The 72,089-nt window shown below is 37.5% G+C and overlaps 4 protein-coding genes across 7 annotated transcripts; 1 reads left to right on the forward strand and 3 right to left on the reverse strand.

Annotated features, from left to right (window-relative positions):
• Window positions 1-1,489: 1,489 nt before the first annotated feature.
• mfap3l (microfibril associated protein 3 like) lies at window positions 1,490-10,505 on the reverse strand. Its single transcript, XM_084109143.1, has 3 exons — window positions 10,146-10,505; window positions 8,830-9,227; window positions 1,490-3,983 (listed from the first exon to the last, which is right to left on the reverse strand). The coding sequence occupies exons 2-3, from the start codon at window positions 9,107-9,109 to the stop codon at window positions 3,088-3,090; spliced, it is 1,176 nt and encodes a 391-aa protein (XP_083965269.1). The 5' UTR covers window positions 9,110-9,227; window positions 10,146-10,505; the 3' UTR covers window positions 1,490-3,087.
• Window positions 10,506-11,779: 1,274 nt separating this feature from the next.
• aadat (aminoadipate aminotransferase) lies at window positions 11,780-26,176 on the reverse strand. 3 transcript variants are annotated; one of them, XM_084109140.1, is made up of 14 exons: window positions 26,121-26,176; window positions 25,282-25,377; window positions 24,819-24,987; window positions 23,798-23,930; window positions 22,784-22,858; window positions 22,477-22,686; window positions 20,649-20,714; window positions 20,382-20,464; window positions 18,284-18,380; window positions 17,057-17,118; window positions 15,321-15,385; window positions 14,687-14,793; window positions 13,434-13,535; window positions 11,780-12,778 (listed from the first exon to the last, which is right to left on the reverse strand). In XM_084109140.1, the coding sequence occupies exons 2-14, from the start codon at window positions 25,346-25,348 to the stop codon at window positions 12,737-12,739; spliced, it is 1,278 nt and encodes a 425-aa protein (XP_083965266.1). In that variant the 5' UTR covers window positions 25,349-25,377; window positions 26,121-26,176; the 3' UTR covers window positions 11,780-12,736. The 3 variants fall into 3 exon arrangements, with proteins under 3 accessions (XP_083965266.1, XP_083965265.1, XP_083965267.1); XM_084109139.1 differs by having other exon boundaries at window positions 26,106-26,147; XM_084109141.1 differs by lacking the exon at window positions 26,121-26,176 and adding an exon at window positions 25,925-26,102.
• Window positions 26,177-26,838: 662 nt separating this feature from the next.
• ino80b (INO80 complex subunit B) lies at window positions 26,839-32,508 on the forward strand. Its single transcript, XM_084109530.1, has 5 exons — window positions 26,839-27,226; window positions 27,546-27,744; window positions 29,180-29,340; window positions 30,488-30,660; window positions 31,397-32,508. Exons 1-5 carry the CDS (start codon window positions 27,184-27,186, stop codon window positions 31,859-31,861), a joined length of 1,041 nt encoding a protein of 346 aa, XP_083965656.1. The 5' UTR covers window positions 26,839-27,183; the 3' UTR covers window positions 31,862-32,508.
• intu (inturned planar cell polarity protein) lies at window positions 32,505-59,243 on the reverse strand. Of its 2 annotated transcripts, XM_084109528.1 has the most exons (16): window positions 58,976-59,243; window positions 56,569-57,137; window positions 55,175-55,260; window positions 49,309-49,506; window positions 45,647-45,765; window positions 44,689-44,778; window positions 43,391-43,468; window positions 42,936-43,119; window positions 41,580-41,633; window positions 41,320-41,382; window positions 39,278-39,484; window positions 37,140-37,646; window positions 35,537-35,631; window positions 34,684-34,873; window positions 33,557-33,696; window positions 32,505-33,063 (listed from the first exon to the last, which is right to left on the reverse strand). In XM_084109528.1, the coding sequence occupies exons 1-16, from the start codon at window positions 59,110-59,112 to the stop codon at window positions 32,952-32,954; spliced, it is 2,829 nt and encodes a 942-aa protein (XP_083965654.1). In that variant the 5' UTR covers window positions 59,113-59,243; the 3' UTR covers window positions 32,505-32,951. The 2 variants fall into 2 exon arrangements, with proteins under 2 accessions (XP_083965654.1, XP_083965655.1); XM_084109529.1 differs by lacking the exons at window positions 32,505-33,063; window positions 33,557-33,696; window positions 34,684-34,873; window positions 35,537-35,631 and adding an exon at window positions 36,038-36,204 and having other exon boundaries at window positions 58,976-59,232.
• Window positions 59,244-72,089: the final 12,846 nt, after the last annotated feature.

Below are 72,089 nucleotides of genomic sequence, written 5' to 3' on the forward strand. Positions count from 1 at the left end.
GTTCAGAAACGTCCTGTTGCTTTCTAAGAGGAAGTAACTTCTTCCTCTCTCCTCTCTAAAGTCTCTCCATCCGTGTCGAACATATATGACACAATTCCTGGCATTTTGGCAGCGTGAGATTCTCGAGTTTTGTTGTTGCCGGAGTATCCGAAGCACGGGCTGTAAAGGCTCCGCCCTCTTCTGGAAATGGGTCGAAGAGCAGCAGCTTTGAGCTGAAACCACACACATTCTGGGGACGCCAGAGACTTGTATTACATCTTGTAAAACGGGGCATAATGGGTCTCCTTTAAAGTTAGCTCCTGATCTTGTGAATGGTTAATACATGCACATAATTGCAAAGAATTGCTTCTTAATCTAGAACCAAAATGTATTAACTTACTTCATCCTCTAAAACGACTTATTTTCCGCTGACGTTATCATGATGACATGAACAAGAAAATAAACACTCACCACAAATATCATTTGAAGAAGAGGACAGCTGGAGAAACAAGTCAATTCCGGATGAACTTATGATCACGTTTTGCCCTAAATTTATTGACTTGTTTTCTATATCATTCGGTAATTCACTCGAGACATTACATAATCGCCGTTGTGAATTCAAAATAAGTCACTTACATTACAAAGTAGTTCCCCAATCGATCTTCCAACTATATATATATATTTGAAATATAATCTTATCACTAATATTGCTTTATGAGCAAACGCTTAACAGCATTTCAACAGAAGTTTTACATTTACATACAATTACAATACATATAACATTAAATTGCATATTTTGAGTGATTTATATCACTGCTCTATACTAGTGAGTAAACAGTTGCACGATTATTATTATACTCTTACATATTTTGTTCAGTGAATCTATGCAATATGACTGCAGCCCTGCACTGGTACATTATTACTGCAATCAACGTCAAATCAAAAATGACCTAAATTAATAAAATACATTAAAAGAAAATCTACTAATGTTCCAAGGTTAAAAAAAAATAATGATGATACAGATTTGGTCCAACATGAGGTCAAGTGAATAATTAGTAATTTTTCATTTTGCACCTTAAAATCAGACATCTTCATAATGCAAATCAACGGGCACAAGATCGAGGGCATCAGTCACATTCAGCAAATGTCTATATAGCATTTTATTCATGCATTTTAACAGTAGCATATATATATATATATATAAAACACAATTTACCGCAGCATTTTTTAACCATTTAACTGAAAACCTTTTATTTGAACACTAAAACACAATCTACTAAGTAAATATAATCCAAAACGTTTGAGTGGAATAACAAAAAAACACTAGACAACAAAAAATGTATTTGTGAGGCAAGGATCTTTAAAGCTCTTCGGAGAAAACAACATGATCTGCAAGGCACTGAGATCCGCAAGCGTCTATGAAGCGTTATGAGGAAAGAAATGTGCGTGATACAAAAGCTTATCAAAAGAGTTTCCCTCTTCACCTGAATGAAGGCAAACACACAGAACATCATTGGTACACAGCAGCTTTATTTCACTACTTAAACAGCGTTTCGAAGAGTATCATGGCCATCGTTTCCTCTGAACAATCCTGACCAGGAACATTCTTCATGACTAGTGCTTAACCTGATAGATAGATGTTAGCATCAGTGCATCGGACACAACTGCAGGTCACTCTGGCTTTAGAGGTCGAACAAAGCAAGATCAGCAACATTGAGGAACTCTAACACGTTTGCACTGAAACGAAGAGGTGAGCCTTTTTAAGAAGCAAAACTACGGGTCTGGGAGATTAAACATCGTCAAGACTCGGTTATGAAGAGTTTCAAAGAAAACAAACACGCAACAGTTTACTCTTAAGAAAGACAGAAAGAAAGAAAGAAAAAGACACCAAGCTGTGCATTTGAGACTAAAACACTCACTGTAGTACTACTAATAAAGTAATAATACTATGTTTAATTAATTTAATTACAGTAACAGTACAAGGACTCCAGTGGAAACTCAACTGAACAGAATGCCTCAAAATCTCAAAACTGAAATTTCTCAGTGTTATTAAAGGTGTCAATGCCATTTACCTGGCCAACATGACACCAGTGATAAATAACACACAGCTGACACGTTTACACAAACAAAGGTTTAGTCTCTCCAAGTCCAGCATTGAGAAAAGATTGACATGCATTCTTCATGCATTATAAGAGGGAGCAAAATCTTCAAAAAAAAAAAATGTTTGATTTCTATTAAATGGAAAATGCACTTCAGCCTCATGGTATGTGTTTTTCTTTCAGCCAAATGTATTAATCAGTCGTCCGTTCTCATTCATTCATGAAATGGATAATCTGCAGCTACATCCAACAGTAAAACTACTTCCTGTCTGCCGATGAAGACATGAACTTTGTGTAGTTTCTGTTAACTACGCGAGACAGGACAAAACAGGATTTTTCTAAATAAACAGAGAACTTTGCCTCAAAATACATTCAGCATGAGAATTCATTGTCATTGGGAAGAATAATTTAACAAGTCAAACTCAAAATAAGTGTCAAGGTTATATTTCACCCCAAAATCAAAAGAAATAGGGTTTTTTTTTCCAAAACGGAAAATTACATTTTTAGGAACATTAATAATTTTTGGGGGATTGTGACAATCATTTTAAACTAATTTAATCCCCAAATTATCTTTACTGTAATGCAAAAAAAAAGAATATAATCTCATTACAGTATTACACTTTGATTTAAAAACTCGTAATTATTGCAATACAGCACTGACTATAATTCTGTTTTTCAACTGAAATCTGCCTCATTAAACTCAGTTGTTACAAACACAGGCATGATGTCTATATTTTAAATGTACAGTAATGAGAACAACATTTGTTGCATTACAATAGCGGGTTTAAATTGCTAAACTGAAATGAGTCACAATGTAAAAGCTTTATTTTCTGTCTTTTCTTTTTTTCCGATTGATTTTACGGTGAAATACGACCCGGGAATTTCTTTTTTTTTTAAGTTTTGAGAGATTCACGCTAACACAAATGCAACTTCTAAGAAAATCAAATCTTGACCTTTTTTCTTTCCCCAAGAGAATGCATAGCGAGCTCATTACCCTTAGTTTAAGATATTACACATGGCTTTCGTAAATGACTTGGGTATTCTGCGTCGTCACACCCTCCTCTTCCACAGACTCCTCCTTGATTTCCTTTTCCTCAGACTCCGCCTCCAAAGGCAGCTGATCGACAGGCGCTGGAGACACCACTTCAGGAAGAGGCGGAGCTTCCATGTTACAGCATCCAGCATCGGCTAGCGGCGGATGAATGGAAACCTGAATGGCCATGTGTCGAGGCTGCTCGTGAAGCGACGCGTCGTCCGAGTCCGCGGCCGGAGACTCGCTGCGATCCCTCTCCCTCGCTCGCTCTCTCTCGTGCAAGATGGAGTAAACGTCGCCGGAAGTGCTGGCGACCACACTGCCGGGGCCTTCGTGAAGCTCAGGCGCTTGTCGGACGAAAGTGTGTCTCATTTCCTCCACGCCGACGACCTCCAGGATCTCCTCCATGAAGGTGCGGCAGTTCATGATCAGCGGTGGGAGCGGGATGCTACGCGCTAACTCCTCTATGTAGCGCGCGAACTCCATGGTCTTGAACTGCGTGACCTTCGCCAGCTCCAGCGTTTTGGCCGAGGTAATGATGGGAATACGCTTGGCGATCTCAAAGGCCTTTTGAAGCTTTTCTGCACCTTCTGTTCGGAAAAACTCGTTGATGGCCTTCTCGGTTTTCTTCAGGTGGCTGCTCATCATGCAAAGGCGAGTGATGTTGAGAATCATTATGATGGTGAACGTCACCAGACACACCACCATATAGTACACGCCCATATCTCCGTTGGTGAAGACCACGCGCAGCGTCACGGTGCAGTTGGCCTTGCCGTAAGCGTTGGAGGCCACGCAAGTGTATTTGCCACGGTCTGCAAACGTGATGCTGGTGATGTTGAGGATGCCATTGTCCAGAAGCCACCATTTACCATCTGAGAGAGAAGAAGAGAGAGAAAAATCACACACTGGAGATCATGGAAGGGCATATCTTCATCATCTAAAAGCATATCTTCAACTTCAGTGAAATCCTAAACTCCAACCGTGTTTATATGTACAACAAAATAAAGTTAAAAAAACTGTGCAGAGCTAAAAGTAATGACCCTACAAATTTGATTATACCATCAAAATATGAGCTGCAGGTTTTATTTGACTTCACTATGCAAAAAAAACGAACTAAAATGCATAGAAAAACAAAAAGCTCACAGGAAAAAGCATACATAGAGTTTTTAATATTTCATTTCTTCTCTCGTTTTTTTGCATGTGTTCATAATTTCTTTGTATGACAGCCTGGATAAAAATGATGTCCGCACAATTCGTCATGTTTCATTGCATTATTATTAATAAAACTCCTGACTCCAAACACAACTACGCAAGTATTTAATGATTTTGTGTGTGTCACCTGAATGGTTATAAAGGTGTGTGTGTCACCTGAATGGTTATAAAGGCTGATGCATACCGAGAGCTGACTCTTTTGTTATGTCACGCTGTGTTGTTGGCGTGTCTTGTTTTTGATTCTTCATTTGCCTTTTCAGAGTATGATTTTTGTTTTGAGCTAATAGGTTGAAACTTTGAATCTTTATTTTTTCCTTTTTTAGTTATTTTCTCGTATTGTCTTACAACCGACCAGGGAGTGGTGAACAGGGAAGCATGTCATGTGACGTTCATCTCGCAACACGTTGTTAATGCACTAGTTAAGTGTGCGTGTTTGAGTTTTCTTAATTAGTATAGATTAGGAAGGGTGTGTTGAAAGCTGAAGACTTTATTTAGCTTGTTGTATTTTTATTTTATAATTGTGTTAGTAGTTTATTGGGGAAGGGGTTGTGGTTAAAATGTTTTTTACTTTAATTGTTTTTTTAGGCCCGCTCAGGTTCCTACTCCCTGTGAACAGTGTTTGTGTGTGTGTTTCTCTTTTGTCTCTCTCTCTTTTGAGCACTTTATTGTGAAAAAAATATCTTCCTTTTCTCAATTTAAACTCCCTTTGTTTTTGTGTTCTTTGTGCACCAGCACCTTGATCACGTCTACCAGGGTTAAAAGATCAGGGAAATCATTTATTTATTTTATGTTGTGTTCCCTCGTGCCCTTCGCCACTTTAGGGACGCAACAATATACATAACCAGTCTCTCGTAAACGTGTAAAAAACATCATGACTCCCAGGAGTTTCATAAACGGCAACAGTTTGCCAGATCACAATCAAGTGCTTCCCGTTTTTCCAGGTAACAAGCATCAGAGATGTAATAATTCGATAACGCAAGAAAAACATCTTGACGTTACAACAACAGAAGAAAACGTGATGAGCTGATAAACGAGGTTGCATACAAAAGTGAAACTGGGATAAGAGGCAAAAATCTCAAACAATTTAAGAACGCAGTTGTTAAGCATATATTAAAATCTATCACAGGTGTGCTGGTTGTAAACCCACACTGTTTGTAAACGCAATGCTCGATGAAAGCACAAAACATGGATCCATGGATACTGTGGCCACGATGAATAGACTTTGCATAAACCATATTTACATACGGACACTGATACAGGATCAGTTTCTGCCTTATTTGAGTAAAGGACGGCGCTCACACATAATGCACAAGTGTTTTAAGTGCTGCGGGAATTTATGAACTCCATATCCATAACTCAATTTTTGGCACCAGTCTGCCAATGCTTTTCCTACTGGAAGACACCTGAGATCAACACAATTCAGCAAGTATGTAAGCAAAGCAAAATCATTTGATCTTTACACAGACTATAACTAATAGTCAGCAAGTAAAGTCAAAAATATGAAATCTAAATGGACTGTTTACTTTCATAAAGCAAAATCCAGGTCTTATTGTGAATGAATAACATGCACTGATGACTTTTTGTGGACAGCACCCAGAGAGTTATTGAAAACATTGATAAGGATTTTTATCTACTTTGGGAAAATGTTTTGTTTGGAATTGTTAATTGGAAAAATGAGCAATTACACAAAACCGATATATTCTTAATTAATCTTTTTTTGTTAAAATTTTATATACATAAATGTAAACTTTCAGGTCAGAAACCACTTTTCTATGTTTTGATTACTGAAGTACAACATTACTTTGGGACTATCTCTGACTCGCGTAACAAGAAGGCTTTAAAAACAATTGAAATATGTAAATCTTTTCATCTTTTTCTTTGATACGTAATTTTTTCTGATTAGTTATACCCCTGTCTTTCTTTTTGTTTATTTGTTTTACATAGTGACTGTTTATATAATGTTTTCAATAAAAAAAAGGTTAAAAAAAAAACTAAAAAACTAATAAAAAAACCATGCACTGATGAATCAGTTTCCCTCCAAACAATCCCGACAATTCCTGATGGTTAAAGTGCAGCTCCACTCCACATTTTGTTCTTTTGCTTCACTGAAATACAGTATAAAAAGTAAAATAGATTGCGAATGTCATTTAACGTTGACTTTAAAGCTAACAACTATGCCGAGTCACCCTGATTACGACAGGAATGATTTAATCTAATTTTAAACATGGAAGGTTTCGAGTCTGCAGTGTCACGCTGTACAAGACAAAACATGTCAAACAGTGTTTAGTTCACACTAATTCTTCACACAGTACACACCCAAATGAAAAGCAAGGATGTTTCCATGTCACTTGTGTTAAAACACTGCAAGTATTTTTAGCACGCTACGCCTGCCTCACACACCATCAGTAATCCTCCGGACATCACTTATGCTACAGCCGGGAATTACAGACTCACGTTTCATATCTCCAGATTAAAAGATCAAATCATTGCATAACGGATTAATCTCAAATCTCAAGAGAGGATGTAATAAATTATGGAAAATATCCACTGTGGTCATTCCCAAAACTAAGAGTTTACATTTAAAACATCTCTAAAATCAGCACAAAAACTTTTTGCAGTTGTTGTTGCACTACCGTTCAAAAGATTGGGATCAGTAAAATGTTTTTAAGAAATATATATTTATTTATATGCGATAAGTTGATCAAAAGTGACAGCAGGGCTCGACATTCAGCCTTGTCGTGTGTCAAGTAAATCGCTCATTCACTTCCATGTAAAAAAAGTTGCTTGTCCGGAGAAAACAGGTGATGTAAATAACATTTATTCTGAAGCAATATTCTATCAGCTTTAAAATATTTAAATCTGCATATTTGATATATTTACCCACAGGGCATTTATTTTACCTTTATAAAAGGGCATTTTTCCCCCAATCTTATTAAATGCATGCATCATCTTTCATGTCAAATTCTTACATTTGATCAATAAATTCAATTAGAGCAATAAGACACTATAGGGCTGTTAACAATCAAATTGAATCATTTACACTGAAAAATTACAACTGCGTTAAATAATGTTATGAGACTGTTTTAAATATTTTTTGAAAGTGCAAATAAGAAACGTTGGAAAGAATAATACTTTTAAACATTCAAATGATTAGCCTAGTTCAAATGGCCGATTCGTTCAAGAATAAGGCAGCTGTTTATGAATGGATCATTGAATCTTTGACTCAAACCGATTCGTTAAAAACGCTAAATCATTCAGTACTAAAAACACGGTTGTGAAATGCGCAATGTTTCTGCGGTGATCTTTGTTTGGAACTATTTTCACTGCTGAAACAGAACAAAAACAGTCAATATTGTGCCTAAACATGTAAGTGGACATGTAGTTCAATAAACAAGTTGGTAATATTATTTGTCTGAACTACTCGGTCCATACAATCCCACACAAAATCTGAAGTCTGGTGATAAGAGACTGTCATTGTGAGCTTCTGTCGTGAATGTGTGGTTTGCCCTGGTCTCTTTATCGTATGTTTGGTTCAGCACTTTGGTCAGCCATGTTTGTAGTTTTTAAGTTTTTAAATGTGCTATATACTGTAAATAAAAACAAACTTGAAACTTGAAATCAGTGTCACATTTTCAATCATGATGTTATTAAGGAAAATTGGTCGCGTGATCTTATTTTTAAACAAATTTTTTACCACAGTATTTTAACTAAGTTCTGTGTGTTTTTAACTAACTGAGGCTTCATGAGCCTCAACAGCGCAACCTTGTTCCCATCAGTACATTACACATTATATATTAGGCCTATTATCCACTATCGATCATCAGCACTTACACTTAATGTAGCCTAATAAAGTCAGTCACTCGTGTTTTGGTGATTCTATAGTTATTTTTATGGTTATTAACGTTTTAATCAGGATACTTGTCCAGTCGGGCGAGTAAAATTCTCTCACTTGCCCCTTCAAAAAATCCACTTGTCCGTTAAAGACACTGACAGTACAAGATATTTATAATGTTACAAAAGATTTCCATTTCAAATAAATACTGTTTGAACTTTTTGTTTTTCAAAGAATCCTGTATCACAGTTTCCACAAAAATATGAAACTGTGAAAATTCAACATTTACAACAGATTCACATAGAATATTACAATTATTTTAAACTGTAATATTACCGTTTTAACTGCATTAAAATAAACGCCGTCTTGGTGAGCATTTGAAAAAATGTGTAAACCCTTAAAAATGGTTATCATTTTTGTTGCACATACTCATAGACTTAGCAGGAGGTCTTCACACTCGAGTAGAGCAATAACAAAACCTCAACACTGCCATTTGGGTGAATCATAATGGAAGTAAATTCTATTACATGTGCATCTAGAGCAGGAATAGTAGATCAGATTTAGATCCATTCTACAGGGATACATTTAAGTCATCAAAACAAAGTGATCAGGTGTAGGCCTAGTGATATTAGACAATGCATTGGTGTCTGAAGGTGTTTTTACAGTAAACGTACCACTTATCTGTGTGTCAAGCAGGTGTCCGTGTGAGTTGAACCACTGGACATTTGGGAAAGGGTCACCGGTGATATTACAGTCAATTAAAGCACAGTTTCCCTCCCGGGCGATTATCTGGTTTATTTTGGTGAGCACCACGGGAACCGACCCGTCACCATTTGCCTCCGTCCCGTTCTCTCTTCCATCTTCATTCACCGCCGAGATGTTCAAAGGCCCTGCCACACTAAAACTAATCATGGACACTAAATAAATGATCACGGATCCGTTCACCTTCTTCATTTTCTCTGGCTTTCAGTAACAGCAGTAGAGATAAGATGTCATTCTCCACCGGTCCTCATGTTACAGTCATGGAGAGCACAAACCACCGGTGTACATGATATTTCCTGCAGATGCATCACTGGAAAGACACAATAAAAAGAGGAAAAATAAGTTTAAAAATGCATTTGATTTGTCAGAATGAATGACATGAGGGCTTTTAACTCAAGTTTTGCACTCAAAACCTATGACTCCTCCTCCTCCTCCTCGTCGATCTGATCTCTTATCAAACAAGAATAACAAGACGTGCCAAAACAAGAACTGACTCATATTTTCGGAGGCATAAATCATCATATTAATGGGTTAAAGGTCACATAAAGCCATTTCATTTTATGCTAATTTAAAACACTTCACATATCCAATCTATATTTGACGTTTGATGTACATTCAAATGTACATCTGCAACCTCAATATGACTAATTTAGAGGAAATGAAGATACATTAACTTGTTTAAAAAAAAAAAATGGGCACAAATAACGGCTTAATATGACTACTAAATCAAATCGTGATCCGCATACTTGTGCTATTAGCCTGATGTCATTTTAAAAGCTTCTAACGTACGACCAACACATCTATACGTTTACAAAACATTCAAATGCAAACCAACTAAGACAAGACTTGAGCTTCCAGGTAACGTTAGTGATATTCGCACAGTGTTGATGTCTAAATTATATCTGACACGTTCAAATGTGCTGAAATCAGCTCGAGCTAACTGCGGCTAGTCATATGACACCAGTCACCATCCGCTAAGGAAGACGCATTAAAACACATTTCTCCCCCCACATTCATATGCTTTAACCCTCACCATTCAACATGGAGATAAAAGAAAACACCTACCGTTTACGTTTAAATCACGCGAATGTAAAAACGCAGTCGCAGTTTATATGGCTGAATGAGCCGCTAGCATGATAGCCGAAAACAGCCGCGTTTCCTTTTGTTACATTTCGCACAACGGTCACAAACACAGCGATATTTACTCGATTAACAGCGTAACACTTACACCATGTTGTTCCTCCGCTCTTATTCTCGATGTTCGTCCTGAAATGTGCCGTGCCGAAGCTCATTTGAGGTGTTTTGTGGGTTTGGTTTAAGTTGTGACCCAATAATCCTCTGAGAAATTCACGGACCCCAAAATAATGTACTGTGTGTGAAATATGACAGAGTAAAGCGTAATGTTTGGTCTTTAACCCCTCCTATCTTCTGTGCATATCGGCTTTCTATTCCTCCTCCATCTTTTTTTTCTTTTTGACCGAACTGACCCAGTTTTTTCTGTAATTTGAGCTGACTTTGTCACCCAGTTTGGTTTATTTCCTCACAGTTAACTGGTTTAGTTGCATATCTGGCATGTACTGTGGCAGCTACAGCAATGACACTAGTATATAGAAAACTAATGCTAAGAAACCAATAAACAGTACTGTGATATCCTACTTTTTTTGCTGGTCCAATTTGGTTTATTGTTTTATTGCATAATTATAAAGCTTTTACTTTTTTATTGTTTTTTTTTTTTTTTTTTTTTACTGTGCTGTAACTAGTTTGGTATTACTCTACTCATGTGGATATTGAGTGTAATTTAAGAACATTGGAACTATGTAAACACCATATGAATATGGTGTTACACTTTATTTTACACATTGCTTTCTATAAAAAGTAACTAACTAATGGAATTAGTTACTCTTTCAGAGAGTAATGCAATATTGTAACACATTACTTTTAAAAGTAACTTTCCCCAACACTGATTATCATTCATTACCATAGTGTTTCAAATTACAATTTACAAGGTACCACTGTATTTGCTGTCCCCTTGTTCACATATAAAGACATATTAACCTGTATTTGATGCACCTCATTGTTTTAATATTATAAAAATCAAGCCTAAATAGGGAAGCTGATGTGAAAGTAATATGGTCATGCGTATCACCACCTGTCACGCTGCAGATTGCACATTCAGGCTTAAGAAATCCTGTTTAAGTATTAACTGCCCTTGTTGGTCAATGTCGAACCACTTTAAAGCACTTTGATAATTTATTATAACCAGTGTGTCAAACCATTAAAACCTGAAGAAACACACATACACACTATTAATCTGGCTTTTAAAGCAGTTATGAGTGCATTACTCTGAGCTCATGCACAGTAACAGCAAGATTTATCACAGTCGCCTGAGTGTGTGTGAGTGTGAGTGTGTGTGAGTGAGTGAGTGAGTGAGTGAGTGAGAGAGAGCCCTTCTTAAGCACTTTCCCTAAGTAGTGTACACAAAGAAGCTGTTGTCACAGAAACAACACACACACTGTGAATGCCAGCACAGCAAACTCTTAAAAATAAAAGGTTCCAAAAGGATAGAAGAGCCATTTTTGGTTCCCCAAAGAACCTCTCAGGGAACAGTTTCTGAAAGAACCGTTATTTTCTAAAGAACTTCTTCCACTATAAAGAATATTTTGTTCAATGCAAAGGTTCCGTTGATAATAAAGCTTCTTACTGGAACCACAGATGTTACCGCATTAAATGTAGCAAATTTGTGTTTAAAAATTAAGGAGTTCTCCACGGAAAATCCAATGCAATGGGATTTTATGCAATTAAATAAGGCAAAGCTTTGGTTAAAGTACAACGTTGAATGAAAATCAGCATTACGAACAATAATGGAGTTTGTTTAATGATTTATTGAACCCTTTTTTTGCCCACATGCACAATCACATGCAAGTCCAACGGAGTATAACAACTACATGATTATTTGTAGTTTTATTAAGACATATTAATTCAAATGGAAAAAATCCACTATTGCATTCCCCCGACTTTTAGATATAACAAAAAAATCGAGAGAGATTGAAGCAGATCTTTCTGAAACCCCATCACAGCAGTGTTAACTAGTTTCTAGTCATTTAATGCCAGGGTAATATAACGGAAGGTATGGTGATAAAAATGTACATTCATTTAAAAAAAGAAATGCAGAAAAGTGTCATCAATCTGTGATGAGGGTCCATCAGCTTAATGTCATTTTAAAAGCTTCTACATGCATCGTGTCAATACATTTACTCCTCGTGTGTGTTGAAAACAGCTGGAGTTAACAACGAGCTAATGAAGACAAATCAACGGCTTTAACCTTCACAACTCAACACAGAGAGTTAAATCAACAGACTATCACAACTACATACACTCACTTGACCTTCACCTTCTTATGGTTAAACATTTTACACAATAAACCAGTTTTAAACTCACATGAAACGCCTCCATGCAGACAGCGGCTGCAATTGCACTGTAAACCAACTTCAGCAAATCTTGATATTATTATTATATTAATATATTATATTAATACGCACCACATAACGAATAAAACGTCTTGAAATAGTGTTATTGAACATCATTTAAAATTTGTTCATCTGGTACCGACTGAAAGGTTAAACATGAGTTTGTTGTTGTGCAAAAAAGGCAGAACACTGGGCAGATCGAGTGTGTGTGTGTGTGTGTGTGTGTGTGTGTGTGTGTGTGTGTGTGTGTGTGTGTGTGTGTGTGTGTGGCGTGTGACAGCAGCATTTAATTGATGATACTGGATATTAAAAACATTAATCAGAGCCTTTATTCCTCCTGGAGATCAGCGACTCACACGGCGTCCTTGATCAGATCGGCGAGTCTCCTGAAAGCCTGTGATGAAGAGGAGAGAGGCATGACAAACCCTGACGATGAAGATCGCATGTGCGAGAGTCAACAGACAGCTGACTTCTTAGGCATCATATAAATGGAAACATTGAAACCCTGAAACGGACTGATCCGAAATGCTGTATAAAGGCAGAAACATCGTGAAGCACACACACACACACACGAGAGACTCGACTGACTTAAACTTAAACATGATTTCATGTTACAATGATATTATCATTCACAAGTTGGTGGTTAGTATGTTATTTTTACTTTTATTCATCAAGGACGCATTAAATTGATCAAAAGTGATGATAAATGCAGCCTTGGTGAGCAGAAGAGGCACTTTCAAATACATTTAAAAAAATCTTACCAACCCCAAATATAAATTATATATATATATAGTCATTTACTTTTGCCACTTATTTTGTTTTTCCTTCACATTTAAAATATCTTAAAAACATAAAATAATTGTATAAGGAAATAATTGTGAAGGAAAAACTAAATAAGTGACAAAATTAAATTAAATCTGACAAAATTGTTTGGCAAAATTAAAAGGCAAACTACAGCTACAGGGTTTATTTCACTATGCAAAAAAAAAAAAAGTTTGGCCACAACTATATATATATATGTGTGTGTGTGTGTGTGTGTGTGTGTTTACCTCATCGATCTGTTGAGGTGTGGAGAGAGAGAAAGCCGCTCTGACGTACGGACAGGGATCTGAGCTGTTGATGTTGAACACTCCTCCAGGAACCAGGAGAACCTGCACACACACACACACGCACACACACACAGTAAAGCTGAACACAACTCCAGAGAATCACTCGACTCACACCCGAGACGTCAGACGAAACTAGAGTCATGTCTGCAGTTGTAATTCTGACTGATCCTGTGTTAGTGCAGATGCTCCAGAAGCGCCACATGGCGTTTGTAAATGAAGTGAACACAGATGTTTACTAAGACTCCATGATCGCCTGAAACTACAGCAGAAACTGGACTGACTGAGTCTGGGACGCAAATCATGTGGTGTGTTTTAAGGATCAGGTGCTTCAGTTTATTTACATACACATATACACACACACATACATTCAAACTTTGGCTTCGGCAAAAAGCCTCAGTAAACCTGACAGTGACACACACACCTACGTACACACACAAATGACTTACACTCACAGGAAGTGTTTGCAGTGTATAAAGGAAGGAGCTTCTATCCGGAACAGCAGAACATGACATCATGTTCTATTACATTCAGCACAGCAAACTGTACGTGTGTGTGTGTGTGTGTGTGTGTGTGTGTGTGTGTTTTTGTATGTGAGTTTGTGTATGTAAGTGTACGTGAGAGTGTGTATGCGTGTGTGTGAGTGAGTGAATGAGTGTCTGTGTGTGTGAGTGAGTGAATGAGTGTCTGTGTGTGTGAGTGAGTGAGTGAGTGTCTGTGTGTGTGTGTGTGTGTGTGTGTGAGAGTGAGTGTGTGTCTGTGTGTGTGTTTGAGTGAGTGAGTGTGTGTCTGTCTGTGTGTGAGTGAGAGTGTGTCTGTGTGTGTGTGTGTGTGTGAGAGAGAGAATGAGTGTGTGTCTGTGTGTGTGAGTGTCTGTGTGTGTGTGTGTGTGTGTGTGTGTGTGTGAGTGAGTGAGTGTCTGTGTGTGTGTTTGAGTGAGTGAGTATGTGTGTGTCTGTGTGTGGTGTGAGTGTGTGTACGTGAGAGTGTGTATGCGTGTGTGTGAGTGAGTGAGTGAGTGTGTGTGTGTGAGTGTGAGAGTGAGTGTGTGTCTGTGTGTGTGTTTGAGAGAGTGAGTGTGAGTGTAAGTGTGTGTGTGTATATGTGTATGAGTGTGTGTGTGTGTGTGTGTGTGTGTGTGTGTGTGTGTGTGTGTGTGTGTGTGTGTGTGTGTATGAGTGTATGTGTGTGTGTACCTCTTTCTCTAACGCTCTCTCCATGATCAGTCGCTGTGTGTCTTTAATGCCCTTGATTTTAATCCACAGGAACATGCCAGCCATCGGAGGATGCCACTCGGCCACATCTACAACACACACACACACAAACACACGTGAGAGAGAGAGAGAGAGAGACATTAAATCCTGTAATCTGGACTCTGACACAGATCATTTACTTATTCCAGTAAAATCAACATCAACATGCGTTCAGCCGTGTGTTTTAGACTCAATACAACTCAGAGACCATTAAAATATCAAAAATCATATCATGAGTTGCACTGGGACAAATGATCAAATACACACTCAAGAGTCAAGCATTATAACAAGAGACTAGTGTGATAAAGTCACTTGTCTGAACAAATTTTTATGCAAAACTTAATCATATCATGATTGTGTAAAACTATAAATGGCCATTTTCACTGTATGTATCAGAATACCAGGAATAGATGTGATGTAAACATTCACAAAGCACTGCTTACATGAAGAAACACACACACACACACCCCGCTGAATTACATTAGTGTCATCGACCAAAACAGCTAAATCACTAAAAAGGACAATTTAGCTAAAAAAAAGACACTTTTGTACTGAATAATTAATATAAGCTACAAACCTCTGAGCCATCGGTCGGCTGAGGAGAGCATGGCGTTCCTCTGAGATCTGTAAAACTCGATCACCCTGAGGAACAGGAACAACTAATGTCGAACATAAGCACATCTCAACTCATATAGAAGTCCATGTAGGAAACATAACGAGGAACAATGTAGCTGCAGTAATCAGAGGTGGACAGTAACAAGGACATTTACTCCAGTACTGTACTTAACTACACTTTTTGAGGATCTGTACTTTACTTGAGTATTATTCTTTAACTTCAGTACATTTGAAAGACAAATATTGTACTTTTTACTACATTTCTGTCAAGGTCCTTGAGTGGAAAGTAGTAACGTCAGTCAGGGGAAGATTTTGGATGGAAATGAAAGTCGGTTTGACACCAGAACCCGACGTCCGACTGGCGTTGGATTCTGACATCAACCTGATTTTCATTTTCAGCGTTGGGTTTGTTCTTCTAAGTGCGAATTTTGTCATTGTTTTGGAGCACACTAGCTTATAGATGACAGTAAGGCTAACATATTCATACTAAAAGCCAAAACAACTTTAAATAGGGCATTATTTGAGGGAACGTCCGAAACCATTGTGGACGTTATTGAGTGCACTTATTCAATCTCATATTCAATCCCACTACTGGAGCTGTGTTCTAGTTAAGCCCCTTGAAGCCGTGTTTTACAGTGGACCTAGAACAGCTAAGGGGCGTTGTTAGCTACGACAACGACGCGGAGCGAGCTAAACCCCCTTAGCTGTTCTAAATCCACTGTTAAACACCGCTTCAAGGGGCTTATTGCTTTTATAAAACGTTTACTCCATAAAAATATTAATTTCAATATTTATTTTATTCCTAAAATAAACACCAGCAACAGAAAATATAACGTTATAACACACTTATTCCTCCGCCAAGCAATGTAGTTCCAAAGAGGTTGCTAAGCAACACGCACAGCAACAAAGAATCACAAACGGCAGTTGCGCAGTAACACTAATGTAATGCGGTCACAGGTGTGTGTTTGTCGAGTCATTTACAACGGCTTTGAACGCGGCTCAACCAATCAGAATCAAGGACCGGAACTATCCGTTTTATAAAGTAGGAACGTCAGTCAGGGGATGATTTCGGTTGGAAATGAAAGTCGGTTTGAACCCCACGTCAGTTTAACGTAATAAACATTTTCAGCGTTGGGCTTGTTCTTCTAAATTCGAATTTTGTCATTGTTTTGGAGCACACTAGCTTATAGATGACAGTAAGGCTAACATATTCATACTAAAAGCCCAAAAACTTTAAAGAGGGCAATATTTGACGAAACAGCCATTCGGGTGTCCGAAACCATTGTGGACGTTATTGAGTGACTTATTCAATCTCACATTCAATCCCACCACTGGAACTGTGCTCTAGAAATACATGTGATATTGATATGAGGGTAGGCAGGCATAGATTCAGAGGCATAAGGTACTGTAAGTATTACATACAACAATGCAACAATAACAAAACAATGCATTGACATTTACTTTGATACTTAAGTACTTCTAAAAACGAGTACTTCTGTACTTTTACTTCAGTAAAAATCGCTCCTTACAACTTTTACTTGTAACAGAGTAATATCTGACCAGTAGTATCTGTACTTTCACTCGAGTAAGGACGTTGTGTACTTTGTCCACCTCTGGCACTAACAGAAGCCTGGAGATTATGGGCATTTACACGAGAATACAGAAATACAGGAACTGAACTGACTCTCAGAAACTCACCCATCAATGTGCGTGAGGAAACCAGTCTGACCCCAGTTCTGAAGCAGCTGAGACACGATGAGCTGGACACACACACACACACACACACACACACACACACACACACACACACACACACACACACACACACACACACACACACACACACACACAGACGAGAAGTTTAGAGAAGGAGAGGCTCGCTCGGTTCACTCGGACTACAGTTTGACAGGTGATGTGGCATTTATTTCACAGGACACAAGATATCAGAAGATTCTATCATATGGTTAAAAAACAGATTGAATTTGATACATTTAACAGATAAAATAAATGTTAATAATTATTAAAATCAATGTTCTTTAATATTTATTACACATTTAATGACTTTGCTAATAGCATACGTGTATTTTGCAAATGGCTACACCGCAGAGACGAGAGAAAATTAATTGCATAAAATAAATATTAATTATTATTCAAATAAATAGTAGCTAATATATTTCAATATTTATTAAACATTATTTATTGAATCTGCTGATCTTAATTAAGAGTATTTTGCAAATCATTACACCACAGTGACAAAAAATAAAAAATGTTTATTTTATACAATATTAATTGCCTAAAATAATAATAATTATTATTCAAATACATATTAGCTAATATCTTTTACTATTTATTACACATTATTTATTGACTTTGTTAATATTAATTGCACCACAGCAACAAAAACAGAAAACTATTTTATACATTTAATGTATAAAATAACTATTAATAATATTTATTAAAATAATTATGTTTTTTTTATATAATTTAAACATTATTTAATGACTTTGCTAATCTTAATTACGGAGTATTTTGCAAATCATTACACCACAGCAAAAATAATAAGAAAACAATATTTATTTTATACATTATTTAATGACTTCCCCCACAGTCTCATCAGTGTTAAAGCGCTTGTTTTTTTCCATGCATCTCTTCTCCTGAGATTCACACTGTGAGAATAATTACAGTTCAGATTCATTATCACATTACACAGATCTGCTCTCCGCTGGGATCTGAAACACACGTACATTACAAACACGCCACGTTTCCACACTCTCGGAGACGTGTGTGTTTACTGTACTGTGTACGGATGACAGATAATGAGGAATGAGGAACAAGCCTCTCCTGAAGCTGTTGTTCTGCCGAGGCCTGTCGCTTCAGGAAAGATCCGGCAGAAACAGGAATGACAGGAAAGTGTGGATGTCTGACCTGTGTGAAGGTGCTGGTGTGCATCGTCGAGGCCTGGATGTGCAGAACCACCCGATCCACCAACGGCTTCGGCCCCGTCACGAAACCAATCCGCAACCTGACCGAAATAACACAACATTACCCTTCAAAATACATCGATCACGATCTGAGAAAGGTAGTGAGAGAGAAGGTAATTAATATCTTTTGGAAGTGGTAGTGAGATGTTAAGTAAGTGGGTTTTTTTCATGGTAGAATATACAAATGATTCAATTCAATTAATGTAAATATAAATTACTAGTATAAATATATATTACATTACAAAATATGCATATGTATGAATACTTTGTTATTAAACTATACATGTATTTTAATTATTTATATTAAATAATTGATGGTAGATTTTAAGAACTAATGAATTAAACACTGTGCAATTATATTTATATATTAATAAATAATTCATACATTATGTATTAATATAAATATTTAATATAATTAAACAAAATATACATTTTATAAATATTAACGTTATACATGTACATTAATTATATTAATAAATAATTGACAGTACTATATAAAAACTATTGAAAAAAATGAAATTTATATATATATATATATATATATATATATATATATATATATATATATAAAATCTACAAATAATTATGCAAATGATAAATAACTAAATATATTTGTGTATGTGTGTCAATATTTAGATACTGTGCATTAATATAAATACATATATATAAAATAATAGATTTAAATAAAATATACATATACATATACATATATTCAGTATATGTGTGTGCGAAAATTTCGTTATTGAACAAATAATATAATATACAGTACAGGTCAAAAGTTTGGAAACATTATTATTGTTAATGTTTTTGAAAGAAGTTTCTTCTGCTCATCAAGCCTGCATTTATCTGATCAAAAATACAGAAAAAATATGTAATATTGTGATATATTATTACAATTTAAAATAATTGGTTTTCAATTTATTATACTTTAAATGATCATTTATTTCTGTGATGCAAAGCTGAATTTTCAGCATCATTACTCCAGTCTATCACATGATCCTTTAGAAATCATTCTAATATGATGATTCATTATCAAAGTTGGAAACAGTTCTGCTGCTTAATATTTTTTCATAACCTGTGATAGTTTTTTAGGATACTTTGATGGATAAAAAGTAAAAAAAAAAAAAAAGAAGCAAATGTTTTAAAAATAGAAATCTTTTGTAACAACAATATACACTACTGGTCAGTAATTTGGGGTCAGTAATTTTTTTTCTTTCTTTGTTTGAAATAAATCAATACTTTTATTCAGCAAGGATGTGTTAAATTGATAAAAAGTGATAGTAAAGAAGATTTATATTATTAGAAAATATTTTTTTATTTTGAATAAATGCAGTTCTTTTTAACCTTTTATTCATCAAATATATTAGGCAGCAGAACTGTTTCCAACACTCATAATACATCAGAATATTAGAATGATTTCTAAAGGATCATGTGATAGACTGGATGTCACATGTGACACTGAAGACTGGAGTAATGATGCTGAAAATTCAGCTTTGCATCACAGGAATAAATTATTTTTTAAAGTATATTCAAATAGAAAACTATTATTTTAAGTCGTAATAATATTTCATAATATTACTGTTTTTTTCTGTGTTTTTTATCAAATAAACGCAGCCTTGATAAGCATTAGAGACTTCTTTCAAAAATATAAAAAAGTAATGTTTCCAAACTTTTGACCTGTACTATATAAACAAATAATATTTTTTATTATCTATAAATAATACAAATATGAAAAAATAAAATTATATATATTACCACACTCATTAACTGTACACAATTAAACTCTATTTCAAAAGTCATGTTCCCAAAAAATATGGTATTGCCATGTTAAAAATGTGAAAGATGTAAGTGACAGCATTTCCAGCTCATATCTTGATGTTGCCATACTTTTCCTATCTCTCTCCCTGAGAAAGAGTTTTTTTCCTTTCTCTCTTGAGTCAATATCATGACCCTGACAGCTGTGTCTCGTGACAAAAGCACTACTGTCCAGTGAATCAAGTCACTGACATTTGAAGCACAAACTGGCTTTTGACAGCACCCACCCCGATGACAGGATCTTGGAGAACGAATCCGTTCGGAGGACGCGTCCGTCCACGTCCATGGAGAGAAATGTTGGTGCCCACGGCTGGATGACGAGAGAACAGAGCAGAGTATTGACATTACACCGCTTCATATTGAGCGTTATCTTATCACAGCTGCAATAGAGAGGCTATCAGAGAGGTCAGTATATGATGACTACTACTTCCTTCTGATTATTCACACAATACAAACAGATGCTGTGAAGAGAGCAATAAATCAGAGGAACTTACTTTTTGGAATTGCAGGAAATAATACGGGTCATCCTCAATGATAAGCATATCATATATCCTGGCAAGCTGCAAATGAAAACAAAATGACAATTTAGTGAATTTTTCGATTTTGATGTAAAAAAAAACATTTTAAAATACAGCTGCGAGCAGCAATGATGGGGTTCAAGTGTTTTATGGCCTTTAAGCACATGCGTAAAAAAGGTTTTATGTTTTCTTTAACAAGCCTGTAACCACCAAGATCATTGATGGAAAAGACCATTTACAGTCAATTACAGAGGAAAATATGGTTTTAAAGCTTTTTAACAGTTATAGCGCCACCTATGTTCCGAACTCCATTAAACTTTGCATGCTTGTTTAGAATCACGTGTTGCATGTGCTCACCAAATTTCGTGAAGTTCTGAGTTTTCGTTTAGGATTTATAGGCTTTTGAGTACATTTTGCCACGCACATTTTCTAAATGACCCTGTTATAGCTATCCAAAGGCCAAAGTTAAACAATTTTATGATAATTATTGACCTAGAGAGTCTCAAGAATTGTGCCGCAGTAGTTTTATCGAGGTTGAGCCAAAAACCTAGGACTAGTTTGCAAAAGTTGTTTTTTGAAATAATCTGCAATATTTAATGAACGATTCGATTGACGGCGGCGGTACTAGAGGCAAATGAGGAGTTCTACCATACGGTATGAATGTCGTAGGCGTGTGCCAAAAATCCATGATATACAATCCTTATGCATGTGATATACAATACTTTACGCATGTGAAAAACGAGTTTCGTTCCGATCTGCCTCCGTTAACCTTGCCTGATAGTTGCTCAAACTTCATTGGCCAACGGCGGCCGTGTTTTTCGAGATAAGCCAATGTCATCAAAGACAGTCTTGGCACCTTGGACAAAAACACCACATGCCAATTTTCAAGTCAATCAGACTTAGTGTTTCGTAGTTATAGCCATTTTTATGTTTTTTCCATGTTATAGCGCCACCAAGTGGCCAGTAACCAGAAAGCAGAAAACAGAATGAGCTCTTACATATGTGTGCCGAGTTTATTGAAAATCTCATTCCGTTCACAAGTTACAGCCATTTAAGTAAAAGAGGCTCCTTCCATTTCAAACATTTTGGCGGCCCTTAAATTAAAAAAAATTAAAAAAAATAATTATTGACAATCAGACTCTAGAGAATCTTTTGCCACACTGGTTTGGTTCCGATCGGAACCTAGAACAAGTTTGCAAAAGTAGGTTTTTCAAAAAATCCAAAATACCCGAAAATTTAAGAGTTATGAGTGATTTCACACTTTTCCCCCCTGTATCGCCCCCGCCGGGCCGATTGGCGCGAGTCTTGGTGATGTCGTAGACGGTGTGAGTACTACCAGCCCTCAGAGTTTCAAGTCTCTACGACTTATGGTTTGGTCTGCCCGATCTTTTGAGTCAAAGAACGTCTGACTGTACATGAAACACTATATATCAGAAATCACTGGTCACAGATCAGGCATTAGAATTAACACGATTACTTACATGTTGTGGCATTACTGTCGACTCTATATCTTACAGTAAAAGTCTGTTTGTAAAGCCTGCGCCAAAATGCGACTGATTTACCAAAGAATCCACAAACAAATAATGGTCTACTGAGACATTCCCTTTCCTAGCATTCGGATCCTTTGGAAGGTAATGTTATTTTAAGTCCAGTGATCCTGTATTTCTCTTCTCATGTGTCAGTGGGCGGGGCCAAAGGCATGATGATGTAGAAGTGATTTTTTTATAGCTTTAATTTATTTTTATTTCAAATTTAGTCATTTCAGCCTCAAAACGTGTGCATTGAGGAAATAAACACTGCTTACTTCATAGACTTCCTGTTTCCTCTCATAAGTCATGGACGCTCCTGTGGGATTGCCTCCGTTGGGGATGGTGTACAAGACTCTGGGTACGGTGCAGTCCGGCTTCTGCGCGTCTGACGGGTCCCACTGCGCCAGAACCTTCCTGAGGTCTCCTGGGATCATGCCATGCTGATCGCTGGGCACATTCATGATGTTGCAGCCCAGCGGCTGCAGCTGTTGAGGAGAGAGTTGGCAATAATGACATGTAAGCATGTTCCTTTAACGCATCAAGAGACATCACAGGTAAAACATGCTCCATCTCTGTCCTTACGGCTGCCAGCGTTCCTGAGTATGTGGGAGCATCGAGGAGGACGTTGTCTCCAGGATTGACGAGCATCTCAAATATCTGATGAACAGAACGAAGAGGAAAACTAGAATTTTAGTATATGGTAAAAAGAGGAGAAATCACCAAAGCCTAAAGTCTATGATCCAAATAGGCCCGCCGCTCATTATGAGGATGAAAAAAGACAACAAAAATGTAAATGCGAGATAAAAACCACAGGAACAGCAAACGGTTCAGTCACAACACGACCCTGAACACGACCCTGAACACGGCACTGAACACGGCACTGAACACGGTCATGCTGTGACCGAAACATTTTGACACATTCCCTTTTTTGTAAAAGGGTATTTTTTCCCCCCTTATAATGTGCCAAACTTTTTCGCAACTTTTATCCTAAATCATGGCACATACTCCAATATGCATATCACTAATAATATTAAGCATACTAAAAACTTCAGGAACAGAGTGACTGTATCGCCACAAGAGCATTTATTAAGGACAGTGGTGTTTTAGGATTAAGGATCATAGTTTTTATTGGTAAAATGTTTTCAGTTTTCATCTTAATTTATTTAAAGGTTTAGTTAAATTGTTGGGTGTTTTTGTCATTTTTGTTAGGTTTTTATGCCTATATATATATATATATTTTTTTTTTTTTTTTGGCAGTTTTGGTTATTTATACATACATATACATATATATATATATATATTTTTTTTTTTAATATATATTTAATTTACTATAGGTTAAGTATATTTTATTTCAAGCAATAAACATTTTTTTATGGTTTCAGTTTACGTTCATGCATTCAGCAGTTCTTTCTTTCCCTGGGAATGAAAGGAAGGCTTAGTTAACTATAATAACCCTGACTAGGGATGCATAATATATTGGTGCCCATATTATTATTATTATTATTATAATTAGCAGTGTAAAATGCTCACTATGGGTCTGATTCGATCCAGATATTCTCCTGCAGGATGTTAGTGGTGTGTGTGAGGTGGGCGTACTTTACAGAGCCCCTCCTGACTGCCGGTGGTGACACACATCTCCATCTGTCCTCTCTCTGGACTGTAGCCGGCTGTGGGAGGATTGTGGAGGCTTTTCTGAAGATCCTTCATCCATGAGACCAGCTCTGGAATCCTACCAGCACACACACACACACACAAGACAATGAAGCAATAGCAGTGCTTACAGTGCTTATTGTAATTCATTACTGATTTCAAATTATATGACGTAATCGATTAGATTACACATTTTATGCAATGCATTCTGAACACTTTTAGATTACTTTTAACCTAACTCGTTTATCATATAGATTTAAATCAGGGCTGTCAATAGATACACATTTTTAATCACGATTAATCGCACTCATTCCAGACGCTGGTTTGCTTTTTCCAGCCGAGAAACGTATTCAGCATATCATCTGGCCACACTGGTTTTGACGACCTGCGTCACGTAAATTACGTTAATTAAAAGTTTCACGTGCCCATTTATGTGTTATTTGTGTTCAATTATTTTACCGCGTTAAGGATTTCTAATTAATCACATGCGTTAACTCATTAAAGTTGACAGTCATAGTTAAAATATGTTATTTATTTTGTGCCATATTGTTATAAAAATATAAAAGATGTAAATATATTTCACTCTTTGTTATCAAAAACATAAACTGCATTAAACTTTACATAAGGGTTTCCCAGCAACCTGGGGTTTATGAAGTAACTAGAAGACGTATATAAATGGTATGCTTTTTAGAAAGAAAAATTTAAAAGAGAAAAAAGAAAAATTAGGGAGAATTGATAAATAACTGTTTGAATAATGTTTGTGGTGCAAGAGATTGCAGGTTCAAATCCCAGACGAGCCCCCACTCATGTAATCCATAAAAAAGTAACTGTAATCTGATTATGAGCATTATAAAATGTATTATAATCTACAGTAATATCAAGTACTTTATTTTTGGAATCAGATGCCATAATACAGATGAATACATGTAATCTGCCCAGCAGTGAGCAACAGTGTAGTGTTTGATACCCGTATGAGCCGGAGTACTGCAGCGCTCTCTTCATCAGCGTCTCATCCAACACCACAGCATCTCCCCCCTTCACTTCAACTCTGGCCGACTGGAACGGGAAGGTGTTGGGATTGGGAGCTCCTCCGGCCAGAGAGATCAGAGATGGAGGAGATCGCTGCTGCAGCTCAGCTGGATCACAGTGACACCAGAAGTGAGGCTGCGTCACGGGTTATTAAGTCAAGTCATCTTTATGCAATACAGATTGTTTCACAGCTTTTTCCCCCAATAACGATCAATGATGCAAGCTTCATCAAATATGAGATATACATTTGTAAAGCAGCTCTAAAAAGACAAGTGTCAAGTGTTCAGTTCAAGTTATCTATTAAGTTATCTCTTTATCTCGTCATTGAGTCGCATCTCAGTCAGGCAGTTCATTTCAATCATGGTAATAAACAGTGATATAATAATAAAAATCAGACTCACTCAGTAAGCGAATAGCCGATGGTTTTCTTGCTGCGCTCACAGCTGTCAGAAAGCGAGCGTAATTCATGATTCTGATGGGATGGAGGACATGGAGAACTTTTGAACAGATAAAGCAAAGAAAAGAGATTTTCATTTGTGTGCATCTGTACTATAGTTTGTTACAAAAACAAGTTTCTGTCATAATTTGGAAATAATCCTAATGGGACTTTTAATGGGATTATCCACAAACATTTAACTGGAGATATATGTATGTATGTGTGTATGTATGTATATATATATATATATATATATATATATATATATATATATATATATATATATATATATATATATATATACATAAAATATATATAAAAAAAGTTAATAATGCACATATTCATAAACAAAGAAAGTGATTTATTGTGCAACAGAAAAGCATAAAAGGAACATAAACATAAATCTGCTTGTTTTTGTAATAAATCATACTGATCCCATTTTTGATTATGAAATTTAAGATAACTTGAAACCGGTTTAACTTGTGCAACCGGTTTAACAAGGTGCATTTTAAATTCACTCCTGGGTTAAAATCTCGATATCTTGCAAATGTCAACTTAAATTTCGAAAAGAACCATATATTTATGCAACACATGATTTGCTGACTGACACGCAGGACTGAAAGTTAAACTCCAAACGTCAACAGCGATCAAACCCACGTGGAATCAGCGAGCAAGTAAATCACACGCAAATCAACATAATCAGCATTCGTATAAATAAATACATAATACGAATCACCAGAACTGCAAGCTTTGTAAAACGACACATATTTTACAATCTACAAGCCTAACCTTTAAAGCACTGACCCGTAACTTCCCGTACCGCTGACCGTCTCCCGCAAAGACTTCTGGACCGTGTAGTTTTCTTTGTGAGACATATTAAAGTGATAGTTCTCCCAAAAATGAAAATTCTGTCATCATTTGCTCGCCCCACAAATATTGTTCCAAACCTGTATACATTTATTTGTTCTGCTAAATTCAAAATAAGACATTTTGAAGAATGTATTTTTCCCTGTGGTTGTGCATTCACACCACAACTGTTTGGTTACAAACTTTCTTCATAATATCTTCCTTTGTGCTCAGCAGAACAAAGAAACTCATACAGGTTTGAAACAACTTGGGAATGAACCTTCAACCAATGATGACAGTGAATTTAATTAAATTAAAAAAACTAAACTAAATGAAAAACATTAATTGGGTGAACTATCCTTTTAAAGGGCATCTTGCAGGTTGTTTTTTTTTTTTTTTTTTTTTAAATTAATATATAAACTTGTATGAAAAGCGCCAGTCCAAAATACCCACACTTGCGGTTTTTGCACTCTTGTCTACTTTACTTCTTATATTATGTATTTGTTTCCGGAGTTTGGCCAAAGTGGCCAAGGCCGCAAGATTGGGTATTTTGGACAGGCACAAACATATTGCTCTTCCTTTGGGGAACAGAAACCACAGAAACACCTGGTGATTGACACAACGACTGTGATTGGCCCTGTCTAAGCAGCGCTGAGAAAAGTAACAGGTAACAAATGACATCATCATTGCTCATTAAACCGAAAACACACACCCAAGATTTAAAATATGAGAATTATGCTGCGTTCACACACACACAAAATAATAATAATAATAAAATTCACATCTACTGTCCTGCAACATTAAATGTAGAAACAACCGAAGGAGCGGTGAGCGAGCGAACTACATTACCCACAATGCTTTGGCATTAGGAAGCACATTTGTAAACACAATGCTAGAATGCTAAAGGAGTTTGCACAGGAATTAGTACATTTGCGTTAATCTGATGGAGAAATAGACCCATATATGTATTCAGTATGATTATTGTGGTGATTAATTAAGGTCAAACTCACTTTACGTGTCCATGGGGAAAAGAAAAGACATGATTCACCCCAGATTTCTCGCTGGTAAGTCTCATTTAATGCTTTTGTAGAGGAGAGAGAATTATAAGCGAGTGTTCGTGTCTTCTTGGGTATTAAACGCATATTAATTAAAGGAATAGTTTACTCAAAAATTATCCCATAATTTACTCATACACCTAGGATGGCTTGAGGGGGAGTACATTATGGGATAATTTTCATTTTTGGGTGAGCTATTCCTTTAACATGCGCGATAATGTAGACCTCACAGTTAAAGTAGGACATTGAGTGTATATTCATTAATTCCTGCGTTTCTAATCATCTAAATGTCATGTAACTGTGTGCTTGGTTGATGTTTGTTCTTCAGGAACCGGGGATGATTATAACCTCCACAAGAAGAAACACAAAAAGCACAAGAAACACAAGAAGAAGCACCACCGGGATGATGGACACAGTTTCTCCTCTGAAGCTCTGGAGTCTCTGTCAGACTCCGGGATGCTGGTGCTCAAACCTCCTCAACTCAAACTCAAGATCAAACTTGGAGGTCAAACTCTAGGCACCAAGAGGTCAGTGCTTTCACCCACAATGATTTAGACTGAGACTTCTAAACATGAGCTTTTTGTATTGATCCCTTTGGGAAATGGTCCCAAATTATGACAAGTTCTATTAGAATTTCTTCAGAATTGTTTTTAAAACGTTGCACATATTTTGTCAAAACTGCTTTTGCTGAACAACCTGTTGCACGCAATCTAATACATGCCTTCTGACCTTTTATTATAATAATTGTAAAAACGTTTATCTATTCGGGTCATGATACATAAATAAATCTTTAATATTTTTTTATAAAGTAAACATAAGAATAACTTTTATATTCTTATTAACATTTCAAGGTGAACATTTACTGAAATGAAGCAACTTGGACTTACTTGATTATCAGTACATTATTTATTTATTTTTAGAAAAATCATGTCAAAATGAGAGTATCAAATAAGATACAACATAAACTATATATTAACTCCTTTTGCATTTCTTTAGACAACAAAATTACTATTTAAAATGTTTCACATAATACCTTAAACTGGAAAAGATTAGATTTTTAATAAGAAAGAATACAGATTTTTTTTTATGCAGTAATGGAGACCTTTTATTTTTTATTTGTTTCACTCTCCCTTATTTGTGTTATGCAAACATGTTAGAACATTATTGTACATAATATCTGCGCATGCATTTTTTTATCAGTTCATTTTGTTGCAGAATGTTTAAAAACAATTAATTGTTGATTATAATATCAATATATTTACAGTACAACTCACGGAGTGATAACAGAACAAATCTCTTATAGATGTTAATGTAACAAATTAATACATATGCCTTTTCTTTATATTGGTTTATTCTTGCTTTAAAGTCCCCCTGTAGTCAATAATTTTTATCACTTAATACTCATCTTTGAATGTAACTCTACATTAGTATACGTGGTTCTATGAATATGCAAATGAGCCTCCACTCACTCACTCAGCTCAGAGATCCACTCGCTGACGATCACACGTTGATCTGATTGGTTACAAGGTAGTTTGTGACGTCAGAAACACCGGCGATTTCAAAGCGTGTTTTTGAGACTGTCTTTGGTTCACTGCAGTTTTAAGGAGAAAATACTCAGCAATGGTGTCGACTTATGAATTTACACATGGTTTGTCTTAAGTCGTATTAAAAACACCACATAGACATATAAACAACATTAAAAGCTTGATTTTCACCACAGGGGGACTTTACAACTGAACAGTTCACCCCAAAATATGACACAAATTATAGACAAAAAGCTTCTTTTATGTTTCAGAAAAAAATATTGGTATAGTTTGGAACAAAATATTTGTAAAGCCTGGTTGTAGACTAAAGATCTGGACTGGTAACCGAAAGTTTGCAGCTTCAAACCCTGTAAGAGAGGATTCATAAAGTGTGATGTTGTCTCTCTCTCTGTTATAAGTCAGTTCTGTCTTTCTGCAGTGTGCCCACGTTCACCGTGATCCCGGACTCCCTGCGCTCAGTGTCGTCTCTGAACGTAGAGACTGATGATGATGGCGATGATGATGATGATGAAGAGGACGACTCTGATGATGACGTGCCGTCAGAGGGAGTTCCTATAGAGCAGTACAGAGCCTGGCTGGGTGAGCGGGACACTCGAACACGCAGGACCTGAGCCGAATAGAGGGAAAACTAAGCAGTGTTAAAGGAGTAGTTCACTTGAAATGAAAATTAGCCCATGATTTACTCGCCCTCAAGCCATCCTAGCTGTATATGACTTTCTTCTGTCAGACGAATACAATCTGAGTTATATTAAAAAATGTCCTGGCTCTTCCAAGCTTCATAATGGCAGTGGATTGCAACCATCAGATTGAAGCTCAAAATAGTGCATCCATCCATCACATAAGTCCTCCACACGACTCCTGTGGGATAATAAAGGCCTTCTGAAGCAAAACCATGAGTTTCTGTAAGAAAAATATCCATATTTAAAACTTTATAAACTAAAATAACTAGCTTCCGGCCAAACGAACATGCGGAAGTGTAAAGCGCAACTTATGCAACGCACACAACCTCACAAGTTGTGTAAGTTGCGCTTTAGTAGACTGTGTATGGCCGGAAGCTAGAATTTTACTTTGTAACGTGTTAAATATGAATATGTTTCTTACATATACAGCTAGCATGGCTTGAGGGTGAGTACATCATGGGGTAATTTACATTTAAAGTGAACTACTCCTAGATTGGGTAAACCCACCCAGATCTGTCGGCGATTTGATTTCGCCCATCGGCTCAGGCTGGAAACCTGTACATTCTTCTATCCTGCTTCCGTTACAAAGCTGCGGGAACCAATCACAAACTGGCTTATCCACCTGGCGCGTTATTGGCGGGTTTAATCCAATTCTTTTTAACCTCTCGACGATGCTCAAAGGCTTCTTTAGTTTAGCAAACCAATCGCTCGAGTGCGTGTAAATTCCTCACTTTCATGTTTTTTTTTGCACAACCTGCAAAAATCGCTCTTCTGCAAACCGCTGATCAGTGCTCCAAACCAACACATTTCCTGCCTGGAGTTTTCGCTGCAAAGTACGTCACCTGGATCGCTGGTCTGATTGGTTGAAGGACTATCCAATTGCGTACAGAGTCGTTTGAACTACGCCCGTTGATCACGCCTCTTGTGCAGTGGAAAACACAGAGCAGACTCCCCAGATCTTTTAAGACTGAGCTCGGTCTGGTGATAGCCAGACTAAACTACTCCTTTAATGTGCATGAATGTGTGTGTGTGTGTGTAATACCCAGATGAGGACAGTAACCTGGACCCGTGTCCCCTGCCCGACATGGACACGGACTCGCTGCTGGGACGCCCGATGGACGAGGAGGAGCGATGGCTGGACGCGCTGGAGAAAGGAGAGCTGGATGATAATGGAGAGCTGAAGAAAGAGATCGACGAGTCTCTGCTCACGGCCAGACAGGTGCCGCTGAAACACACACATCTGACCGGTGGGACAGGGAACACACTCTTATACAACCTCAATACAGGGTTCCTACACATTTCCCAGTTCAAGATTCCAGACTTACATTTCCAGACCATATTTAACATCTGATAAATTGCATTAAAAAAAAAAAATCTAATAGACGGTGTGCATTGACATCACTTTCCCTCTGGAACAATTAGTTTCTTTTTTGGGGAGTAACGTGATATCAAAACACATTACTTTTAAAAGTAACTTTACCTGCTAACACTGTTTACAAAAGATTTCTATTTCAAATAAATGCTGTTGTTTCAAACTTTCTACTCATCAAAGAATCCTGGGGGGAAATTTATCACAGTTTCCACAAAAATATGAACCAGCGCGACATTTTCAAGAAAAGAAATGTTTCTTGAGCATCAAATCCTCATATCAGACTGATTTCTGAAGGATCATGTGACACTGAAGACTGGAGTAATGATGCTGAAAATACAGCTTTGATCACAGGAATAAATTACATTTTATATTATATTCACATAGAAAACAGTTATTTTAAATTGTAATAATATTTTTAAATTTTTTCTGTATTTTTGATCAAATAAATGCAGACTTGCTGAGCAGGAGAGACTTTCAAAAACAAAAACAAACCCTTACAAATGAATAGTTGCTGAATAAACTTTACTGGTAACTTGAGTTATCTGAGTGATCTTGACCTTGAGTTTGTTCTCTGTCTGAACAGAAAGCCCTCTTACACAAGCAGCAGATCCAGCCGTTACTGGAGCTTCCCATGGGATACAAAGAGAAGGAGCTGACGGCCGAGATGATGCAGAAGCGCGAGGAACGCGCTCGCAAAAGACGTCTTCAGGCGGCCAAGAAAGCAGAGGAGAACAAGAACCAGACCATCGAGAGACTGACCAAGACCAGCAAGGCCAAGATCAAGAGCATGCGGGAGCGCAAGTCCAAACAGGCCCAGGTGCCCATGGTGAGGTACAGCAGCAACGCTCAGGGCGCCGGCGTGTCTTACCCCGCCGGGATCCCCGTCCCGACTCCTTCAGCGCCGCCAGCGCCTCCTCCTGTCCCGGCGAGCTGCGGGGTGTCGGGATGCTCCAACCTGAGGAAGTACTCGTGTTCACAGACCGGGACGCCCCTGTGCAGCCTGGAGTGCTACAGGAGAAACCTCATTCTGCTGGACGGAGTCGCGTAAACGGAGCCCATACAATAATGTTGAACAGTTGTTTGAAGAAAATCATGCTGAAGTTGTATTTATGTTGTGCATTCAAACCCAAATTGGTGAAACAGTAACACTTTACAGTCAATTTGTTAACGTTAGTTACAATGAACAACTTTTTACTGCAATTATTAATGTTAATTTATAAATGTTCTATTTGGTTCTTTCATAATACATTAACTTAAACTGTTTAAAATGTATTGGTACATGTAGAAATTAGCATTAATACATTAAGTAGTTTTCATTGTTAATTTCGAATGCAAATTTAAAGTGTTTTCAAATTTCTTCTGTTTTTTTTTATTTTTATTTAATTCAATACTCAGAATACTCAACTAATAATTACAAACGATTTTCAGAGAAATTCATAAATCATGAGAATGAATTTCTGTGAAAATCGTTGATAAAGCTACTTTGAATTGAGCTCAACCACATAACGGCAAGAAAACACGTTTTAATGTAAATCCTTAATATTGTGGAGATTGTTGCATTGAATTTGAGTATAATAATGGTTAATAACACGTTCGTTCTGAATGAAACTCGCTATGTAATGTGTGTGAAGCTATTGTGGAAACGATCTGGTTTATTTTTGTAAAAACACTGAAATAAAGAACACCTGACGTAAATCTGCTTTCATTTATTTGATAAATGATGCACATTTGTTGCATGTATTACAAAGTTTTAACTTATGAAGTTCCACACCTTAAATAAAAAATACAAAAACATTTCATATCAAAAGTTCAGGAAAGGCTGTGGTCATAAACACTCATCCCACTTGATCCAGCGAGGAAAAGTCAAGGGGAAAATGGCGTTTCTGGTGATCGTGAGCCTGTAGCTTGTGAAATCCAGCATAGTTTGAGGTATTAAAGTTGTGCTTTTCACCATTTCGGATGCTTTAATTGTTCATTGCTGCAGACGTTGCTTGTATGGAGCACAAAGTCCACAGCAACACATGATTATCATCACAAGGATAGTTCTGTCTTCAGCATGAACCAGCAGTTTTCTTTCCTCGTTCACACACACACCTCACAATGATCTTCTCCTGCTTTATGATGGTGTGACGCCGGCGCTACACGGCCAAGCCGAAAGACAGCCGGAAGGCCATTTCCACGGGAGCTTCTGCCACGGAGTCATGGAAGCACACGTAAAACTCCTGAGGGACGGGTTCCAGAAGCATTCTCCTGCAGCGCAAACCAGAGATCCACAGTCAGAGCTGGAAACACACTCATGCTGAATCACAGTGAGAGGAGGATCATGGGAGGATGTTGGGGTGTGTTCAAGTGCAAACGAAAGCACATTCAAAATATTAATAAATACTATAATTTTATAGTATTTTATAACATTAATGTTGTAAAATATTGTTACAATTTTTATTCAATACTACAACTACAAGATTTTACTTCTGAGTTGAATGCACATGAACTTCACCACAAAGTCGTAATTAAAAATAGGAAATTATTTGATTTGCAGCACTTTAACAAACTGAATAAAAGTAGATTCAGAGTAAGAAGTTAGAGTTTTACGCAGGGACATTGTCAGCATGCTCTGACCAAAGTGAATTGATCTTTTCGACTCCCCAACTTGTAAATACGAATTTCCCAGGAGCACTTGAATCCATTACACCTCTAATCTCAACCCACTGTCATAAGCTGCTGGAGGTCAGAGGTCACGTACCCTATAACCCAGTAGGTCATGGTGGGAGCTGGTTTCTTCTGATCCGTCCAGTTCTCAGGTTTGCACTGGAACAGAACTCCGTGTTCTTTGACTGGACCTAAACCTCGAGTGCTCTGGGGCCGCTCGGGCCCTCTGCGATCCTGAAACACATTCACATCAAACCCCTCCATTTTACTAGTTCAGTTCATTTATTCTTTCATTTCAAACAACAAAAAGACACAAATAAAATAAAATATAAAAATACAACAAGTATGTTGCAACATACCGTAAGAAAAAAAACAATATCTATAAAGTATTATAACATTAATTTCAATATGTTCGAAAAGCAGCGGGATGAAGCAGAAGCGTATTATTTTTCCCACCCCTTATATAACTCTAAATATAGAGCAGAGCAAATGTATACTAATTAAAAACTTAACTGACAATGATAAATGTACAACTACAATTAAATTGAAAAATGAAATAAAAAAAATTGAAGCAAATTCAAAATATTAATGAAACTATAATAGTATATAAATAATACAACGTGCTTGTTTATAAAAAAAGAGAAGGTTCTTTAAAAAATGGTCTTTAAGGATTAACAACTGCATTTTATTTAACAGTACACAAATATACAGACTTTTAAAATTGTAATTAGTTACAAAAAAATATTTAAATTTAAGAATAAAATAAATGAATGCAACTTTTACATTTTAAAAAATATTTTAAAAACGATATATTTTTAAATTATATTACATTACATTGAAAAGTTTGGGCTCGCTAAGATTATTAATGTTTTTGAAAGTGTCTCTGGCTGAATTTCTGTGATTAAAAAAAATACAGTAAAATTGTGAAATATTCTTACAGTTTAAAACAGCGGTTTTCTATTTTATTATATTTTAACATGTAATTTATTCCTGTGATCAAAGCTGGATTTTCAGCATCATTACTCCAGTCTTCAGTGTCACATGATCCTAATATGTCCTAATATGTCTAATATGATGATTTGATGCTCAAGAAACATTTCTGATTATTATCAGCAGTTGGGTTTGCTAAATGTTAGATGTTTGTGTAAATCGTGATGCATTTGTTCATGCTTCTCTGGTGAACAGAGCAGTGTTGCCTGTAACGGGGCAGAAGCGCTGTACCCGTGTGGGGAGGCTCAGCGTGAAGGCCTGGCGTATAGACAGACAGCAGTGGTAGAAGTTGTGGATGAGCTGTGGGTGGATGGAGCCGCTCAGATGATGGACTTCTCTGTGTGTGGGAGCGATGAAGATGCCCTGCACCGTCTCCATCAGCACGTAGTGGAAGAGTGTGTTCTCAGCGCCCGCGGTCAGTCTGCCAACACACACACACACACGGACGTCTGAGCAGCATTCACACGACGGGAGGTCAAACCACTCACTCTGTTCTTGATAAGTACGGAGTCAATTAGACATTTAAAGTGACTTACTCTACACTTGTTACAATCTTGCATGACATTTATTAAATGAAATTAAAAAATTAAAAAGCAAAAACAAAGCAAAAAAACAGTCAGGGCTTCGATTAAGCCAGGATTAGGCCTTAGTTCAGTTAGGACATTTAAAGGGATATTTCACCACTGGAAAGATGAATGTGTATTTAAATTGGGTCATTTATGTACTAGAAATGTGAAATTATTTTAGAAGTTGGATCCTTCTAGACTGAGAAAAGCCAGAAAATGTATTTTTGGCTCATGTGGATGAAAGACAATGCACGGTCACTCGAAAATACTACCGGGTTTCTACTGATACAAAGCTTAATGCTAATCAGTGAAGAATCCCTTTAAGAAGCTTCTAGAAAAAAAATCTTTTTCATCTTGAGACAAAACAACTGACATATTTTAAGATATGTCACTGCAAGTTGCTTTCAGACAAAACGGTTCAAACATGTATTTTAGTCTGGGACTAGCTTAAGCCTTGTCTGTGAAACCGTGGCTTTATAAGTATGAGAGTCCCTGAGACTAGATGCTGTTTAACTCACTTGAGAACATTGTGCATCTCCTCAGTTTCCCTGTCAGTCAGACTCTTCTTCAGCGAGCCCAGGTAGAACGGGTTCGGGTGCTTCAACCGGGGAATCTGATGGAACACACACACACACACACACGCACGCACGCGCACACACACACACACACACAAATCACGTAAGGATTGGATTACAAAATATCATTGAAGTATTTTTGTTATTGAAAGGCATTTAAATCTGGAATGTAAAAGAAAAAGCCTAATCTTAATAAAATAAAATAAAAAGTAAAATAAAATAAAATAATACAAATAAAATGATTATAGTTTGTGCTTGACTCTACAAAATACTATAATGTAAAAGAAAAAGCCTAAACTAAACTAAACTAAACTAAACTAAACTAAACTAAACTAAACTAAACTAAACTAAACTAAACTAAACTAAACTAAACTAAACTAAACTAAACTTCAATAACTGAACACGAAAAAGCACTGGCCTGTTTTTATGGCAATAAATGTTGGGTTGATTTTTATCCGACTCTTGTATAAATGTTCTGTTTCTGTCTTTCTCTTAATCTTGAGGACTGACTATAAATGTGATGAAAGCTAGTTTCCATGCGCTTGCTTCAGCTTGTCTCTCTCGATGAGAATTTATGAGCCGGAGAGCTTCGTCCAGGACGTCCAGTGTGTCTGTAAAATATGTGGCGTCAGCACAACTCAGATGGACGTGATTTACGACGCCAGTTCCTGATGCTGTATAAGACGAGGTTCTGGCAGATACTCAAAAGATGTTCTCAATAACAGACGGTCCTGACTATAATTCATATGCAGTGAACACAGCAGTGCTGATATACACACTGACACCTCATCGGTGGCAAAATCACTAATAATAATATTAGTTAGATGTCACTTCTGTTTTTCTGCAAGTTGTCACGGGAAAAAACAATGTTTAATGTCACTTTCTATAAAAACTGAGCCAACGTTCTGAACTGAAATGAGTGTTTAAAAATGTGTGTATATATATATATTTTAAGGATGCACCGATATGAAAATTTTGTCTGAGACCGATAACCGATAATTCTTTATATTTAAGAGCTGATAACTGATATATTGGCCAATAAATCTAAATCTCAACACAAAAGCCACGTCTCAAGCACACAATTATAACGTTCCCATTATAAATTTACGTGGCCTATATGACAGACTTGGGCTGCACATGTTGCACTGAACTGTATTTTCCTTTTTTGAAGTGATTTCAATCATATTTCAAGTAATTTAAATCCATCATGGTGAACTGAAGTGTCTCAGCTGAAGGAAATAATCCATTATTTATCGACTTTAATATATCGGACAAATTTTCTTATCGGGCCGATACCAATAACATTAAAAATGAACATATATCGGCAGATATGGTGCCGGTTATATATCGTGCATCCCTAATTATATATATATATAAAGTGGGCTTTATTTTATTTATGCAAATATAATTTATTATTATGTTTGATAAATTATATATATATATAACATTGCTTGAACATGTTTGTGACAGTTTTGTGAGACTGACCTCTGTAATTTGTAACATTAGTAAAACAGCACATGAACTGTAATTAATGTGAGACGAACACCTTGAAAAATCCTGCACTTCCCAAGCTGACGTCGGATCCTCCTGAGCCGAAAGAGTCTCTGCGTGTCCCACTGGAGGTGTCTGGGGTGGCGTGAGGACTCAGACCTGAGGTGAAGGACGAGTCCGCGTGACCCTCGCTGCCGCTGTCAGACACACTCCTCTGAGGACTCGGCCTTCGCCCTCTTAGACTCGAGGACCCCGATCCCCCCTCCCCGAACAGACTTCGCCCGATCCCGCCCGGAGACGGGGGTTTGATCGCTGCTGTCAGACGGTTGAGGATCGGCGAGCTGCCGATGTCCCGCCCACCGGCTGGAAGGAACCAATCGGAGCAGGAGAGGCAGGGAGTGGGCGGGGCCGAGAGACGCTCCTCGATCGAGGCGTCCAGACTCTCCAGCTGAAGAAGTGTGGCTTTGACCTGGTCCACGTAAACGCAGTCGGGACCTGGAGATCCCAGAGCGGGACACGCACAGCCACCGGCCTCCAGCAACACACACTGCATGAAGTGCCTCTGGAAACACACGTCAGGGAAAACTGCTTTTATACATCGGGTATGCATCACATTTTCAGTAATTCAGTGTTCAACTACTGCCCTTACACTATAGTTACCGAATGCACACTAGCGTTCAGTGAGATTGTTCTTCTTTAAAGAAATTAAAGTCCCCCTGTAGTCAATCATTTTTATCACTTAAAACTCATCTTTGATCACCAAAATGACATATTTAAACATTTTTACCTTTGTGTCTTAAAATAGCTTGAATGTAACTCTACACCCTTGCCTCATTTAGTATACGCGGTTCTATGAATATGCAAATGAGCCCCGCCTCCACTCACTCACTCAGCTCAGAGATCCACTCGTTGACGATCACACGTTGATCTGATTGGTTACAAGGTAGTTTGTGACGTCAGAAACACCAGCGATTTCAAAGCGTGTTTTTGAGACTGTCTTTAGTTCACTGCAGTTTTAAGGACAAAATACTCAGCAATGGTGTCGACTTATGAATTTACACATGGTTTAACTTAAAACAAATTAAAAACACCACATAGACATATAAACAACATTAAAAGACTTTAAGAATTTTAAGGCCTGTTCACACCCAGAACCATAACAATAAAGATTGTCCACACAATACAGTGTCCACAACTATAACACAGAGAAACAATATCGCTGGAATCACTAAGTTTCAGAATGATTTGTTTCAGCTGATGAATGATAAAAACATTGACAGCCAATCAAAATCCATCCTGCTTCAAGAGCGAGCATTTAAAGTGGCAACACGACAAAACTACAGCGTGCGATTATTATGAACAGACGTTACTGTGCGTTTTGGTGTCGGCACTAATTAAGTTATTGTTATAGTTTACTTTTTAGATATCGTTCTTGGTATGAATGTCAATTTCACTTCTATAGCACCATTAAAGTTGACCAATGTGCTTTACAACAAAATAAATAAAAGGCACATTACTAAACAAACTAAAATATAACAATAAAATAACCTTATAAAATACAGTGCAAAGGTACTTCATCATAGATTAATGCCTGAACATGCCTTTATTCAGCAAGGATGCATTATATTGATCAAAAGTGACAATAAAGACTTTTCAAATAAATGATGTTCTTTTGAACTTTCTATGCATCAAACTTTTGAACAGTACTGTACTATGTAAAAAATAATTGCATTTTGTGAATAAATCCACACACCAGCACTAGAAAATCAATCACGACTACTGATCTAGTAGCAGTTTTTGCTCTGAGTATGAAGCTGGCACATTTCTTAAATGTTGGCTTTGGTAATCAGCTGCACTACCGTTCAAGAGTTTAATGCCGGCAAGATCTTCTCATGTCTCTTCTGCTCACCAAGACTGCATTTATGTGATCAAAGATACAGTAAAATTGTGAAATATTATTAAATTTGAAAATAACTGAAAATAATTATTAAATATTTAATAATATTATTAAATTAGTAAAATCATTTACTCCAGTCTTCAGTGTCACATGATCCTTCAGAAATCACTCTAATATGATGATTTGCTGCTAAAGAAACATTTCAGTTGTGCTGCTTGTCAGGATTCTTGGATGAACAGAAAGTTGAAAAGAACAGTGTTTATTAGTAATCTGTAACACAGTCAGCGATCTCTCACCAGGCCCACTATGAGCATGAAGTGCCGTGCGTGTGGCTGGCAGTATCCGGGGCTGATCTGGGATCTGCGCTGTGGAAACACCTCTCTCCACACCACCAGCTGTCCCACGCGCTGCTCAGACGCCAGCGGGAGCAGACAGTAATGCTGACAGTACAAGCACACGTCCACAAGCTCTTCTTTGGGCAGGTGGTTCGCTATGAGATAACCCTGCCAGACAGAGGGAGAAATACAGATCTGAGTTCTGCTCTTAAAGGGAATGTGAGATGTCGCTCTGATTGGTTTATTTCACGTTACGCCCAAACCACACCTATGAGTAATGAAGCCACTTCAGACCAACCCATTTTAGATTTGCGTCGAAATCCACCCACAAAGTTACTTGCGTTTCGCGTTTGATACTTGCATTTCAGATCGTTAAAATAGGGCCCTATGTGTCCTTATGTGATTGTAATGTGTGTGTAAATGTATTGTAATGTACAATGTAAAGCGACCTTGAGCTACGGAAAGGCACTATATAAATAAAACTTGTTCTTCTTCTTTTGGATAACTCTGCTAACAAGCATCTCAGTCGTCTGTAGTGAAAAATAAAGAGTGTGTCTGAGTGTTTTAACCCTATAACGCCTGCTGTATCATATTTGATATGCACATTTATAAGGCCTGATTGCACACAATCTACTACAGTCCTTCTGTCGTCTGATTGACAGTTCATAGTTTTTTAGCAAGTAAAAGGCCTTTTAGTGTAATCGTAAAAATGTCTCCTATCAGCTCGTGGTTCATGTGTCTTTATGCTGTGAAATCTGCACCGACTTTTATCAAGTAGACTTAAGAATGACTTTTATATTGCTATTAATATTTCAAGATGAACACTTACTGGACTGAAGCAGCTTAGGTTTACTTGATTATCCATACATCATTTTTTAGAAAATCATGTTCAAATGTGAGTCTCGAATATGATTCATCATCAGGCTTTTGAGGAAGGTTTATTTGTTCATCTCTCAATCATCATTGTATTGCATTGCAAATATGTTTTACAACTACAGAGTTTTGATCATGAAACTAAGCATTTAAATATCATCTTACTATGACCTTTTATTGGCAGATATAGGGAGACGACTGATATTTATATGCATTTTATGTAAGTAGTCTGTTATAAAGATATTAATAATTTACATTAAAACTTTCAGAATTTCATCTTCCCTTTTGGCCATATAAATATCAGCATCTGCAGCAAATCTCATATTTTTTGCTCAGTTTGTTCCTCTGAATAAAACGGAGGTGTTTTTTATCTCCTCAAATATGAGCCAATCAAGCCTAATCTTTCAAATCTGACACTCAACAGAAAACACATGCATGCATTAACTTTTTTACATTTATTTTAAATATTTTATGTGTTAAGGTTTAACAAACTATTCCATCCCCCCCCCCAAAAAAAAGATTAGTTACTCGAAGCCTTTATGTACAAATGCATTATAAAGCTATTAATAATGTACGTTATAATGCATTATATGTTTTCATAAATAATTGTAACCAAGTTAAAATGCATTATAAAATTAGCAGATTCCATGTTACATCTGAAACTGGTTGTTTGTCATGTCTTTTATACTGTCTAAAGGTGTGTTAACTGAATAGATAAGTGTTAAAATGTATTATAACTGTGGTTACAATTATTCATGAGACCATACAATGCATAGTTACTAAATATGTTTATAATGCATGACATATAAAGGCTTTAAGTAAAGTGTTGTCAAATTATTTTTCTGGCTATTATCACAGGGTTAAAGAAGCAACAGATGTAGACTTGATAACTAATCAATCCTCTTCACATCATCATTCATAATTAAAAGAGTCTTTTCATCTGACAGCTGTGTTCACAAGAAGCGGCGTGTCACCCTTCTGTCAGACTCGTTTCAAATATGAACAAGACTCCTTTACAAGCATGACTCAATTTCAATTACCTACTGACAGCAGCAGTGTAACGCTTTCTACATGTGACTCTGAGTGACACAGACATGATAATATACGGCTTCAGGAGATTCAAGACTCACCTTGTAAAACAGACAGGAGCCCAAGATGACGTACAGACGCCTCATACCGTAGAAATCCTCAGACTGACCAATGAGAGAACAGAGAAAGATTAGCATATGCAACAGGCCACATCTTGCTACCAGTGTTATTTTATTATCATCATTATACTATTATAGTTTTTATTAATATTTTGAATTAGATTAGTCATGACAATGTAACCATATTTCTGGAGTTATGACAATAAAAAGACCAGCTATCTGAGCACAATAACTCCTCTTACCATGTCACCAAAGTCCGACGACTCAAAGTCTGAGAGGACAGTGTCCACTTCAACCTGGAGAAAGAGTCAAAACATAATGAAAACCTGAGACCTTGTGTCATTTATTAATATGCTGCGTGAGGATATTCACCGAAAAACATCAGAACATATGGATATGGAGTAATTGATGACAGAATTGTCATGTTTGTGTGAAATATTCCTTTGTAACTACTGTATGAGAAACATTATTTGAGACATGTAATTATAGCTCATGCATCAGCCATGTTTCCATCCACCTATTTTTATGTCAATTTTGGGATATACCATTAAAAAAAACGCTGGATGGAAACACCAAGATGCACATCAATTCGAGAAAAGCGCATAAAAAACATATGCAACATTAATTGAGGCACATCATTTTCTTATCTGATAAGACGACATGCGCATAAACTATGATGGAAACACGTTTACAGAATAAATCCCTTGATGTGCAACAACAAACTCGCGTTACTTTGCCTCAGCAGTGGATGTGATTGGATAACTGGACTAACTAGCGGACTAATCACATCACAGCTTCTCAAAGATTGGTTTGGCGGCTCTGAAACGCCTGAGCCAAAGTCTGTCATCAGAATGATTTGATTTAATTCCCCCCAGACGCGCCTCACACGATTGCGGTCCCAAACACCAGCATTCCAACCCAAGAGAACATGACAGAGTTTCCTGAGACACATCTCGTTTATGATGGAGGAATTCTTTCCAAATGTTTTATGGGCAAATGTTTTATGCGATATTCCAGTTTCGTGCACAAGTTAAATTATGCAACTTTGAATGGAAACATAGCAATTGACTAGTAGGGGTGTAACGGTACATGCATTCGTCCCGAACCGTCACGGATTGGTGCATACAGTCAGACGACGGATATAGTCAGTCACAGGCGATACACACTCCACACACTTTTTCTCCTACTCGCTCATCTTTCCTTGATTTCTTGAAAAAACGTAAAATTTAACTTTGTGCATCCGCCATTGTCACCGCATTGCAACTCTCGCGGGCAAAGAAAACTAATCTCTGCACAAGTTATTCTATTTATTGTGTACTTTTATAACACAAAAGATGCTTTTCAGTTTTGTTTGGTCAGATTGTGACCAAATACCAAATACTCTTTTGCAGGAGTGCATTCGGTTTAGTACACAAGAGTTTAATACACTAAAGGCTGTACTGTACAAACTAGGGGACTAAATGCCTCTAGGTGGCACAAACTGTTATTTGGACTTCTGTCTGTTCAAAATAAATGAAAATAAACCTAGCATTGGGGGTTTGTACCGTGACTTCTGTGTACCGTTACACCCCTATTAACTAGTGATCTGGCAGTCATACCTTTATGTCTGCTGGTAAAGTGAGCCAGCGGACGGCTGGTAGACCGTCTAAGAAGAGGGTCCCTGAGATATCGGGGGTGGGCGGTCTGGAGCTGTCAATCAAGCGGGAGGGCTGGATGAGCTGCTGAAAGAAGAGGCAGAAGAAGTGATCCAGACGAGGAACGTTCTCCACCTCACAGAACCCGCTGAAGAGAGACAGAGTTCACAGACACAGCCTTTATACACTGATCATCTGATATTATCAAATATCTATCTACACTGAAAACATTTGGCGTAGGATTTCCATAATTCGCACTCAGAAATTGCGAGTCATTTTCACAAATAATTACAAAGAAACAGCAAGTAACACATTGTACAAGTAGAAAATGTACTCCAATAATCTTTCTTTTATATAAAAAAATGTTTTTACAGTGTACAGATACATAAAGCTCTCAAGAAATATATAGAAATACACACCCATCAAGAGATCCGTACATGACCCTGAGCGTTCGGACGACTCCCTCGATCACAGTTTGCAGATACAACAGAGGAACCCTGCAGCACAAACACCAACTAAACCGAGAACTAAACCAACAGAGACATCTAGCATTTCCCCCGAACAGAAAACTGATTGAAAATCAGCATTCAAAAACTGAGAGATAAACAAAAACTATGCTAAAACTAGAAATAAGAGGTGGACAGGTGAAAAATACAATTAAACTAAACAATGTAGATGCATTAAAATGTAATAAGTGCACTGGGAAGTAGAAGTGAACCACTAACTACTGAACCAGGGAGCAGACTGAGAAACGTCCTGAAGGCCCTGATACACTTGAAGCGAAATCGAAGAATGAACTGGTGTGGTGTGATGTCATTTCGAACAAAATCGGGCCAAAATGTAGTTTGTTTGTTGTTTGAACTACCTCTCAAACTACCATTGGTCTGAGGTGATGATTTAATGCAAAGTAGGTGTGGCTCTGAGGCTCCGCCTTCTTTGAGATGGAAATCTTCTCCGGTTCATTTCTCTGTTCAGTCTGTCATGAACACTGGAGAGCCGCTTTATAGTAGAAATAAAGTTGTGATTCTAAATGAAAGACACTGTTTTTCATGTTCAATACTGTAAAGCTGTTGCTGCTGCTGTATAAATAAATGTGACTGTAGAGCTGGTGCAAACATATCCACATCGCTATGATTAGATGCTTTCTTAACCGCTGCTTTCTCATTTTTTTGTGTGTTTTTTGTGTTTTTTTTTGTTTTGTTTTTTTATTCCATTTTTGAGAGGAAAGCACGCAGCACATATTTACATATTCATCTATCAGGATGTTCACTAAAAGTATATCGCAGCAACGGTATTTTAAACATCTTTTTACCTCTAGGCGTAGAATGAAAAACGACTTCTTCGTGAGTATATTTGGGTCTTGAGAGACGTCATTCTTCAGTCATTTTTCATTTTGAAGCTGTAAACATCTAAATGTATCAACTGAATTCAGCTAAACATCTGGGATTATGGATCAAGTTACTGAGATTATAATTTTTTATTGAGAAAGCGAACTGTCAGCGAGTAGGATGAATTCAAACATCATAAGATGAGCTGATTATAGAGATCAAAACCAATTACAATCACCAGAGTTATTATCTAGATTACAGATCCTCGTTTGCAGACGGGATGATTACAGAGGTTATCCTTCAGTTTTAGGAGCTGAGCTGATTATAATGACAGTTATTATAGTTATTATCTAGATTATAGGTGGGATGATGATAAAGATGAGAATTACCTGCTGGCAGGTACAGCGATGACCAGCAGATTGGATCCTTCCTTCCAGTAGCCCACATGAACCAGCTGCTGCTTGAGCCACAGAGAGGAGCTGGGGCAGGAACAGAGGACATGTCACATGATATACGCCAATACAACTATAGTAAACGGCAAAAGACAGAGCGGGAATTCAAATGCACCGGTAAAGGCAAAAAGACTACACTACACTATATGCTTCCCTCATACACTACTGTTCAAAAGTTTGGGGGTCAGTAAGATTTTTTTTTTTTTTTTAAGAAATTAAAACTTTTATTAAGTAAGTGGAGAACACATTAAATGAATCAAAATGACAGTAAAGACATTTATAATTTTACAAAAGGATTGCTCACTCTAAAAAATGCTGGGTTGTTTTAACCCAGATTTGGGTCAAAATGAAAAAAAAAAAGAAAAAAAAACATGTAACCCAACGGTTGGGTTTGTCCATATTTGACCCAAATTTGGGTTGAAACAACCATGTCTTTTTTTATTTATCATGCTGTGATTTCGTTAGTAAATCGCGCACTTAGAAAGCCAATTCGGCTGTGTGTTATAGTTTTTCTGATAGCTAGGTGGTGCCAGAGCATTACTATAAAAAAAAGCATTTATTAAGCCGTCAACGAAAATTTGGTTTTAATTTTATTTACTGCCAATTGAACGTGTTTTAATGGGTTTTTCCCTATACGTTTTTCATAACTTGCAGTTTGTTTCCTTGATGTTTTAATTCCATTAGGGCTGTAGAAAACTGGCAGTGCACCTTGCATACTGAAAACCATTGTAATTATTACTCAAGTTTATGGAAACTTTGGGGTTTTTACGAATGCACTAGTTTTGCTTACGGCCTCCAGAAGTGCAGGATCGGCACTGCTTCTTTCAAGACACATCAAAAAACACACTTTTCATGGACGTCATCCACTGGCATCGTCACGAATCCGGCGTCTCACCTGACTATCTGTCCACCCGTGACGTTCTCCAGCATGTCACAGAGCGTCAGGAAAATCCCTCTCACTGCTTTCAGCTGGGCCGAAGCCTCGGACGCCGGATACTGGTACAGAATCTCCTGCTGTACGGAGGAAAGACGCTTCAGTTGGACAGGTTACGCTGACCCAAGCTCATTTTACTGCATTTATGCATGATCACACTGCGATATAAATGCTTTTATGGACTTTATTTGAAACATCATTTGCTTAAATGGAGGGCAAAGGTGTCAATAATGTCACAAAATAAGCTAAGAACTACTGCTAGGAAGTTACTCACTAAAAATAGCATCACACTTAACAGTGTTGTTACTGTTACAAATCATTTTCAGTGATATAAAATAAAATATAAATAAGGATGAAAACCTTGAAAAAAATTAACAAAAATTTTGCTTTGGCAACAAACTGAAATGAAATATATTGATGTTGATATACCAAAATTACTATAACTAAAATGGAAATAAAACAATTATGCTACAAATGTAAATAATAATAATAATAAAAAAGCTAATAAAAATGATAAAAGCAAATAAAATTAATAACACAAACTAAAAATAAAATGAAAACTAAAATATAAAAATAAAAGCTTATATTAAAATATGAATATTAATATATAGCAAAATATTAATAAATACATTAATACTATATAAATATAATAATAAAATAAAACTGTTTTCCAGTAGTGTGATTTCAAAATAGTAAAGCTTAGCCTGTAAAAAGCTACTTTCCCCATAACATTGCATTGCTGTTTTTATGTCACTGAACGAGATGAAGCAATAATCAAACATGTTTCTCTCGGCAAAATAATGATGGTGAATTGTTAAGATCGTTCAGATGATTCAAGTAAATGAAGCGATTTAATCACTTTTTTTCACAGTCTTTGCATCCTCTTTAATGATATGAAAATTAAATGTTTTATAGAAATGAGCAGGTTTCCTAATTAATCAGCCTCTTTTTTTGTAAAAGCATAACCTAACTTATGAAATCAACACCCAATTTACTTCCCTAAAACTTGTTCCCACTCATCAGTGCATTTTAAAATATTTCCCGTCTTATTCTTCCAATTCCCTTTTTATTTTCATTCTCTTTCTTAAAAAAATGTCTTTAAACTCAATTCACATTGACTTTAAATTAGGAGTAGCTCGCAGCGCATAACTTTGCCAAAAACCGCATTTCCCCATGAGGAATGGCCATTCTTCTCATCCGTAAACTGAGGCAGTGTGAGATAGTTTGAGGTTTATCTGCAGGAGGGAATGAAGGGGAGGGACGATTCCTTTGTCATTTTGATTAGTATGCTGAACAGGAACACTTCAACCTGGCAACGCTTTAGACCGCGTGCATTTGAGTGTGAGGAATTAAGTTCTTAAAACCACAAGCCTTCACCCTCGAGACGCACACACACACACACACACACACACACACACACGTTATCTCTTCAGCGTATTCCTTACGCTCTAAAAGCTCAAGTCAGCGTTCAGAGGTGGTCGTTGTGGCCTGTGGTTTGGACAGCGCATAAAAACACACATTATAAACGCTCCGCGCTGCACCATCAATCACTGCAGACAGAAAGAGGTTTTTAAGTGAGTCGGATTGCAAACACGCTTCTCTCAGCGAAGATTTAACACTGTAAATCAACTACTCTAAACTATCAGCACCTGGAGGGATGGAGGGATGCATTTACACACACACACACACACACACACACACACACACATATATATATATATATATATAAATTTAATTATATATATATATATATATAAATTTAATTATATATATATATATATATATATACACACGCCTATGTAAACAAAAACTTTTATGCTAGATGCGATTGATCGATTTGACAGCACTAATATATATATATATATATTATTTTGTAACATTTTTGATTATATACATGTTCCCATTATTCTTGTAATATAGTAAAACTATTATAATATATTATGTTGTAAATTACAATGACATTCTTTGTAAAATCTGCATATTTCTTTGCAATAAATAATATATATTTTTAATTTATTTTGAAGTGAAATAAACTAATTTCGTTGCTGTGTATTTCACTCCAAAATCAAGACACATTTTAAAAAAAATAATATTTAGCAAAGATAATTAGGTTATTTATGCTGATTTTACAAAGAAAGTCGTTGTGGTTTACAATATAATATTTTATAATATTATAATATAATATTTTTACTGTATTTCAAGAATACATACATATGTCCCATTGCAGTAATGAAACGGAAATATGTTTAGTTGTTATGAAAATAATTGCACAATGCATAAAACATCAATGGCCTCTCAAAATATTCCTCACTTTTATATGCAAAACATAATTGTCTTATTTTTGTTAGTTTTTTTATTATTTAATTTTGACCTATACATGTTCTTTGTGAAATTCACCCTGCATTTCCGACAATCCTAACTTTTAATGCACATTTTGCTTCTCTTTATGAATTGAGCGATTCAAGTCTCTAAAAGTAAAACTTTCCAAACTCCTGACGAGTGGTTTTCCTTTCTGATGGGAACGTGGCGTCTCGCTGTGAATTATTCAGCCAGGACGAAGGCGAGCTTTTCCCTCTCTTCTCCTGTTTCCTCACGTCACGCTGACGGCTATAAATACGAGCGGCTGTTAGCGGCACAGCAGAGCCATTCATGCTCGCTTCTGGCACGATGTAACAGGGGGAAACTCTTCTGGATGGCAAAATCATGTTAACGGATTAAGCATTGAAAAAAATCCACACAGCTGTTTTAGCTTTTCCCAATTCTCACAAGCTGAAAATAATATTTGTAATGCAATCAATGGGTGGAAAGCCTCTGAACATTAGGGGCCCTTATCATACACACGCGCAATGCAGCGCCAAGCGTGACGCAAGTGTTTTTTGCTAGTTTCAGCCTGACGCAGTTATCATTTTCACGTCCTGCGCCACGTTGTTTAAATAGCATATGCATTTGCGCCCATGGCTGGTCTGAAAACAAGGTGTGTTTGTTCTGGCGCATTGACGGCGCTTTGCTATTTTGAGGTAACTGAAATAAACTGCGCCACTGACCAACAAAAACCTGGTCTAGTCAGTGGCGCAGTATTTATTTTGTTATTTAAAGAGCGCATTAGTAATGTGCGCCTATAGGCGGGTCCACAGCGCGTACACTCTGCTTATTAAACACACAGGGACGCACAGCAGCACACAAACATATTAAAAATAAAAGGATTACAATGTAAAAGATTATTATTGTGTACATAAAGATATGGTGGAATCCGGCTTGTCCCATAGATGGTCTGAGTCTCTTCTCACATTCCCTTTAAATGCCAGTTGCGCTCGCGCCATGACGGATTCACTATTTACATGGCGGAATTTGATAGCGGAAAAACTGAACCCATCTCAAGAGCTCAAAGGGAATGTGAGATGAGACTCTGATTGGTTTATTGCACGTGAAGCCCAAAACACACCCATTACTCATTAAGAGAATAGGGACAACACTTTCAGACCATGCGCCGGGAGCACCGACCATTTTTCCCTTCGTTAAACTAGCAAATATGTATTCAGACTCGCCCTAACTGCACTTGCGCCCTGCGCTTTAGACCATGCGTTTAGATCGTTAAAATAGGGCCCTAAGTGGAACAGACTGACCTCCTCCTGCGGCGACTCAGAGTCCAGTTTGAGTGAGAGGTACATCACTATGTGCGGTACATGTGCGATGGACATCTGGAGCTCGACTGTGTCCTCGCCCCACAGCAGTCGGACCAGCTGACTGACCGGAGGAGACGGTTTGGGTCTCGAGTCCGGGCCACTCCCGACGGGACACACCGTCTCCAGAGTTAACCTCACCTGAGAAACAGAGTAAAAATCAGAAATAAATACTGATGATAAAATGAAACACCAGATATAATATTTTTTTTTTTTTTACTAGTGGGTGCAGGACACTATAGTTCATTTGTGTAAGTGAGGATAGCAAAATAAAGTAAACTGTGACATATTATACCCAAAATGTCTTCATACAGTGACTACCAGTAAAATGAATACAAAATTTGGGACCAGAAATTATTCAGACACTTTGATCTGACCATGTTTTGCTGAAGTGTTTTTTCTTTAATTGCTAATGCGACCTTTTTACACCACAGACTGAACAAAATGAAGCATTGCTTGGTAATTGGTTGAGCTAAATTGGTATTATCTGATTGTGTAGTTAAATTTAACAGCTGACAGATATTAAACATAATTCATTTGTGAGACAGTCTAACAGAAGAATGGACAAAACCAGTGAAATATCAACTGATTTGATAACTCTGAGTTTTTGTCATATTTTATTACCATTTTCGAAACTATAGTGAATAAACTGTGATAATGTAAGAAATGTTGAAGGTGTCTGAATAACTTTTGGTTTGACTGTATCTTAGCTGAGAAACCAGGACTTAGGACTCAGGACTCCGGACCTTTTTTAATTTACTCAACTTATAAATTAAAGTTGGTCTGTGATAATAATTATGTAAAAATAATTTTTCTATGAACTCAAAACTAATAATGTTTTCTACTTGTAGTTCAATCAGCTAGCGTTAGGACCATAATAGAGGTTATAATAGACTCTAATATTAATAATAGACTCTATTATTAGGTCCATAATAGAGGACCTATTATGCTTTTTTACATTTTCAAATGTCTTTAGTGTGTAATGTTGCTGTTTGAGCATGAAAAAATTGTTTCTGAACTCCCTGAAATGCCTCTATCGTAGCCTTGAGTTTTCTTTCGGGAATGTACAAACCATTCCCGCCCAAGGCATATGCAAAATAAAGAGGTGTAACCTTGTTAAGTTAGTTAGTAGTGTGTGTTAACTCATGGTTATGGCAAGGGGCGTTTTCCCAAACACGCTAGAAGCGCTTGACCAATCACAATACACTGCTCCAACCGACCAATCAGAGCACAGTGTGCTTTTCAGAAGGAGGGGCTTCATAGAGACAGGATCTAAACAGAGCATTACTGACAGACTGGGAAGAGAGGAGCTGCAACAGTGGAGAATATGGGGAAAATAATGTGTTTTTTGAACATTCAAGCATGAAAACCTCCTCTAGTAGAGCCCAAAAACAACATCAAGACTTGAAAAGGGGCATAGTATGGCCTCTTTAGTATGAGCACTGATATTACAGTGATGTAGAACTTTCTTAGTTTGTTAAGCAGACTGAAAAGGTTATATAGAATTACAACTAAAGCAAGTTGTGTATATGTGCCGCAATGGAAGAAATACCACAGAAAAGAACACTAATAGTGACTTGCCATAACTTCCATAAGACTTCCTTCAAAAACAATAAGACGAATCGGTCACACTTTAGATTAGGGTCCAATTCTCACTATTAACCACGACTTTTGCCACAATAAACTCCTAATTACTGCTTATTAATAGTTAGTAAGGTAGTTGTTAAGTTTAGGTGGATGTAGAATATGGTCATGCAGAATAATGCATTAAATATGTGCTTTATAAGTACTAATAAACTGTCAGTATCCTAGTAATATGAATGCTAATAAGCAACTAGTTAATAGTGAGAATTGGACCCTAAACTAAAGGATTAACGAAAAATCATACTGACCCAAATGTTTGAATGCTAGTGTACAAATATTTCAACTCGATTTATGATTTAAGCTGAACATGTAACTCGAGATTCAGCCCAGGACTAAAAGAAACAGCACTTTCTAAGATTGTACAAATCAAATAAAGCACACATGGAGATCACTAAAAACAACAGCGCCCATCTGTGAGTTAATAGCGCTCAGAGAGCGGCGTATTCACTCCCACTCGCCGGTTTAACATGCAAAGCAGACACACACGAGTGTTTGCTGACCGCGAGCAGCTGGACTGCAGTGCTGAGCTGGAAAAACAAGCCCGTTATTAAGAGGTGTGGAAGACTGCCGAATTCAGATCACATAGAGATATTATATCATCATACATCACGGCCAATGCTAGCTCTTCTTATTATCAGTGAGGTCTATAATATCTGGAGAGATCTATCTGATAGCATTCCCAAACTCAATGACTGTTGCTTGACTGGCTGACACTTGATGTAATTATTATTGTTTATTTAGATGTGCTTCCAAAAACATATAAAAAAACAAACAAAAAAGAAAAATGTATATGATACTTACATTACTGTTCAAAAGTTTGGGGTCGGTAAGATTTTTTTAATGCTTTCAAAAGTCGTCTCTTATACTCACCAAGGATGCATTTATTTTGCCGGATTGCTTTCGTAGTGTAAACACTCATGTGATCGAATGTGATCAAACAGCCACAAAAGACCGTCTTCTCTCCGTCTACTGAACTCATGCGTAACATTATGAGAAGAGGTTATACAGACGGGGTTTAAACTCTGTCGACTGAAGACCCGAGTTTGGTTTGAAGATGAAAAATGTACCAAGCACAATGTTCTCTCTCCATTCCTGATTTCTAACACACACTCACAGCGTTCGGCTGGTCTTGTGGCTGTCAGAGCAGAAACTAAAGCTGTGTGTTTTTCCGGATGTAAAACGTATTAATTTCTCAAAAAGAATCCTACTGGTATCAGTGTCCAAAGACAGACCAGTGGACATGATGATTTTGTTCCTGTGGTGTAGTAACTCTTAACATTTAAAATGAACAATCACACAACGCTTAACGTTACCTTACAATAAATCACCAGCCGAGACTCATTTTAAAATCTTGGCAAGCCTCTGGAAACCTCACAAGAGCACGGTTCCTCAACCCTAATATCATAATAGCCTCGCCTGTCCTTTTTTGTCCTATGGTGTAATTTGCTATCGGTTCTCGTCCTTTAATCACTTTCTCCCTCTCTCTTCTCCACAGGATAATGGCTCTTTTCCTGTGGCCTACAAAAACAAGCGTTACCGTAACCGCCGTCGCTGCCGTGGCGACAGAACTCTGTAATTTCAACATTCCATCCTCTCCTAGGCAACAGAGTGAGCAAAACCAGCTTGAGAAGGGATCAAACGAAAGGCTTTCTCAGAGAGTCCAGCTGTAGTTATAGAAAAACGTACAGTTGCGTCAAAAGTAACAGCACAGCATTCATGACTGTAGCATAACTGGCGTGAGGCAAGTTGCATGTTAGGGCTTTGTTACGGCTTTGTTAGGGCTTTGTTTCACTGATGCTTTAAATGTAGGGCTGTAACAATATATCGTGTCACAATATATCCCAATACAAAAATGCATAAATGTGTATAGTCCACCCAAAACGAACATTTCTGTGAGAATTTCTCAGAGTTTTAGAGTCAGTACTACATTAAACTACTATATATAATGTTGAATGTAATATATAATAATGCAATGGGGGAATATTTGTGGGTCCTGATAATGCCAAATGTCTTATGCTACCAGTAAAAACACATTATTTTAAATATATCTAGTCAGTGACAGAGTGCAAGCATGTTCATCTATAATAATTCTGTATTTTCAGCTTCTGAATCATGAATATTTTTGTTCTGGTGTCACCATTGTCTTGTGCATTGGGTTTCCAGCACACAATGTAATACCAAATTTAGCATATTAATCAACAGTACATTTTTTGTTAACTTTTTACCATATGTCTTGGAGCATCGCAATAATATTGTATCGTGAGTTCAGTATCGTGATATGTATCGAAGCGTGACATGAGGGTATCGTTACACCCCTATTTAAACGCTTTGTGAAGCACATGTGATTCTTCACAACTGTTTTAAGGTTAAATGCTCTTATTTTCAAACACCAGTGAAGGAAACTGAGTTTAGGGGTTGTTGGAAACATGCCTTCACACTCCATCCAGCTTCTGGGTTTTGGGTTGAGATCAGTCGTAGCTATTGTGGCCATAAATGGAAAATTGCAGAGTTGAAAACTGTTTAACTTTACTAACAATTTGCAACAAACAACAGCCTCACTAACCCAAAGAACTCGGCGGCAGCTTACGACATGAGGAAACCATCAAAGCTTAATGCACATCGACAGTCAATTTGTCTTGTTTATGACAAGATTACATCCATCAATATTTCACCGAGCCCAAATTACGTTTAGCCCTAAACAATTTGCATTCGTTAATGTAGAAAATATTGTTAGCCTGGAGGGTTTTCAAGAAGAGAGCATTCACTCGCAGGCCAAGAGGCGCTGAGCAAAAACCAAAACCAATTTTAGAAAGTGCTCATCTGAAAACATTATGTCTTGTTAAAAAGTCTAATTTCAAGGCAGTTAAGTCAAATTAATCCCTTAAAAACAGACCTCAGTTCCCAAAACATGGAGTTGCCCTTATGTGCCCTCAGCGTTTGGGAGTTTATGGGAAAAAGCTGAGCTTTTGTCTTACAAGTGGTGAAAAGCATCTGAGATTTCTCAGCTTTCATCCTTATATTTACCTCAGGGTTGAACTGCTGTCAACTGCTGTATAGAGCAAAATAAACATTTGTTCATTTTCATTGTTCAAGCTTTGTCTCGGTTTTAAGTATTTAGACTCGTTTGGAGAATTTGTTTCAGAACCTGGTGTGTTTTCTCCAGGCGGCAACCTTCCTGTCTCTCTCTTGAATCAAACACAGAAGTGACTTAAACTGCAATTCATCGACTGGCCACTAGAGACCGGCTCCAAAAGAGAGTCAATCCCATAAATTTACAGCCTGGTACAAGAAGTGGTTTTGGTCTATATAGCTTATTTTGCCCTTCATGACAACTGTGAGGGGGTGAATTGTTTTATAACTCATCCGTTTAAATTTTATTAAGCCTTAAAGTTCTGCATAATTAAGGGCGTGGCCACTTGACTGACAGGTGGATTGCCGCTGATGTCACTACTAGCCGTTTTAGGTAGTTGCAGGTAGTCTGTTAGCGTCACGTCACTTCAGCTAATCGCCTCTTTGCCCATTTTTGGTAATCCGGGAGTGACGCGCTGCCAAGATGGGTTTCAAAAATGTTCTTCAGAAACCTACAGGTGACGTCACGGACACGTTTTCTCCCTTAGTCAGGTTCATTTGTGACCCTGGACCACAAAACCAGTCTTATGGGTAATTTTTTTTAAATTGAGATTTATACATCATCTGAAAGCTGAATACATCATCTTTCCATTGATGTATGGTTTGTTAGGATAGGACAATATTTGGCCGAGATACAACTATTTGAAAATCTGGAATCTGAGGGTGCAGAAAAATCGAAACATTGAGAAAATCTCCTTTAAAGTTGTGCATTTATGTTGGCGATTGTGCTGCATCCATTCACAAAAATAAATGTTTTCTATATTTAAGGTGGGAAATTTACAAAATATCTTCATGGAACATGATCTTTACTTAATATCCTAATGATTTTTGGCATAAAAGAAAAATCTATAATTTTGACCCATACAATGTATTGTTACCCAAATATACCCGTGCAACATAAGACTGGTTTTGTGATCTAGGGTCACATTTAGGCAATCACACTCAGATCCACACCAAAAAAATATCGGCCTGAGATCGCATGAACAAGGTGTCTCAGAAGATGTGTTTTCAAATGTCTCCAAAAATGCACACTTACCTGTGTGGGACCCGGTATACAGGACAAAACTCTCTCGATGTTTTCTGAGGTGACGTCCACATCGTCCACTGCAACCAGAGCATCACCTACAGAAAGCATGAAAGATATCCAACTCAAAGATCACAAACATCTGATCACTGTCGCCTGATTCCCGAGCTTTGGTGAACTGCATTTCTACCATAAGATAAAAACAAATGCACATCAAACAGCACCTCCACCTGCCTCTGGTAGATTTGCACACTCTTCTCTTTTTGCGGCATGCAACGATTTCCCTCAGTTATTTCAGATAAACGGTCTAATTGCTTTAGTATGGACGGGCGTTTGAGAAACAATCGTAAAAAGCTGCTGGGGAAAGCGTTTTCGGGGTGGTGTAACCCGTTAGGAATTTCTTTGGTCTGAGTCTGGGAGAGAGTGACTGCGGGTTCCCCTCGAATATCGTTTCAGTACATCAACAGAAAAATATTCATGGCTAAAAATTGAATAAACGGCTTTTTTGTTGCTTCCAATCGTATGATTTCATTACCAAATGTGCCGGGAACATTAAACTAAGAGTGTTTAACAGGCAGTTGTAAGAGAGAATATTAATAAAACCAACCACAACACCAAGCCGCAGCTCGACTTTACAGTTTCATGAGATCAGCCAGAGACTGTTTTGAAGAAACTGTGAGTTCAGAAAGTCTGAATGGCTGTTAATGCACGGCTAGGATGGTTTTGAATGGATGCTAGGTGGTTTCTTACCGAACCGAGTCGACATTTTCCATGATATTCTGGTCTCTGGATTGGGTCTCTGAAGTTCATGAGATATTTTTGCCTGTTTTACCAGCCGCCAGCCAAATAACATACACTACCGTTCAAGAGTTTGCCATTTTATTATTCCATTAAAAAAAAGAAACTAATAGTTTTATTCAGCAAGGGTGCATTAAATGTTTGAAACGTGACCGTAAAGATGTTTGTAATGTTACAACAGATTTCAATTTCAAATAAATGCTGTTCTTTTCAACTTTCTCATACAATCCTGAACAAATATCATGATTTCCACAAAAATATGAACTGTTTTCAACATTGATAATAATAATAAATGTTTCTTGAGCAGGAAATCAGCATATTAGAGTGATTTCTGAAGGATCATGTGACACTGAAGACTGGAGTAATGATGCTGAAAATTCAGCTTTGATCACAGGAATAAATTACATTTTAAAATAACAATAGAAAACAGCTTTAATGTATGTATGTAATGTAATAATATTTCACAAATTTTCTGTATTTTGATCAAATAAATGCAGCCTTGGTGAATTTTAAAAAACAATTCTTACCAACCCCAAACTATTGTAAGTGTGATCATCACTAGTAAAAATACTAGAACAATGACCTGCTCCTTGTCTAGTTGTGCTTACCAATAAGAATCTCAGCACACTTGCTGGCAGGACTGTGTGGGACCAGACCATGGATGATGAGTTTTCCTCCTCTTTTCCCAGTGTTTCCTCCTGGCCGATGCACGACCCCCAGCAAGGCCTCCAGCAGGCCGCCTCGGTCTGGAGATGGAGGAGAGGTGCTGCCGAGGCGCTTTGGGTTCAGATACACACATACGTCCTTCAGGCGCTGCTGCTGGACCACGACTCCAGGCCGCTGACCCGCTTGATTCTTCAGGATGGAGGTGGGATGCTGGGAAGATCCTCCATCTTTCCCATCAGCGGCTTTCCTTTGAGATGGCCGCCGCTTTGGTCTCAGGATCTTGGTGAACTTCTTGAGTTTTGCTTTGGATTTCTTGCTGGAGTTTGCTTGCTTTTTACCATTGTCGGTGATAATCTCCGCCTCCTTTTCGCTGAAACGTACGTGATTGGTCGCAGCGGAGTGATTGGCGGATGCTCGGGCCAGCAGAGCTTCTTCTTCTCCCTCACTCAGCTCCAGGTAGAAGAGTTCACCGTTCTTCTGGACATCATCCAGCCATTCTGGCTCTAGGTCACTGCGCCACAAAACAGAGGGAACATTAAAGAAGCATGCGATGATATCCAGATAATCTCTGAATGTCATTGCATTTGATTTCTCAGAACTGGCTTTTCTGAGCCAGCCCATGCAGATCCTTTGGCTAAAATCAAGATGAATAAGAACTATCAGAAACTATTTAATCTAATTCATTCAATTTCACAAGGTAGAAATCATGCAGGTTTTATTTTAGTACTATTATTTTTACACTATTATAATATTAATATTTTGAAAAAGCTTTTATTTTCAGTTTTCATTAAAATTTTAGTTAAAGTTTTAGTCATTTTGTTATGTGCTTTTTGTATTTTTTTATATTTAGCCCTCCCCCCCCCATATTTCTATTTAGCTTTCATTTATTTTTATTTCAGTTTTATTTTTAATTATTTTAGTACTTCAACTTAACCTTATTTTATTTCAGTTAGTTCACTTAACATTTTTAATTTTCTAAAGTTTTTTTTTTTTTACATTTCATTTTTTTTCATCTTCAGCATTATTTCAATTAATTAAAGCTCTTTTGTATCTTTTTTGTATCTTTTCTTGTATTTTTTGTATCTCACAGCACAAACCGAACTAAACTCTACATAAGCATGGAGTCAGAATGCTGCAGGGGAAAGACACACATCCGAGACCGCTGAAACACAATCCCCTCCTTCATTCCAGAAAATCTCCACTCAATATTCAAGCCATGCAGACATTATGTTTTCTTCTCCATTTCTAAATTAAGCCACGCTACTTTGGAGGTTAGCTCTTGGCAACCACGTCCATAAGTTCACTAAAGATGGTGAATAGCATATAATTATTTATGATGGCTGACTTTCCAAATTGGAAACAGAAATTCCCCTTAAAAATGAGAGAGGGCAGAGAATGGACGAGGTCTATTTTCCCTTTTCATGAGCCTCTCTTAAATGTGGGTCAGGAGAGACCCCTAAACTGACAACTTACATAAAAATAATTATAATTTTATATATATATATATTATATATATTTTTTTATTTTTTTCCAGTTCCAGTTTTTCCCCCTTTTTTTTTTTTTTTGGAAAGAAATTAATATTTTTATTCAGCAAGGATGTTTTAAATTGATAAAAACTGATACTAAAGAAGACTTATACTGTTAGAAAAGATTTATATTTTGAATAAATGCTGTTCTTTTTAACTTTTTATTCACCAAGCAATGAATCATGAAAAAAGTATCACACAGGTTCCAAAAATATATATATATATATATATTAAGCTGCACAACTGTTTCCAACATCGATAATAAATCATCATATGAGAATGATTTCTGAAGGATCATGTGACACTGAAGACTGGAGTAAAGGCTGATGAAAATTCAGCTTTGCATCACATAAATAAATTATATTTTAAAGTATATTAAAATAGAAAACCATTATTTTAAATTGTAATATTTCAGTTGTCAATTGTAATAATATTTCTATTACTGTTTTTTTTTCTTCCTTTTGTTTTTTTTAATCAAATAAATGCAGGCTTGGTGAGCATGAGAAATTTCTTTCAAAAACATTAAAAATAGTAATGTTTCCAAACTTTTGACCAGTACGGTGTGTGTGTGTGTGTGTGTATGTATGTATATGTATGTATGTATGCATGTACATACATATGCATACACACATAATATTAAGATAGAATGTATGTATATATATATATATATATATATATATATATAGGTCGATGTTTACATATACTGCAGTCAAGTTGACACCGATCTCAATAACAAAGTTTTATGGTGAAACATGAAAATATCGAATAAGCAATCCAGTTATTATTAATAACTACTGTTTGTGAATGTGTTGATGTTTCTTACTCTGAGTAATCTGAGTCTGAGTAACTGTAACTTGATGCATCGGAATCAGTTTCGCTCCCTCCTTCAGCCTCCTTATTTTCACGCAAGTCGGACTCAAAATCCGTCTCATTCCCCTCTGTAAGCTGTCTAGAAGCCATCAGCGCATTTTTCTACTCAATAACCAGTGCTCGTATCCATTCAGAGCTGTTTTAAGAAGCGAATTCCTCTTTTCAACAGCAACCGCGTCCTGTCGTGTTATCCGCATACGGGTCTTGTCCAAAGGCCACGTGACGCGTTTCTCAAATCGTGATTGGTAGAATCGAGTCGTTTCTATAGCAACACGGAAGCTTTTGTTGAACAGCGTGGAACGAAGTTACGCATTAAGAGAAACGACTTCAGAATCATTCATGCTGTTTCCAACAGAAAATTAGTATAATAATAAATAAAAAAATATCATAATAATGGAATAGCCTATTCAATATTATTAAAATTTCGTTGTAAAATTTCGTTGTATTTATACACAATTCTACAAATTATTCTACAAATATACGATTTTGTCATATTTATTAAAAAATCGATTTAATGTCGTAGTAATTACTCATTTTAAAAACATAAATAAAACATTAAAAACAAAACAACAGCTTCATCCTGCACTCGAGTGGCCCAAAACCCGCACGAGGTCTTTAAATCCCCTCCGGCGCGCGAGGAAAAGCTGCTCGGTATTCAACTTTGTAGCTGAGAAAAGCAACAAACAAACAAACAAACAATTCCTACTAACCTGTAAAGAAGCACACTCCGTATAGAGTCAAAATCCTCCAAGTTATCTGAGAAAGACTGAAAAGATCTCCCATCCGAGCAAGTATTAAACATTATTTATGCTTCATACTTATAACAAACGGTTTCGTCGTTATTAATAAATTAGTGCCCTTGATGCGGTTGATAGAACCGATCCGACCATTAAATCTCTCGGTCATTTAGTTATTTGAATATATTAGAGATTAAATGAAGACATTTCGTCAATTGGTCGGGTTTTCTCTTTTGAAAGTCAGCTGTTACTGTTAAAATCCAGAAGGTTTGGAAACTCCGTTTATGGCGTTTTACGGAACAGACGATGATGAATCCAGTCTCTTGTGGTGTCCTTGAGTACTTCTCCAGACCACGACAGACTGACTGACTGGGGCGATGCTCGTCAAACGCTCATTCTCATGGCAAATGGAGCGTGTGTGTGTGTGTGTGTGTGAGAGAGAGAGAGAGAGAGAGAGAGAGAGAGAGAGAGAGAGAGATATGCTTGGTTGCTGCTGCCTCCTTGCATTAAAGAAACATTTCGTTGAAACTTTTAAAGGCAGGGTAGGTGCTTTGTTCCAGAAACATTTTTTGTTATGCTGGTTGAAAGTCTCTTCACATCCTGATAGCAATCACTAAGTTAAGTAGTTTAATAATATATACACATAAACACACACACACACACACACACACACACACACAGACACATACACATATATATATATATAGGCCACACACTCACACACACACATGATATATATCGATATATCATCTGTGGAAGGCCCATCCAATCATTGCATTCGGTCAACGTATTTTCAGATACATGACAATGAAGTACTAAAAATGGAAATGTTTTACCTTCTTTTTATAGACAACAATGTTGTCAAAATGATCCCCGAAAATTACTAAAAACGCTGTATTATGCCAGGCCAGTAGGTGGTGATGTCACTTTGTAAAGAAACACTACACCGCCTATAGACTGAACACGTTAATACGCATGTGCATGAAGTCACCCTTTTCACAGATTCACGTTTTTGGTATATGATAATGGTATCGTTTTCAAAAACGTGCATTGTCAGGCCTCCAAAACGCTGTTGTCGTGTAAATGAAAGGCCATAATGCATAAAAAGTTTCAGTTTTTAGTTGAAAGCGGTGTCGTGTAAACAGCCCCTTTGACAGACGTCAGTCACCGAGCACCGCAAACGAAACAGCACTGCCTTTTACAGTTCCTCCTGAACCAAAACAACAAGCTCATGCTGCGTTCACTAACTGTAATTTAGAAGAGATGGAAACACGTGACGTTACATTCGGAGCAGTTTGTGACTCGAATTTATGCGTTTCAATGCCAAAGAAATCACCTGTGTCCTGTCTCAATGACTACCGTCCCATAGCACTGACTCCAATCATGATGAAGTGCTTTGAGAGGCTAATCATGCATAACATCAAAACCAGCCTCCCCAACACACTCGACCCGCTTCAGTTTGCATACCGTCCAAACCGCTCTACGGACGATGCAATTTCCTCCACCCTCCACCTGGCTCTTACCCACCTAGAAAATAAAGACTCCTATGTTAGAATGCTGTTCATTGACTTCAGCTCAGCATTCAACACAATAATCCCACAACAGCTCATAAATAAACTAAACCTGCTGGGCCTTAAAAATTCCCTATGTAACTGGATCCTGGACTTTCTAACTGGAAGACCTCAGTCAGTCCGTGTCGGCCACAACACCTCGAGCACACTGAACACAGGCGCCCCACAAGGCTGTGTGCTCAGCCCGCTGCTCTTCACACTGCTGACCCATGACTGCACTGCCAAGTTCAGCTCTTGCTGATGACACAACAGTGGTAGGTCTCATCAGCAACAACGATGAAACGCACTACAGAGAGGAAGTGGCACAGCTGGCTGAATGGTGTGGCACAAACAATCTGTCCCTCAATGTGGAGAAGACAAAGGAGGTTGTGATGGACTTCAGAAGAAACTCTGCTGACCACCCCCCACTGACCATCGACAGCTCGACTGTGGAGAGAGTCAGCAGCACTAAATTCCTGGGGGTGCACATCACAGAGGATCTCACCTGGACCACCAACACCATGTCACTCTCCAAAAAAGCACAACAGCGCCTATACTTTCTCTGCCGGCTGAAAAGAGCAAGTCTCCCTCCATCCATCCTCACCACATTCTACAGAGGCACCATTGAGAGTGTGCTGACCAGCTGCATCACGGTCTGGTACGGGAACTGCAGTGCTGCTGACCGCAAGACCCTCCAGCGGACAGTGAACACAGCTGCAAAGATCATCGGTGCCCCTCTCCCCTCCATCCTGGACATTTTCCTTACACCAGTGGTTCCCAATTCCAGTCCTCGTGACCCACTGCTCTGCACATTTTGTATGTCTCTCTTATCTAACACACTCAGTTCAGTTCATGGAGTCTCACCTAATGAGCTGATGATCTGGTTCAGGTGTGTTAAATAAGGGAGACATACAAAATGTGCAGAGCAGTGGGTCACGAGGACTGGAATTGGGAACCACTGCCTTACACGATGCTCCAGCAAAACCAACAGCATCGTGAAGGACTCCACCCATCCCTCCCACAGTCTCTTTCAGCTCCTACCATCAGGAAGACGGTACCGGAGCATCAGAGCCCGCTCCGCCAGACTGCTCAACAGCTTTTTCCCCCAGGCTGTGAGAGCCCTGAACTCAAATCGCCCCGCCCCCCTCTGAAACGTGTGTGAAACGAAGTGTGCTACACACAGGTGGGTGGGCCTGTACAAACCACCTGTAGTAACACACTCTCCTCTATATGCACTATGGACACTTTACACTATGGACACTTTTCACTACGTGCACTATGGACACCTTACACACACTGCTGTGTGTACACAATCCCACAAAAGACTCCGCAATATATGTGTTTACATGCTCATGCACTACAAATCATCCTGCACTGTTCCCCAACTAGCTGCTGACTCAAATGTCTCTCTTTGCACATGTACAGTATTTGTGAAGCATTCGTATTGTATGTCTGTATTTATGTAGCACTATGGTCCTGCGAGACACGACATTTCGTTCCACTGTATGTCCCCACATGTAGCGGAATGACAATAAAGCTCAACTTGAACTTGAACACTATCAACGGTGTAATGAATCTGCCGCAGTCAGGTGGTAGAGGTCAGTACTCTTCAAGTTATGTTCATTATTATTGTAATGTTATGTGCTTTGAGACATGAGGTAGTTTAACGCCGTCTCTCGTGACACGTGTGTTCATGTGTTTTGGAGGAGGCGTGGCTTTGAAGACGCTCTGAAGGAAGGGTGGGATCTTATCTTACCTGACATGTTGTCACTTAAATATTATACTTTCAGCTAGCTCACTATTGCTAGCCTCTCCGAAAAATTTATCTGCGAAACAGTTTGCTGCAAATCGAGGCTTCATATATCCAGAATTAAATGTAAACTATGTGGGCATGAGAACTTATTACCAAACCTCACACATCATATCTTTCAGCCGACTCATAACTCCTCATGTCACTGATCATAAATATAATTCTGTTCTCTGTATTCATGCAATAATTAAAACAGATATTAAATTCCTGGAAAATGAAGTCTTAAATGTTCATACAATGATTCCTAGCATTTGTGTAATCTTGTAAAAAAGAAAAAAGAAGTTTGAAATAAAAAGTTCAGTTATTGTTTTTAGATTATATTTAGGCCTGCAGATTCACCATTTTGTTTCTGTCAGCAAGATCACGATTCCCTCCCAGAGGATGCATGCATGAATGATATAGTGAATGCAGTGTTTCTTTGAATAAATGTTGTAAAGTTAAAAAATTTAAAGATTTTCTATATTTTTTTTATAAAATAATAATAATAATAATTAAAAAAACCCATGACTTTATGGCCTTGAAAATCAGTTTTTAAATATTTCCAGGTTTTCCAGAAGACTGCGAACCCTGTAAGCAGTATTAATGCCGGACAGCATCAAAATGCAATACTTATCTAAGTTAACTTTATAATTAATTTAACTGATATTTACTGTCTGATACTCTGGCTGTGTACTTTTATGTTGTTTATAATTTTTATACAGATTATTTGTTACTTGTATGATATTTGTTTCAATTCTCTATTGGCTGATGTGTATTTTTTTTATTATTATTATTATTATGAAAACGTGAACTGTATCTAAATTATTTTTGTATTACAAGATCAATTTCTTTTTTCGGCAAAAAAAGAAAGAAAAAAAAGCAGTATTAATGCCGGAACAATGCTTGAACTCGTGTTGCATGACAGGACTGATTTAGTTGAAGCACCAACACTTTGCTGCACATCGATAAAGGCTTATATCAGAGAATGTCTAATAGGTAGACGGGCTCTGCTTATATGTTGTTTGCTTTAGAATTCAGACAAACTAATATGTGTTCAAATGTTCGAAAGTAGTTTTATTAATTTTAGTGTAGCTGATCGATGTGTTTAATACACATGACAAAATGCAGTCAGCTGACCATGAAAAGGAAAGTTGCCACCGAGGTGGATTGTGGGTATTGACATTTTATGCATCTAAAGTTTTATGTTTTACATGCATTATTGAAGAAAATACCATTTAATTCAGGTAAAAAGTGTTTAAACGTATAATAATAAAGGTACTTTCACTCCAAAAAATAAGGGTTGCTGGGAATTCAATGCGTGGTGTTTAAGTCACCGCTGCTTCATCAGATAATATCATGAAGTCGCGTTAAACTTTGTTGGTTTAAACAATCCATTTATTAACAATAAAAAGACATAGTATTTGTGTAGAGGGTCGTGCTTTTACTTGTGTTTGTATTTATATGGCCTCTTAAACCGAGGCGTTTGACGCGTTGTTTTAATCATCGATGTAAAGTCGCCGCTGTGACGTCATCGTTCACTACCGTCGTCGAGCTTCATCGTGTCGCAGAACGGGTCCTGGTCGAGCGATGAGACTCATTAAGACTATACTTTCAGGGATCATTTCTATAGTTTTTAACTTGGAAGTGTTTTTCTAAAGTGTTGAGTCTCCCTAACCACGATGATGAGTGATAATGTGGTCCTCTGAGCGTGAATCGGACAGAGATCTGTGATTATATTGCGGATATCTGTCATTGATGAACGTTCATTGATTCTTCTAGAATCTATGAGGAGGATTGCATGATCCGAGTGGTTATTAAATGAAGTGGTTCTAATAATAGATATTGAAGTATTTATTAGAATGATCGTACTAGACTGAAAAATGCGATGTTCAGTAGTGGACTATTATTGTGTCTGTCATTTATTAACTGTTGGGTTAATCTGTTTAAATATAGAAAATTAACCTCACATGTACCATTAGAAATATAAAGCCCTTACAAATCTCCAGAATCACATAATAATAATATAATTGCGATATGCTGTCATTTCGCAGTCACATGATTCATTGAGTGTTCAATCTCTTTAAATGTGTTAAAGCAGGATAGAAGAGAGAGAAAACTTTATTGTCATTGTAGTTATACAACGAAATTTGTTTGGTAGCTCACAGCACACATACCATAATAAATATAATAAAATAAATAAAAAGGCACTTAATATAATAAATAGACAAGATAATTTTAAGGACAGAAATATAACAGTATTTACAGTATAGTATAGTACATAAATGTCCCATTTAGTGCAAACATGAATGTCCAATGAGTATTTTGTGCATTAGCAGCAAACATGAGAAAACATGAGAAAGGGAAAACAGAGGAAGGGTTAACTATTTATGTGTGGGGGGGGGGGGGGGGGGGTGGCACAGGCTACAGCCCTGGGGAAAAAACTGTTCTTAAGTCTGTTTGTACGGGTTCTGATTATTCTATATCTTTTCCCTGATGGGAGGAGTACAAAAAGTCTATGTCCTGGATGAGTTGAATCCTTGATGATGTTGCTTGCACGCTTTCGTAGGCGGCTATCATAGATCATATCAAGGTTCGGGAGTTTAGTTCCTATGATCCTCTGAGCAGTTTTAACGGTCCGGGTCAAAGCTCGGCGGTTTTCTGCAGTGCAGCTGGAATACCACACTGTGATGCAGTAACAGAGGATGCTCTCTATTGTGCTCCTGTAAAAATTTACTAAGAGCTGAGTTGGCACTTTTGTTTTTTTGAGCTTTCTTAGGAAAAAAAGTCTCTGCTGCGCTTTCTTCACTAAGTGGGATGTGTTAATGGTCCATGTGAGATCTTTTGTTATGTGTAGACCTAGGAATTTGATGTCATTCACCCTCTCAACTTCCTCACCATTTATGTAGAGAGGGGATGGTGTTGTTTTCTTGACTCTCCTGTAGTCCACAACAATCTCCTTTGTTTTGGCAGTGTTCAGAACCAGGTCGTTGTTCACACACCATTTGATTAGATGTTGGACGTCCTCTCTGTAGTGAGACTCGTTGTTTTCTGATATCCTTCCCACTATAGTGGTGTCATCAGCAAACTTCACTATGGTGTTAGAAGAGGAGTGGATGGGTTTACAGTCATGAGTGAATAGGGTGAAAAGAGCTGGACTAAGAACGCATCCCTGCGGTGCTCCTGTGTTAATGGTGATAACAGATGATATATGATTGCCCACCCTGACATTCTGTGGTCTGTTAGTGAGGAAATCCAAAATCCACGAGCAGAGTGTGGTACTTAGTCCCAGGTCATTCAGCTTATTTACAAGTTTGTATGGCACAATGGTGTTAAACGCCGAGCTGAAATCTAAAAATAGCATCCTAACATATGTATTAGGATGCTCCAAATGAGTAAGACTGGTGTGAAGTGCGATTGAGATTGCATCCTCTGTAGATCTATTCCTACAGTAAGCAAACTGTAGGCTGTCCAGGTCAGCAGGGATGTTGGCTTTGATGTGTGAAAGAACCAGTCTCTCAAAGCACTTCATGATAATTGGTGTCAAAGCGACTGGGCGATAGTCATTCAGACATTTTACTGACCGTTTTTTGGGCACTGGAATAATAGTAGTTGATTTTAGGCATGTTGGGACTACAGCCTGCTGCAGAGACAGATTGAAGATGCTGGTGAACACCCCCGCCAGTTGGTCAGCACATGACTTCAGCGTGCGACCTGGAACTTTGTCTGGTCCTGCTGCTTTATTGACATTGATCCTCCTTAGCGTGGATCTCACTTGATGGCGTTCGAAGACAGGTACCGACTCCTCTATGAGTGACGGTGCTGTCTGGATTTCCAGGCTGTTGGAGTGACCGTCAAAGCGCGCAAAGAACTGGTTCAGGGTGTCAGGAAGCGTGGCATCATGGCAGAACAACGAGGGGCTGTTCTTATAGTCCGTTAAAGCTTTAATGCCTGTCCACATACTACGGGGGTTGTTATCTTTAAAATGACCCTCGATGCGTTGCCGATACCTGTGTTTTGCTGCTTTAATGCCCTTCTTGAGATCTCTCCGAGCATTACTGTAAGCCAGCCTGTCCCCTGACCTGTAAGCAGCATTCCTCACTTTCAATAATGAGTGTACATTACCATCAAGCCATGGTTTTTGATTTGGGTACACCTTGCTGGTCTTGGTCGTCAACACAGTGTCAGTGCAGAAGGCTATGTATGCTAAAACAGATGAGCTATACTCTTCCAGATCCGTGCTCGCAAACAAATCCCAGTCTGTATTTCCAAAACAGTCCTGCAGGCGTGCAGTAGATTCCTCATTCCAGACCTGGACTGTTTTGACAGTTGGTCTTGTTCTGCAGATCAAAGGTCTATAGGATGACATCAGGTCTATAGAGATGTGGTCTGACAAGCCCAGGTGTGGAGATGGGGCTGCTTTATAAGCTCTTGGGATGTTGGTGTATACTTGATCCAATATATTATTATTTCTGGTCGGAAAGTGTATACTGGTGTATAGTTTGGGCATCACCGTTTTTAAATCCACATGATTGAAGTCCCCCGCTACAATTACAGCTCCCTCCGGGTATGCATCCAGCTGGCTGTTGATAGCTTCATGCAACTCTTCTAGCACTAGCTTAGCATTGGCCCGTGGTGGTATATAAACAGCTGTGATAACAATAGCAGTAAACTCTCTCGGGGTGTAAAAAGGTCTGCATTTTAATGACAAATATTCAATGTCCAAAGAGCAATGTGACCTAATAATGTCCACCGATGTACACCAGTCATTATTAATGTATATACACACTCCGCCGCCTTTGTTCTTACCAGAGTCTGCCGTTCTGTCTGCTCGGTATACAGAGCGGCCCGCTAGCTCGATAGCCGCGTCGGGAACAGCGTTATCCAGCCAAGTCTCTGTGATTACCATAACACAGGTGTTAAGGCGATGTGAAATAATCCTAAGTCTCATTTCATCCATCTTGTTCACAAGTGACCGAGCGTTTGTAAGAAAGAGACTCGGAAGCGCTGGTCCGAGACCGCAGTTTCATTATATTTGAAGCAATTCCTGGAACCTGAACGAATAGTAGAATTAATACTCACAACATTTATTTTATCTTGTTACTTTAGTGACATCTGCTGGTCAAACGTTTTGAAAACAGCGAAAAGCAGCGTTCACCGAATAAACGAGATGGTTCTCTCTGCAGAACACGAAATCCAGGGGGAGGAGTTGGATCCAGATCCAACTCCTCCCACCTTACATCAACGGCTCGGCCTAAACCTACCGATCTCCACCCCTTAGATCTGGATCCAACTCCGCCCCCTGGATCTCATGTACTGCAGTGAGGTGCTACTGAAATCAACGCCACATCTTATTATTTTAGTGGGTAGAAGAACGAGTAAAGCTGTTTGTTGTTGTTGTTAGTATTACGTTTTAAAAGTTAAATTTAGGCTGCTCTGCCTCAGCAGTTTAACAGAGCTCGTCATGTCAAATTAACGAGATGGCCAATCAAATCAAAGAAGGCGGGTCTTGTTCACAGAAGAGGAGTACAAAAGCGTTTATATTAAATATTGATATATGAAACAGTTTGAAGTAACAAAGTCTTGTTAGATGAAATCACGCAATTTGGCAAATTTGATACACTATTATATTTCTTAAAGTCTGTTAATAATACAGCAAGCCTTGTTTACATGAGTAGGCTAAACAAGGCTTTTTACTACAGTTCTCCTCATCAATGTTCCTACTTAGAATTTAGTTATATTCGAGATTAAACGGTGATGACCAAAACAGCATCATTTTAATCCATTTTGATTTTTATATTTTTATATTTTGATCCGTTAATCAAGGTATATATATATATATATATATATATATATATATATATATATATATATATATATATATATATATATTTTTTTTTTTGATCCGTTAATCAAGGTATATATATATATATATATATATATATATATATATATATATATATATATATATATATATATATTATACAGTCTATGGTACTAACACTGTGTGCAGCTAAAGTTTGACGTTTTACATGCTTTATTGAAGAAAATAACATTTAATTAAATTACAAATGGCTTAAACATAATACTGAATGTACTTTAATTCCCAAAACGTTAAAGGGATAGTTCACCCAAAATTTAAATTCTATCATCATTTTCTCACCCTCAAGGTTTGGAACAACAGGGGTAAATAAATGATGACAACTTGTATTTCTGGGTGCACTTTCCCTTTAAGGGTCGCTTCAATTCAATGCATGGTGTTTCATCAGACATTATTGAATTTACGTTAACTTTGTGGATTTAATCAATCCATTTATTAACAATAAAAAGACATAGTATTTGTGTAGAGGGTCGTGCTTTTACTTGTGTTTGTATTTATATGGCCTCTTAAAGTAAACCGAGGCGTTTGACGCGTTGTTTTAATCATCGATGTAAAGTCGCCGCTGTGACGTCATCGTTCACTACCGTCGTCGAGCTTCATCGTGTCGCTGAACGGCTCCTGGTCGAGCGATGAGACTCACTAAGACTATACTTTCAGGGATCATTTCTATAGTTTTTAACTTGGAAGTGTTTTTCTAAAGTGTCGAGTCTCCCTAACCACGATGATGAGTGATAATGTGGTCCTCTGAGCGTGAATCGGACAGAGGTCTGTGATTATATTGCAGACATCTGTCATTGATGAACGTTCATTGATTCTTCTAGAATCTATGAGGAGGATTGCATGATCCGAGTGGTTAGAATTATATAAAGTAAATAGAAATAGAATTCAAATTAAGAACAATATAATCAATTAACTACAAGAATTATATGTAATTGTAAACAGAAGGAAGTTATAGTTTTTGTCTTGAATCTTAAATTAAATAAAATATTTTGTAATTCTCACGATATTCTGAATAGATTTATACAGTAAATTTAATAGTAATAATTCACCAAACTAATTCAATAAGCCATTACATTTTATCAAACAATCTTACTCTGTTATTCAATTAAATTTCCTAAGGATTATTCAATTAGATGAAACTTTACTATTAATTAAATTGCATATTTCTTAAAAGACATATATTATTTTTGTGCATCTTCAATGCTTTTCCTAAAAATAGAACGTTTACTTTGATGCAAGTTTAAATGGTGATGATAGCATTGCATCATCTTTTTGAATATCACATTAATCCATTTATCGACATTATACAAAATTACATTTATGCCCATAATCGTCTTTGGTGTCAAATAGTTTTCATTTGTAGGCAACATTTATGTGCATTAATGGGGCGTTTTGATTCTTTGGATTCTTACCGGTAAGTTAAATACCATCTACTACCACAGACTTTGATGATGGTTCCGGGAAGAAAATTCATTGTCCAGATACAAATGTCAGATGCTCAAACTACTTAAAGGGATAGTTCACATTTAATTTCTGGGTGAACTTGTGAATGTATTTAGTGCTTATTAATAAGACATAGGATGAGTCTCACTGTGGTTATGGTTTCATCCTAAACTTCCGAGGATATAAACTTTATCTTCCACATATTGTAAAGCTAACAGGGACAGTCAGTCATTATCAATTTATGCAGAATTAAAATGAAAAGAAATTTTACTTATTGCAGCATTCACATTGGTTTTATCTGAACTTTGTGACTTCTGAGTCTGGAAAGCTAAAATAAAATAAGAGATAAATATTAGATGAAAAAAATAATTATTAATAATAATTATTAAATATTATAAATTATAAACTGAACTAAGTAATTTTTAGGTTAAAAAAGTGTTAAAATGACGAAAACAGAAATAAAATAAATTTAAGCTAAATTAAAAAGAATAACGCATAAAATAAAAATTAAAATAAAACATGAGTTAAAAAAATAAAAAGTATATAAATAATAAAACCTTTTAAAAATATGAATAAATGCTAATAACAGTGTATTAATAAACACGCACTCATTCTTGTACATCTATCTTTATGAGGACATTCATTGACACAATGCAATCTCTAGCCGCTTACCCATCATAACTAAGTGCCTAACCCGAACCCTTACTCTAAACCTCATTATAACCTTATCCCTAAAACCAAGTCTTGACCCTCAAACAGGCCTTTAAAGGGCTCTCAGAAAGTGAGGACCGGCCAACATGTCCTCACTTTACTCTCTTTGTCCTCACTCCAATGGTCTAAAAGTCAAACTGGTCCTCACAAAGATAGTTACAGAAGTGTACACACACACACACACACACACACACACACACACACACACACACACACACACACACACACACACACACACACACACACACACACACACACGCGTATACACACACACACACACACACACACACACACACACACTCACTCACACACACACACACACACAGGGAAAATCCAAACCCAGAGTTTATTAAGAGACAAATGGGATTTAAACAGGTGAGTAGCTGGACTGATGGTCGATGTGAAGTGACATTATATCCCTCAGACACTTATCTGTTTCAGGTAGAGTAGAGAGAGGACCCCACAGGTACGGTCTCCACAGGTACGGTCTACACAGGAGCCCCAGGTACGGTCTCCACAGGTACGGTCTACACAGGAGCCCCAGGTACGGGACCCAGGTAACTGACAGGTACGGTCTCCACAGGTACGGTCTACACAGGAGCCCCAGGTACGGTCTCCACAGGTACGGTCTCCACAGGTACGGTCTACACAGGAGCCCCAGGTACGGTCTCCACAGGTACGGTCTACACAGGAGCCCCAGGTACGGTCTCCACAGGTACGGTCTACACAGGAGCCCCAGGTACGGGACCCAGGTAACTGACAGGTACGGTCTCCACAGGTACGGTCTACACAGGAGCCCCAGGTACGGGACCCAGGTAACTGACAGGTACGGTCTCCACAGGTACGGTCTACACAGGAGCCCCAGGTACGGGACCCAGGTAACTGACAGGTACGGTCTCCACAGGTACGGTCTACACAGGAGACCCAGGTACGGGACCCAGGTAACTGACAGGTACGGT

Source organism: Abramis brama, assembly GCF_963993115.1.
Source record: "Abramis brama genome assembly, chromosome: 3".
Lineage (NCBI taxonomy): Eukaryota > Metazoa > Chordata > Actinopteri > Cypriniformes > Leuciscidae > Abramis > Abramis brama.

What these genes read in the sequence shown, in the direction of transcription:
- intu (XM_084109528.1), bottom strand. Translation starts at nt 59,112, where the DNA reads ATGGCTTCTAGACAGCTTACAGAGGGGAATGAGACGGATTTTGAGTCC. An exon ending in CGTCGGACTTTGGTGACATG is followed by an intron (nt 41,383 to 41,579) that starts GTAAGAGGAGTT and finishes CTCATTGGTCAG; the next exon opens with TCTGAGGATTTCTACGGTAT. An exon ending in GAGATGCACAATGTTCTCAA is followed by an intron (nt 34,874 to 35,536) that starts GTGAGTTAAACA and finishes GTGTGTTGGCAG; the next exon opens with ACTGACCGCGGGCGCTGAGA.
- ino80b (XM_084109530.1), top strand. Translation starts at nt 27,184, where the DNA reads ATGGGGAAAAGAAAAGACATGATTCACCCCAGATTTCTCGCTG. An exon ending in TCACCCCAGATTTCTCGCTG is followed by an intron (nt 27,227 to 27,545) that starts GTAAGTCTCATT and finishes TTTGTTCTTCAG; the next exon opens with GAACCGGGGATGATTATAAC. An exon ending in CAAACTCTAGGCACCAAGAG is followed by an intron (nt 27,745 to 29,179) that starts GTCAGTGCTTTC and finishes GTCTTTCTGCAG; the next exon opens with TGTGCCCACGTTCACCGTGA.
- aadat (XM_084109140.1), bottom strand. Translation starts at nt 25,348, where the DNA reads ATGAATTACGCTCGCTTTCTGACAGCTGTGAGCGCAGCAAGAAAACCA. An exon ending in TTCCTCACGCACATTGATGG is followed by an intron (nt 15,386 to 17,056) that starts GTGAGTTTCTGA and finishes CCTGTTCCTCAG; the next exon opens with GGTGATCGAGTTTTACAGAT. An exon ending in CACCTCAACAGATCGATGAG is followed by an intron (nt 12,779 to 13,433) that starts GTAAACACACAC and finishes TCTTCATCACAG; the next exon opens with GCTTTCAGGAGACTCGCCGA.
- mfap3l (XM_084109143.1), bottom strand. Translation starts at nt 9,109, where the DNA reads ATGAAGAAGGTGAACGGATCCGTGATCATTTATTTAGTGTCCATGATT. An exon ending in GCTTGACACACAGATAAGTG is followed by an intron (nt 3,984 to 8,829) that starts GTACGTTTACTG and finishes CTTCTCTCTCAG; the next exon opens with ATGGTAAATGGTGGCTTCTG.